At 44.7% G+C, this 72089-nt stretch overlaps 1 protein-coding gene across 2 annotated transcripts; it reads left to right on the forward strand.

Annotated features, from left to right (window-relative positions):
• The first annotated feature begins 17981 nt into the window (after window positions 1-17981).
• Window positions 17982-51540, forward strand: CASC3 (CASC3 exon junction complex subunit). Of its 2 annotated transcripts, none has more exons than XM_077252384.1 (13): window positions 17982-18344; window positions 26540-26567; window positions 27119-27156; window positions 30848-30997; window positions 31763-31914; window positions 32041-32220; window positions 32373-33031; window positions 34705-34766; window positions 36371-36479; window positions 36575-36673; window positions 38486-38700; window positions 46392-46514; window positions 48120-51540. In XM_077252384.1, the coding sequence occupies exons 1-13, from the start codon at window positions 18150-18152 to the stop codon at window positions 48159-48161; spliced, it is 2052 nt and encodes a 683-aa protein (XP_077108499.1). In that variant the 5' UTR covers window positions 17982-18149; the 3' UTR covers window positions 48162-51540. The 2 variants fall into 2 exon arrangements, with proteins under 2 accessions (XP_077108499.1, XP_077108498.1); XM_077252383.1 differs by having other exon boundaries at window positions 17984-18344; window positions 36371-36485; window positions 48120-48517.
• Window positions 51541-72089: the final 20549 nt, after the last annotated feature.

Consider the following 72089-nt stretch of genomic DNA (forward strand, 5'->3'; position numbering starts at 1 on the left):
TGCTGTGTGCTGGGCAATGCAGATGCTGAGACCAGAGCGGAGCCGGGATCAGCAGGGGAACGAGGAGAGGTGAGTATCAGTGAGTGAGTCCTGTGGCCATAAGACTGTAGGATTGTGGGTCTGGATTATATTCTATGGGGGCTACATTATATTCTATGGAGGGGCTACAATATATTCTATGGAGGGGGGCTGAATTATATTTTATGGGGGGCTGCATTTTATTCTATGGAGGAGCTGTATTATACCCTATAAGGGGACTACATTATATTATATTATATTATATGAGGGGCCTTAATTATACCCCATGGGGGCCTGCATTGTACTCTATGAGAGGGCTGCATTAAACTCTGTGAGGTGGGCTGCATTATACCATATGAGGGGGTTACATTGTACTTTATGAGGGGCTGCATTATACCCTTTGGGGGGCTACATTATATTCTATGGGGATCTGCATTATACCCTATGAGGGGGCTACATTATACCCTATGAGGGGCTGCATTATACCCTGTGAGGGGCTGCATTACACCCTATGGGGAGGCTACATTATACCCTATGAGAGGCTGCATTATATTCTATAGGGGCTGCATTCTACCCTATGAGGGGCCTACATTATATTCTATGGGGGGATGGGGGATGCATTATACTCTAGGAGGGGGCTATATTATATTCTATGGGGGGCTGCAATATATTATATGTGGGCTGCATTATAGTCTATGGGGGCTACATTATATCCTATGGGGAGGCTGCATTATGCTCTATGGGGTGGCTGCATTATGCATTATAGTGTGGCTGAATTATACTCTGAGAGGGGCTGCATTTTACTCTATCGGACTATGGGCAGTGCATTATACTATATGCACTAAATGAGACCTACATTATACTGTATCGAGGACTATGGGGAATACATTATATCCTATATGAAGAACTATGGGGTGCATTATACTATGGGGAGTGCATTGTACTACATGGAGGACTATGGGGAGTATATTATACTATATGGAGGACTATAGGGAGTGTATTATACTATATGAAGGACTATGGGGAATGTATTATACTATATGGAGGGCTATTGGGCACATTATATTATATGGAGGACTATGGGGTGTGCATTATACAATATGGAGGACTGTGGGGCACATTATACTATATGGAGGACTATGGGGTACATTATGCTATGTGGAGGACTAAGGGGTGTATTATACTATATGGCGTACTATGAGGTGTATTATACTAAACAAGCAAAATGCTGCCTATTCATCAAATGATTGAATTGCTTATGACAGAACAGAAATCCTTGTTCTCAGCAGGACATCACCTGATTAAAACTGAAAATGTGCTGCTGATAACATGATATTGTATGGGGACAGATTGATCTACTAGTGATCGTTCTGTCCCATCATTGTTCTTCAGCTGGTGTAAAGAGGCCGGGAAACAAGCACCAAACAACTTCAAAATTGTTGAGCAACTCGTTTAACCCCTTCCTGACATCTGATGTACTATCCCGTCGAGGTGGGGTGGGCCCGTATGACCACCGACGGGATAGTACGTCATCACCGATCAGCGGCGCTCACGGGGGGAGCGCGGCCGATCGCGGCCGGGTGTCAGCTGCATATCGCAGCTGACATCCGGCACTATGTGCCAGGAGCGGTCACGGACCGCCCCTGGCACATTAACCCCCGGCACACCGCGATCAAACATGATCGCGGTGTACCGGCGGTATAGGGAAGCATCGCGCAGGGAGGGGGCTCCCTGCGGGCTTCCCTGAGACCCCCCGGAGCAACGCGATGTGATCGCGTTGCTCCGAGGGTCTCCTACCTCCCTCCTCGCCGCAGGTCCCGGATCCAAGATGGCCGCGGCATCCGGGTCCTGCAGGGAGGGAGGTGGCTTACCGAGTGTCTGCTCAGAGCAGACACTTGGTAAGCCTGCAGCCCTGCACAGCAGATCGCAGATCTGGCAGAGTGCTGTGCACACTGCCAGATCAATGATCTGTGATGTCCCCCCCTGGGACAAAGTAAAAAAGTTTAAAAAAAATTCCCCATATGTGTAAAAAAATAAATAAAAAAAATATCCTAAATAAAGAAAAAAATATATATATTATTCCCATAAATACATTTCTTTTGCTAAATAAAATTAAAAAAAACAATAAAAGTACACATATTTAGTATCGCCGCGTCCGTAACGACCCAACGTATAAAACTGCCCCACTAGTTAACCCCTTCAGTAAACACCGTAAGAAAAAAAAAAAAAAACGAGGCAAAAAACAACGCTTTATTATCATACCGCCGAACATAAAGTGGAATAACACGCGATTAAAAAGACTGATATAAATAACCATGGTACCGCTGAAAAAGTCATCTTGTCCCGCAAAAAACGAGCCGCCATACAGCATCATCAGCAAAAAAGTAAAAAAGTTATAGTCCTGAGAATAAAGCGATACCAAAATAATTATTTTTTCTATAAAATAGTTTTTATCGTATAAAAGCGCCAAAACATAAAAAAATGATATGAGATATCGCTGTAATCATACTGACCCGACGAATAAAACTGCTTTATCAATTTTACCAAACGCGGAACGGTATAAACGCCTCCCCCAAAAGAAATTCATGAATAGCTGGTTTTTGATCACTCTGCCTCACAAAAATCGGAATAAAAAGCGATCAAAAAATGTCACGTGTCCGAAAATGTTACCAATAAAAACGTCAACTCGTCCCACAAAAAACAAGATCTCACATGACTCTGTGGACTCAAATATGGAAAAATTACAGCTCTCAAAATGTGGTAACGCAAAAAATATTTTTTGCAATGAAAAGCGTCTTTCAGTGTGTGACGGCTGCCAATCATAAAAATTCGCTAAAAAACCCGCTATAAAAGTAAATCAAACCCCCCTTCATCATCCCCTTAGTTAGGGAAAAATTAAAAAATAAAAAAATGTATTTATTTCCATTTTCCCATTAGGGTTAGGGTTAGGGCTAGCGTTAGGACTAGAGTTAGGACTAGAGTTAGGGCTAGGGTTAGAGCTAGGGTTAGGGCTAGGGTTAGGGTTAGGGCAAGGGTTAGGGCTAGGGTTAGGGTTGGGGCTAGGGTTGGGGCTAGGGTTGGGGCTAGGGTTAGGGTTAGGGTTGGGCTAGGGTTAGGGCTAAGGTTAGGGCTAGGGTTGGGGCTAGGGTTAGGGCTAGGGTTAGGGCTAGGGCTACGGCTAGTGTTACGGCTAGTGATAGGGCTAGGGTTATTGCTCGGGTTAGGGCTAGGGTTAGGGCTAGGGTTGGGGCTAGGGTTGGGGCTACAGTTAGGGTTGGGGCTAAAGATAGGGTTAGGGTTTGGATTACATTTACGGTTGGGAATAGGGTTGGGTGTGTCTGGGTTAGAGGAGTGGTTAGGGTTACTGTTGGGATTAGGGTAAGGGGTGTGTTTGGATTAGGGTTTCAGTTATAATTGGGGGGTTTCCACTGTTTAGGCACATCAGGGGCTCTCCAAACGGGACATGGCATCCGATCTGAATTCCAGCCAATTCTGCGTTGAAAAAGGAAAACAGTGCTCCTTCCCTTCAGAGCTCTCCCGTGTGCCCAAACAGGGGTTTACCCCAACATATGGGGTATCAGCGTACTCAGGACAAATTGGACATCATCTTTTGGGGTCCAAGTTCTCCTGCTACCCTTGGGAAAATACAAAACTGGGGGCCAAAAAATAAGTTTTGTGGGAAAAAAAGGATTTTTTATTTTCACGGCTCTGCGTTGTAAACTGTAGTGAAACACTTGGGGGTTCAAAGTTCTCACAACACATCTAGATAAGTTCCTTGGGGGGTCTAGTTTCCAATATGGGGTCACTTGTGGGGGGTTTGTACTGTTTGGGTACATCAGGGGCTCTGCAAATGCAACGTGACGCCTGCAGACCAATCCATTTAAGTCTGCATTCCAAATGGCGCTCCTTCCCTTCCGAGCTCTGTCATGCGCCCAAACAGTGGTTCCCCCCCACATATGGGGTATCAGCGTACTCAGGACAAATTGGACAACAACTTTTGGGGTCCAATTTATCCTGATACCCTTGTGAAAATACAAAACTGGGGGCTAAAAATAATTTTTGTGAAAAAAAAAAGAATTTTTATTTTCACGGCTCTGCGTTATAAACTGTAGTGAAACACTTGGGGGTTCAAAGCTCTCAAAACACATCTAGATAAGTTCCTTAGGGGGTCTACTTTCCAAAATGGTGTCACTTGTGGGGGTTTTTAATGTTTAGGCACATCAGGGGCTCTCCAAACGCAACATGGCATCCCATCTTAATTCCAGTCAATTTTGCATTGAAAAGTAAAATAGCGCTCCTTCCCTTCCGAGCTCTGCTATGCGCCCAAACAGTGGTTTACCCCCACATATGGGGTATCGTCGTACTCAGGACAAATTGCACAACAACTTTTGTGGTCTAATTTCTTCTCTTACCCTTGGGGAAATAAAAAAATGGGGGCGAAAATATCATTTTTGTGAAAAAATATGATTTTTTATTTTTACGGCTCTGCATTATAAACTTCTGTGAAGCACTTGTTGGGTCAAAGTGCTCAACACACATCTAGATAAGTTCCTTAAGGGGTCTACTTTCCAAAATGGTGTCACTTGTACAGGGTTTCAATGTTTAGGCACATCAGGGGCTCTCCAAACACAACATGGCGTCCCATCTCAATTCCAGTCAATTTTGCATTGAAAAGTCAAATGGCGCTCCTTCCCTTCCGAGCTCTGCCCTGCGCCCAAACAATGGTTTACACCCACATATGGGGTATCAGCGTACTCAGGACAAATTGCACAACAATTTTTCGTGTCCAATTTCTTCTCTTACCCTTGGGAAAAGAAAAAATTGGGGGTGAAAAGATCATTTTTGTGAAAAAATATGATTTTTTATTTTTACGGCTCTGCATTATAAACTTCTGTGAAGCACTTGTTGGGTCAAAGTGCTCACCACACATCTAGATAAGATCCTTAGGGGGTCTACTTTCCAAAATGGTGTCACTTGTGGGGGGTTTCAGTGTTTAGGCACATCAGGGGCTCTCCAAATGCAACATGGCGTCCCATCTCAATTCCAGTCAATTTTGCATTGAAAAGTCAAATGGCGCTCCTTTCCTTCCGAGCTCTGCCATGCGCCCAAACAGTGGTTTACCCCCACATATGGGGTATCAGCGTACTCAGGACAAATTGTACAACAAATTTTGGGGTCTATTTTCTCCTGTTACCCTTGGTAAAATAAAACAAATTGGAGCTGAAATAAATTTTGTGTGAAAAAAAGTTAAATGTTTATTTTTATTTAAACATTCCAAAAATTCCTGTGAAACACCTGAAGGGTTAATAAACTTTTTGAAAGTGGTTTTGAGTACCTTGAGGGGTGCAGTTTTTAGAATGGTGTCACACTTGGGTATTTTCTATCATATAGACCCCTCAAAATTACTTCAAATGAGATGTGGTCCCTAAAAAAAAATGGTGTTGTAAAAATGAGAAATTGCTGGTCAACTTTTAACCCTTATAACTCCGTCACAAAAAAAAATTTTGGTTCCAAAATTGTGCTGATGTAAAGTAGACATGTGGGAAATGTTACTTATTAAGTATTTTGCGTGACATATGTCTGTGATTTAAGGGCATAAAAATTCAAAGTTGGAAAATTGCGAAATTTTCAAAATTTTCGCCAAATATTCGTTTTTTTCACAAATAAACGCAAGTTATATCGAATAAATTTTACCACTATCATGAAGTACAATATGTCACGAGAAAACAATGTCTGAATCGCCAAGATCCGTTGAAGCGTTCCAGAGTTATAACCTCATAAAGGGACAGTGGTCAGAATTGTAAAAATTGGCCCGGTCATTAACGTGCAAACCACCCTTGGGGGTGAAGGGGTTAACGGCCTGAACTCAGCACATGTAAATGCAACCTAAATGATTCTGTGTGATGGGGCAATATCTCAGCATTTGGGGCCCGACTTTAAACTTATGCCCAGGGCCCCACTTTGCCGAAAACCGGCCCTGTATATACCTCACACCTAGCATAGATCTAGGTCTACAGGTTTCTCCCTGCTAAGATAAACATCCAACATGAAAAATAGTATTAAGGAAGTAATGGACCATGGGCCTCATAAAAGTTAGTATCAACATCTGTAAGAAAAAACTCCAAACCAAAGCATGATAGCTACAAATAAGAATTGGAGTCACAAATCCTCATAAACCCTTTTTCACATGTAAAGCGCAATGGAATAAATGGCGCAATAATAATCCTTATAATGCTTGGATAAAAAAACATCAATTAATTAAATAGGAAAAATTCCATATAACAATGCAATTAAAAACCAGAAAAGGGGGGTAAAGGCTCAAATAGAAATGGGCATGAATAAGCACATTTGCATAGAGGGCCAGCCAAGGACAATTGTTCAAAAATTGCAGTCAGATGAAAGTAAAAAATGGTAGCATGACAGTACAGAAACTTACGCTAGTGCAGCTTTATAATAATACAGACCAGGACTAGTTATCCTAAGTAAGAGTGCTAATACTGACTGTACAATATACTGACTGCACAAAGCATATTCACATACACAAGTGTTTACCCATGCTCAATATGTCCCAATGTGACCCACAGATCCCGACGTGCGTTTTGCAAGGGCTTCCTTGGGGGGGGGGGGGACATATGTAGGTATGTGCTCATCTAATATAAGGCAACCCACAAGTGAGCATCATCTCATTGCTGAATACAGTGCAAGCGCCAGCACTCATGCCGAGTGCACATCATTTCTGGCCATCATGGTGGCGTGGCGAGTCAAAGCAACTGTGTCTGTCCTGTGACGTCAGCAACCTGCTTGAGTCCCAGATGGATGCTGTCAGCGATGCAGAAGGCGAAGGGGTGGTAGGAGGCATGTGAACCAGCGGTGACCTTATTAGAAGAGGGCAGAGCTATCAGAGATATAAATGTGCTAATTTATTCATTGGGCTGTAGGAGAGGGAAATGGTTCTTAACACACAATGGTTATGCTATTATTTCATTGACCCGTTACATCGACAATGTACTCTTTATTTGGCAGGGCTCCACGCCGCAGCTAGACAAATTTCTGGGATATCTTAATGTCAATGATTTGAGTATTAAAGGGTTTATCCATTACTAGCACAACCCCTTTTTAAACTAAATATTCGGCCCTGATAAAATAAACAAACCTATACTCCCCTCCAGTGTTGGCTCTGTTCCAGCGGTGTCAGCACTCGTGATCCCGGGGCTGTGATGCGGTGGAATGACACATGATGCCCGGCGCCCAATCATGCGCTGTCATCAGTCCCTGCCTTCGTACTAACTGAACATGAAGCGGAAGCCCGGGCTGCAGCTGATCTATGACTTCCTCTTCATGTTCATTTCGACAGGAGGTGGAGACAGTGACGCCAGCGCTGACTGGGCGCCGGGCACATGTCATTCCACTGCATCACAGCCCCGGGACCTCGAGAGCCAACACCGCTGAAACGGAGCCGGTACGGGAGGTGAGTATATGCCTTATTATTTTATCAGGGCTGAAAAATACAAAAACATGACATCGAATTCGACACCTAGGTTTATTACCACCTTTAATGCAAACTGGTTAGGAATCAAAAATATCCTTTCAAGACATTGGCCTAACCTCCTTACCAATAAGGATCTTCACAATCAGCTTACTAAGCATCCTCTCGTCACCTGGCGGAGATCACGCACTCTTGGTGATATGCTACCTAACAGCCATTACATGTCCCCAGGGGTCGCTACCTATTTGGGAGAAAAGGCTCCCCCTTTGGGGCTGTTTCCCCTGCGGTGGATGTTCTGCCTGCAAATATACCGGTATTCTCAAAACGGCAGAATTTTCTAACTCTAAAAGAGGTAAAACCTTTAGAATTGTTCACCACATTACCTTTGATACGGAGGTACTGTAGTCATTTATCATGCTAGCTACCCATGCGACCTTATTTATATAGGTACGACCACAAGAGAAAAAAGCAGAGATGATTACCTGCTGAAGCCTCCAAACAAATGCACCAGCAGGGCGCATCGGACCCGATTAATGATGACAATAACACAGGTGCAAAAAATACCGATGAAACAACCACTTTCAATCCAGTGTTGGTTGTTTGGCATTAGTGCACAGAAAGATAAGCGATAATAGTCTGTATGTGGCATCGTTCACACAGGCAATGCAGAGCATCTGGTCTACAGCCTATTACTAACGCACATACAGGCGGGCCGCCCAGTGCTACAAAATGCATGCTGTGTGAATAGAGGCCTACAGTTTACTGAGCCATCTTGGTCCGACTGCACCCTGCAAGATAAAGTGCAAAAAAAAACCACATATCAATGTATGTAAGGTATTAGTTTATATTGGGGCCTCAATAGTAAGCCGGCAACCCACGTCAGGGGTCCTTACATTTTTGCCGGTCCTAACGCTAAACATTGAGTAAAAGCTCACAGACGCACAAAGAGGACTTAAAAATCCTCCAGAAAATTGAAAAAAATCACAGAGAAAAAAGCAGAGATGATTACCTGCTGAAGCCTCCAAACAAATGCACCAGCAGGGCGTATCGGACCCCATTAATGATGGCAATAACACAGGTGCAAAAAATACCGATGAAACAACCACTTTCAATCCAGTGTTGGCTGTTTGGCATTAGTGCACAAAAAGATAAGCGATAATAGTCTGTATGTGGCATTGTTCACACAGGCAATGCAGAGCATCTGGTTTACAGCCTATTAATAATGCACATACAGGCGGGCCGCCCAGTGCTACAAAATGCATGCTGTGTGAATAGAGGCCTACAGTTTACAGAGCCATCTTGGTCCGACTGCGCCCTGCAAGATAAAGTGCAAAAAAAAAAACACATATCAATGTATGTAAGGTATTAGTTTATATTGGGGCCTCAATAGTAAGCCGGCAACCCACGTCAGGGGTCCTTACATTTTTGCCGGTCCTAACGCTAAACATTGAGTAAAAGACCATTTAAAATACGTGTTCGACTACACATATGAGACATCAAGTATACAGCTGCCTGCCAAAATCCCCATCAAGTGAAAACTATTCCTAAATATTTTTTTGAAGCCCATAATTGCCACCGTAGGGGCTTTTTAATCACGTTTTCATGGGTATTAGAGGTGGTGATATTAAACTAAAATTCCTTCAAAAGGAAACATGTTGGACAATTACACTGGATACAGTAGAACCCAAATGTCTCAACGAAGCAATCAGTTTCAAGTCTTTTCTTTAAATACATTGCATTATGTTTTATATTGGTGGGTATACAGTTGTGTGAAAAAGTGTTTGGCCCCTTCCTGATTTCCTATTCTGTTGCATGTTTGTCACACTTACCGTATATACTCGAGTATAAGCCCAGATTTTCAGCCCATTTTTTTAGGCTGAAAGTGCTTCTCTCAGGTCATACTCAAGTCATTGTCCCAGGAGGTCGGCAGGGGAGGGGGAGCGGCGGCTGTCACATCATACTCACCTGCTCCCGGCGCGGTCCCTGCTTCTCAGATTGTGTCTGACACCGGCAGCTTGTTCCTGTGTTCAGCGGTCACGTGGTACCGCTCGTTAAAGTAATGAATATGGACTTGACTCCACTCCCATAGGCGTGGCACGCATATTCATTACTTTAATGAGCGGTACCATGTGACCGCTGAACACAGGAATAAGCTGCCGGCACGCACCAGAGACCATTGCATCGGAGAAGCTGCCAGGGACCGCGCCGGGAGCAGGTGAGTATTAACCATGCGATATTCACCTGTCCCCGTTCCACCGCCGGGCTCTGTCTTCTGCTTCCTCTGGCTGTGACGTTCAGGTCAGAGGGCGCAATGACGTGGTTAGTGCGCGCCCTCTGCCTGAACAGTCACTGCAGAGACCCGGAAGACGGAGCGGCGCGCGGCGGTGGAACAGGGACAGGTGAATATCGCAAGTTCCGGGGGCCTGAGCGTCGAGAGGTGAGTATGTCATTTTATTTTTTTTTAATCACCGCAGCAGCATATGGGGCATAACATGCTATGGAGCATCTTATGGGGCCATAATCAATCTTTGTGCAGCATTATATGAGGCATAATCTATGAAGCATCTTATGGGGCCATCAACCTTAGTGCAGCATTACATGGGGCATAATATTCTATGGAGCATCTTATGGGGCCATTATTACCTTTATGGAGCATTATATGGGGCATATTTTTGTATGGAGCATCTTATGGGGCCATCATTAACCTTTTATGCAGCATAATATGGGGCATATTTTAATATGGAGCATCTTATGGGGCCCATCATGAACTTTATGGAGCATTATATGGGGTGTATTTTGTATGGAGCATTATATGGGGTGTATTTTGTATGGAACAACTTATGGGGCTCCTGATTCAATATGGATATTCAAAAACACGTAACCTACTGATGCCTCAATCAATTTTACTTTTATTGGTATCCATTTTTATTTTTGAAATTTACCAGTAGCTGCTGCATTTCCCACCCTAGGCTTATACTCGAGTTAATAAGTTTTCCCATTTTTTTTGCGCCAAAATTAGGGGTCTCGGCTTATACTCGTGTATATACGGTAAATGTTTCAGCTCACCAAACAAATGTAAATATTAGGCAAAAACAACAAAATACAATTTTTAAATGAAGGTAACAACCCACTGATTGGCCTAGATATCTGTAGCACTTCCACAAGTCATTGAACGTAGAAGAATAGGGAAGCTAATGCCAAATATATGAAAGTCTTTATTAACTCTCGTATACAGAACAAATCACATAGATAAAAGAAGGGAAATACATATACAGCAAATGCTCCATGAAAGGGTGTATACCATAACCCTATTCGGGATAAATATTCAATCATAAAGAGGGATTTATCAAAGCCTATTTATATAAAATGTGATTCTAGAAATGAACCACCATATTGCTGCAAGATATTTAAGGAGGCAAATAAACTAACATGTGTTCACCAACAAGAGAATAACACACATACACTAAATATAATACTGTATATATACAGTACAGACCAAAAGTTTGGACACACCTCATTTAAAGATTTTTCTGTATTTTCATGACTATGAAAATTGTACATTCCCACTGAAGGCATCAAAACTATGAATTAACACACGTGGAATTATATACTTAACAAAAAAGTGTGAAAAAACTGAAATTATGTCTTATATTCTAGGTTCTTCAAAGTAGCCACCTTTTGCTTTGATGACTGCTTTGCACACTCTTGGCATTCTCTTGATGAGCTTAAAGAGGTAGTCACCGGGAATGGTTTTCACGTCACAGGTGTGCCCTGTCAGGTTTAATAAGTGGGATTTCTTGCCTTATAAATGGGGTTGGGACCATCAGTTGTGTTGAGCAGAAGTCTGGTGGATACACAGCTAATAGTCCTACTGAATAGACTGTTAGAATTTGTATTATGGCAAGAAAAAAGCAGCTAAGTAAAGAAAAACGAGTGGCCATCATTACTTTAAGAAATGAAGGTCAGTCACTCCGAAAAATTGGGAAAACTTTGAAAGTGTCCCTAAGTGCAGTTGCAAACACCACATGGCTCACATGAGGACCGCCCCAGGAAAGGAAGAACAAGAGTCACCTCTGCTTCTGAGGATAAGTTTATCCGAGTCACCAGCCTCAGAAATCGCAGCTCAGATTAGAGACCAGGTCAATGCCACACAAAGTTCTAGCAGCAGACACATCTCTGCAACAACTGTTAAGAGGAGACTTTGTGCAGCAGCCCTTCATGGTAAAATAGCTGCTAGGAAACCACTGCTAAGGACAGGCATCAAGCAGAAGAGACTTGTTTGGGCTAAAGAACACAAGGAATGGACATTAGACCAGTGGAAATCTGTGCTTTGGTCTGATGAGTGCAAATTTGAGATCTTTGGTTCCAACCACCGTGTCTTTGTGCGACGCAGAAAAGGTGAACGGATGGATTCTACATGCCTGGTTCCCACCGTGAAGCATGGAGGAGGAGGTGTGATGGTGTGGGGGTGCTTTGCTGGTGACACTGTTGGGGATTTATTCAAAATTGAAGGCATACTGAACCAGCATGGCTACCACAGCATCTTGCAGCGAATGCTATTCCATCCGGTTTGCGTTTAGTTGGACCATCAATTATTTTACAACAGGACAATGACCCTAAACACACCTCCAGGCTGTGTAAGGGCTATTTGACCAAGAAGGAGAGTGATGGGGTGCTACGCCGGATGACCTGGCCTCCATAGTCACCAGACCTGAACCCAATCGAGATGGTTTGGGGTGAGCTGGACCGCAGAGTGAAGGCAAAAGGGCCAACAAGTGCTAAGCATCTCTGGGAACTCCTTCAAGATTGTTGGAAGACCATTCCCGGAGACTACCTCTTGAAGCTCATCAAGAGAATGCCTAGAGTGTGCAAAGCAGTCATCAAAGCAAAAGGTGGCTACTTTGAAGAACCTAGAATATAACACATATTTTCAGTTGTTTCACACTTTTTTGTTAAGTATATAATTCCACATGTGTTAATTCAAAATGTTGATGCCTTCAGTGTGAATGTACAATTTTCATAGTCATGAAAATACAGAAAAATCTTTAAATGAGAAGTTGTGTCCAAACTTTTGGTCTGTACTGTATATATATATATATATATATATATATATATATATATATATATATATATATATATAGATACACAGTATCTATATATATAATTGTCTAAGGGGTACTTCCTTCTTTCTGTCTGTAACTTCCGTCACGGAAATCCCGCGTCGCTGATTGGTCTCGCCAGCTACCTGTCATGGCTGCCGCGACCGATCAGCGACGGGCACAGTCCGATTAGTCCCTCCCTACTCCCCTGCAGTCAGTGCCCGGCGCCCGCTCTATACTCCCCTCCAGTCACCGCAAACACGGGGTTAATAGCAGCGGTAACGGACCGCGTTATGGCGCGGGTAATGCACTCCGTTACCGCTGCTATTAACCCTGTGTGTCCCCAACTTTTTACTATTGATGCTCCCTATGCGGCATCAATAGTAAAAAGATGTAATGTTAAAAATAATAAAAAAAAAAAAAACCTGCTATTCTCACCTTCCGTCGTCAGATGATGCGCTCGCGCCTGCCGCCATCTTCCGTTCCCAGAGATGCATTGCGAAATTACCCAGAAGACTTAGCGGTCTCGCGAGACCGCTAAGTCATGTGGGTAATTTTGCAATGCATCCTGGGAACGGAAGATGGTGGCAGCCACGCGCGCATCGCCAGGGCTTCGCTGGATCCCTGCGGGTGAGTATATAGCTATTTTTTATTTTATTTTTTTTAACAGGGATATGGTGCCTACACTGCTAAATACTAATTAGGCTGTGTTATATACTGCGTGGCTGCTATATACTATGTGGCCAGTGTTAGATACTATGAGGGCTGTGTTATATACTACATGGCTGCTAGATACTGCGTGGGCTGTGCTATATACTATGTGGGCAATGTTAGATACTACATGGCTGCTGTATACTGCGTGAGCTGCAATATACTGCGTGGGCTGCGTTATACTGTGTGGGCTGTGCTACATACTATGTGTTATATACTGCGTGGCTGGTATATACTGCGTGGCCACTGTTATATACTGTTTGGGCTGTATTAACGCATCGGGTATTCTACAATAAGTATGTATGTATGTATATAGCAGCCACATAGTATATAGCACAGGCCACGTAGTATTTGTCTGCTATAAACTACATGGCTCCTATATACTACGTGGCCTGTGCTATATACTGTGTGGCTGCTATATACATACATACATACATATTATAGAATACCCGATGCATTAGAATCGGGCCACCATCTAGTATAGAATATACAGGCTAGCAAGCCTTCTCAATGACTATATAGAGGGAGAGTCGAGTGTCGCATGCACCCAAATTAACAGTGTATGGAGTTTTACTGAACTAATTGAACTAATGCATAAACACATATAAAATAAAGGTCTAGGTACCTTTCTAGAGCAAATAAAAATGCAGGTAGAATGCTAAGAGATGTTAATGGAGCGCCCCCAAGGGCTAGGGGTACTCGGTACCGGGTCCTTCGGTTCTCAAGGGGGATGTCACGGTGGCTGACCCGGTCAGTGGCCCTCGGGACGTCCGTGTTAAAGGGAAAGGTCTTTAAAGGGATAAAGTTTGTGTTAGTGATGCCACCTGTGGTATTCGGTCAGGATGACCGACTCTGCTTTAAGGGGTCCGCTGGGGTGATGTTATGGCAGCTAGATGGTATACCTTCCCACAGGTGACGTATATCCCCAGGGCTTCCCAGTGTGTAGATGGTGGATGGTGAGAGGCGCAGTGAAGAACGAGGACACAAGGTTGCAGTCTTTTTACCTTTTTACTGAAGGTTTCAGCATCCACAGTCCAGAGCACCAGATCACAGGGCAGGCAGAGTCCGGCCGGTTTGGAGGCAAATCCAGAGTCCCTTTGTCCAGGTGGAAATCAGTAGCCTTCCTCTAGCGCCGTGGTGTTGTAGTACCTTACTGCTAAGCGTCTCATAAGGTCCTCACAGATGTTGTAGATGTTATGTCTCTCTCTCTGTCCCCCAGATGGATAGGACAAACCCGTATTACGGGTGGCTTGAGGCGTTTTACAGGGACTCTATCATGCCCCGGCCTCTCGTGGGTGCCACCGTGCCTCCTGGGTATAGGGCGGGCAGGTAACGTGAAATTAGCTGTCCTGCCGGTCTCTGGAGCAAGGCATAAAGGACTATTGCTCCCTCGGTGTTCTGGCTACCGGGATCCTGCGCCTCAGAAGGAGGCAGCCTGTGCAGGGCAGAACTCCTCTGATATCCACTCCTTTGCTACGACTTCTTCACCCTCTCTACAATACAGTTCTCTTTCAGTGTCTCTTTCTGGGAGGCTGCCACACTCAGGGCAGGCGCAGCTCCGTGTCCTTCTGTCTCAGCCTCTGACATGATCCCACCCCTGTCAGGGACCAACTAGCTGAGCGAAGATCAGCCAGCAACTGCCTAACTTCCTATCCAGGCAACCAGTTTTACCTAAGTGTGTGGAGTGCCCTAATAAATAGGAGCATAGCTCCCCTGGTGGCCTGGAGTGCAAAATGTGTTGTATTGCCTCCAAAACATAACATCACTCCCCCCGTAGAGGAGAACGATATTACTGCAACGACCAGGACCCTGGGGCGCTGCATTAACATTGCCACCAAAAAAAATGTTCTCCGGTATAATAAAGGACCAATCCTTGCATTAAATGCAAACATCATATAGGAATAACCAAAAGGTTTATTAAAGTGCAAAATAAGATACACGTCTTGTTAGACCAAATACAACAAATAAAAGCAGAGTGCAAAAATTAATCCAAGTGTTGTTAAATAGGTGGCAATGGTAGATAAAATCCTTGTAAGTATATCAAATAGAACAAGCAGCAAGTTGTTATATAGAGGCAGGATGGGGTATACAACCTGAGAATGCAGCACAAAGTCCCCTCTACTCGACTACTAGTGTCCACTTTCCTGCCGCGGAATATTTAGCAATTCATTCCCACCACCTACACTCCTCACTGCATCCTAACTATCCCTGGGATGAGGACACCAGGAATGAGGATACCAAAAATGAGGACACCAGGGATGGGGACACCAGGAATGATGACACTAGGAATGAGGCCACCAGTGATGAAGACACCAGGAATTATGACAGCAGGGATGAGGACACTGGGAAGGAGGACACCAGGGAGGGGGACACCAGGAATGAGGACACCAAGGATAGGAGCACCAGGAATGAGGACACCAGGAATGATGACACTAGGAATGAGGACACCAGGGATGAGGACACCAGGGATGGGGACAGCAGGGATGGGGACAGCAGGGATGAGGACACTAGGAATGAGGACACCAGGGATGATGACACTAGGAATGAGGACACCAGGGATGAGGACACCAGGGATGAGGACACCAGGGATGGGGACAGCAGGGATGAGGACACTAGGAATGAGGACACCAGGGATGAGGACACCAGGGATGATGACACTAGGAATGATGACACCAGGGATGGGGGCACCAGGAATAAGGACACCAGGGATGGGGGCACCAGGAATGAGGACACCAGGGATGAGGACACCAGGAATGATGACACCAGGGATGGGGACAGCAGGGATGAGGACACTAGGAATGAGGACACTAGAGCTGATGACACTAGGAATGATGACACCAGGGATGGGGGCACCAGGAATGAGAACACCAAGGATGGGGGCACCAAGAGTGAGAACACCAGGGATGGGGGCACTAGCAATGAGGACACCAGGAATGAGGACACCAGGGATGACGAAGCCGTAGGCGGTGAAACGCGCGTCGAGGCTCCTGCGTGTCTCACTGGCAGCTCTGCAGACGGTATCCACAATGTCCCAAGGTATATTTCATCACACTCTTTTTGATGTTTATATTTCTTACTCCTAGGGGCTTGTTTGTTTGTAAAAATCCTAGTGTTTACCTATGACCAGCTGGCAATAGCTATTTATATTTCAAGCTAGGCTTACCATATTCCCATACTTAATTGATCTTAGCCTTGATTTAGGACTGGATCTTTATATCTTACTAGATGGTGGCCCGATTCTAACGCATCGGGTATTCAAGAATATGTATGTAGTTTATGAAGATTTAAGAATAATGCAATGAATACAGGATTTTCTGGGTAAAATATATACATTATCAGTGAAGCAGTGTTTCAATCCCACGCCACATGGGATGGGGACAGCAGGGATGAGGACACAAGGTTGGGGACACCAGGGATGAGGACACCAGGACTGAGGACACAAGGGATGGGGACAGCAGGTATGAGGACACAAGGGATGGAGACAGCAGGGATGAGGACACAAGGGATGGGGACAGCAGGGATGAGGACACCAGGGATGAGGACACCAGGGATGGGGACACCAGCACTGAGGACACAAGGGATGGAGACAGCAGGGATGAGGACACAAAAGATGGAGACAGCAGGGATGAGGACACAAGGGATGGGGACAGCAGGGATGAGGACAATAGGAATGAGGACACCAGGGATGGGGACAGCAGGAATGAGGACACAACGGATGGGGACAGCAGGGTTGAGGACACAAGGGTTGGGGACGCCAGGGATGAGGACACCAGGACTGAGAACACAAGGGATGGGGACAGCAGGGATGAGGACACAAGGGATGGGGACGCCAGGAATGAGGACACAAGGGATGAGGACACAAGGGATTGGGACGCCAGGGATGAGGACACCAGTGATGAAGACACCAGGAATGAGGACACAAGGTATGGGGACAGCAGGGATGACACTAGGAATGAGGACACAAGGGATGGGGACAGCAGGAATGAGGACACAAGGGATGGGGACAGCAGGGATGAGGACACAAGGGTTGGGGACACCAGGGATGAGGACACTAGGACTGAGGACACAAGGGATGGGGAAAGCAGGGATGAGGACAGAAGAAATGGAGACAGCAGGGTTGAGGACACAAGGGTTGGGGACACCAGGGATGAGGACACCAGGACTGAGAACACAAGGGATGGGGACAGCAGGGATGAGGACACAAGGGATGGGGACAGCAGGGATGAGGACACAAGGGATGGGGACAGTCTTCACTCAATTTTACCATGGAATGAATGAGTAAATGCAAGAAACAATGAATTTTATTTTTTCACCATTTCATCGCCACTAGTTTTTTTCCCTTTTTTCAGTACATTGCGTGGAACATAAGCCCCGTCCCCTCTACCACTTCATGCGTTACATGGACTGCGTATTCACGTCCCTACATTCTGCCTGATGCGCTATAGACTAGGTGGGTATAGCTGGGAGTTGTAGTTTCTAAAACAAGCCGCAAAATGGCGTCCCTCACGTGCTTACGCCCTGCAACCTTAGCTATTACCATAGCAACACTAACAACCCCAAAATAAGATGGAAGTCCCTCACCACCCGCACCCCAGCTAACCCGCCACTGCTGACGTCACCACTACTTTACACACGGCTACATAACTGCAAAGCATCATGGGGAGAGAGAGAGCACTGCTGAGGTATCGCGAGATTTCATACCATCGTTTACGCATTGGACGCCGGGAAATGTAGTATCTTTTTTCTCTTTGCGGATGGAACCTTTCGTGGAGCGCATTGCACACCGGGAAATGTAGTTCTCCTTCAGCAACCCCGCGGATTCTCTCTGTACCGACATGGCGGACAGGAGGCGTCGGAGGAGACGTGCGTCCCAGGACAGCGAAGAGGAGGAAGAAGAGGAGTCCGGGAGTGACACTGTGGTCTCCGCAGAGCGGCCAGGGCAGCCCGGCAGGACTGAGGGCCGAGAAGTGGTCAACAGGAGAGGGGAGGCGACGGCCGCGGCGGCCAGAGATGGGAAGGAGTCTGAGTGTGTGAGTATGGAGGCTGGGCAGGAGCAGGTGGGCTCAGCTGTCTGTATACATGCACTCCAGCAGCTGCAGCCCCCACATCACTGCCTGCTCCTGGCTGCAGATAACAGCGCAGCTTCTGCACAGCTCCTCCAGTTCTCTATAGGAACGGGCCACCTGCCATGGGAAAAGCTGTCACCATTAGTGGCATACCCTGCTCTGTCTCCCCAGGTGAGGCCCATCCGCCTGTCATGGGAAAAGCTGTCACCATTAGTGGCATACCCTGCTCTGTCTCCCCAGGTGAGGCCCATCCGCCTGTCATGGGAAAAGCTGTCACCATTAGTGGCATACCCTGCTCTGACTCCCCAGGTGAGGCCCATCCACCTGCCATGGGAAAAGCTGTCACCATTAGTGGCATACCCTGCTCTGTCTCCCCAGGTGAGGCCCATCCGCCTGTCATGGGAAAAGCTGTCACCATTAGTGGCATACCCTGCTCTGTCTCCCCAGGTGAGGCCCATCCGCCTGTCATGGGAAAAGCTGTCACCATTAGTGGCATACCCTGCTCTGACTCCTCAGGTGAGGCCCATCCACCTGCCATGGGAAAAGCTGTCACCATTAGTGGCATACCCTGCTCTGACTCCCCAGGTGAGGCCCATCCGCCTGCCATGGGAAAAGCTGTCACCATTAGTGGCATACCCTGCTCTGTCTCCCCAGGTGAGGCCCATCCACCTGCCATGGGAAAAGCTGTCACCATTAGTGGCATACCCTGCTCTGTCTCCCCAGGTGAGGCCCATCCGCCTGTCATGGGAAAAGCTGTCACCATTAGTGGCATACCCTGCTCTGACTCCCCAGGTGAGGCCCATCCACCTGCCATGGGAAAAGCTGTCACCATTAGTGGCATACCCTGCTCTGACTCCCCAGGTGAGGCCCATCCACCTGCCATGGGAAAAGCTGTCACCATTAGTGGCATACCCTGCTCTGTCTCCCCAGGTGAGGCCCATCCATCTGCCATAGGAAAAGCTGTCACCATTAGTGGCATACCCTGCTCTGTCTCCCCAGGTGAGGCCCATCCATCTGCCATGGGAAAAGCTAGCCACCATTAGTGGCATACCCTGCTCTGACTCCCCAGGTGAGCCCCATCCATCTGCCATAGGAAAAGCTGTCACCATTAGTGGCATACCCTGCTCTGTCTCCCCAGGTGAGGCCCATCCATCTGCCATAGGAAAAGCTGTCACCATTAGTGGCATACCCTGCTCTGTCTCCCCAGGTGAGGCCCATCCATCTGCCATGGGAAAAGCTAGCCACCATTAGTGGCATACCCTGCCCTGACTCCTCAGGTGAGGCCCACACAGCCCTGGCATGGCTCTGAACTCCAGCAGGCTGGTATGCAAAAGCAAGTGGCACCCCAGACGATTTCTATGGACCTGACTGATATTTTGGTCGATTCTGGTGTCCAGCACTTTTCTTCTGTCCTGCACTTCTGACACGTGTTATCCCCCCACATGATTCCCCACTTGGGGAAGGTGTTGGATGTTCCTTGTGTTAGAAATCTAAAGAAAGAGAAGGTTTTTGTACCGTGTTCCCCAGCTGAAATAAGATTCTCAGTCTGAGAAACAAAATATTATCTGGTAGTTATACCTTTTTAAAGAAGCACTCCTCCCATCAAGGTTTTATCCTCTTAATATATTGCAGTCATCATCTATAATATAACGCTGGGAGTGTCACTCTGTCCGAAGCCTTTATAGACTGCGCAAGCGTCGGCGCAGTCTGGACCCCACAGAGTGACGCTCCCAGGAGATCACAATATGCGTAAGCACTGAACGCACACCGCGATCTCCAACGGAGAAGCAGGGACGAGCCAGGAGGGTGAGTAAGAGTACGCAATATTTACCTGTCCCGTTCCAGCGATGCGCGCTGCTCCATCCTCCACATCCTCTGCCTGTGACGTTCAGTTCAGAGGGCGCGATGACGCGCTTAATGCGTGCCGCCCTCTGACTGAACAGTCACAGCCAGAGGATGTGGAGGATGGAGCAGCGCGCATCGGAACGGGGGACAGGTAAATAAAGCAAGTGCCGGGGGCCTGAGCTAGCGGCGACTCCGGCACCTGACCCCCACAGCGCACCGGTGTCCCCGCCTGCTCAGGCCCCCAGCACTCGGCGCCCAGCACAGCCACCCGCACTCACCACAGCCGTGCCACGCACAGCCGCCGGCACCGCCACGCACAGCCGCCGGCGCCGCCACGCACAGCCGCACTCGGGCAGTAGAGCCGGAGAGAGAAAGATGGGAGCAACATATGGCAGAATAGGAACAGGCAGAATGGGTGCAGCACATTAAAACAGAATGGGGGCGCGGGATGGGAGCAGCACATGACAGAATGGGAGCACACACATGACAGGATGGGGGTGTAGGATGGAGCAGCATATGATAGGATGGAGCAGCATATGACAGGATGGGGGCGCAGGATGGGAGCACATGACAGGATGGGGACGTAGGATGGAGCAGCACATGACAGGATGGGGGCGCAGGATGGAGCAGCACATGACAGGATGGGGGCGCAGGATGGAGCAGCACATGACAGGATGGGGGCACAGGATGGGGGCGCAGGATGGAGCAGCACATGACAGGATGGGAGAGCAAGATGGGAGCAGCACGTACCAGGATGGAGACCATATACCAATATAAATGCTCGCCACCTGGGCGTAGAACGGGTTCAATAGCTAGTATTATATAGCAGTGTGTACTTACAATTGCTCATTTTGCCTTTCTACCCAGCTAATTCTTCACTTTTCCATTAGGTCTGACTCTGATATCACGTGATTAATAACTGAGAAGCTGAAATCTTCTAAGCTCTATGTAGAAACAGGAGGTTACTTTTCCCTTTATGAGTCATAAGTCACGGCAAAAGTCCTTGTCAGGGGGAGGAGGGAGCAGCTAGGTCAGGAGCTGAAGAGGGGAATGATAAGTGCAGGAACAAGAGACTTCCTGTTTCTACATAGAGCAGAGAAATTAATTAGCTGGGTAGAAAGGCAAAATGAGCAATTGTAAGTACACAATGCTATATAAAATAATTGCAGTATTTTAGAGTATAAAACTTTGATGGGAGGAGGAGGAATGCTTCTTTAATGGTTAACAAAAAAGATCGTTCAGTGGGAGAAACAAAATAAATATTTTTTTTACAGTAGAAGCCGCACATCCTGGGATTGAACAGGTCCTCCTGACACATTTGTTGGCCATAGTGGCCTTTTATTATCAGAGACAGCCCTGTACTAAGGTGAGGTCTTATGTGGGGAAGTAGTGATTGTAAATGGGGTCGGCCACCTTTTCTCTCATAAGGTATCGTAATTCATTGGTTTTGCAAATCCTTAATCCCACACAGTTTGCACATAAAGTGAGTTGTGTGATAATAGACTACAATCAGTTTTTTTCTATTATCCTGTGACTGTGTAGGCTACAGTGAACAGATGTGATATCCAGCGACACTGATATTGTAAAAAAATAAATGTATGAGCTGCCCCGTCTTAAAGGAGATTTTGCTCCAAAATTGCATTTAGAAGTTTTGATACTCTGTCATGGTGAGAGCAATATAAAACCTGCCACCGTTCTCTATTGTTGAGGACAGACGTCACTTTCCCAGTTGGAGGGATATGTTCATAGTCAAAAGCTTATTGACTTACTAATATGCAATATGCCTTATCAGTCTCAAGATCTTAGGCCGGTTTCACAGGTATAAGTATAGAATGTGATGTCCTGTCTAATCCCAGATCTCACGGGCATGTATTAGCTGTTGAATTTAGGTCAGGAAAACTGCGGTTGCTCTAGACCCCGTGGTCAGTACTTGGACTGACTGTGGGATGTGTAAAAACCAGGGCTGTGGAGTCGGTATTAGTGATGAGCGAGTATACTTGTTGCTCGGGTGGTCTCCGAGTATTTGTGACTGCTCGGAGAAGTAGTTTTTGTTGATGCAGCTGCATGATTTACGGCTGCTAGCCAGCCTTAGTACATGCAGGGGTTGCCTGGTTGCTAAGGAATCTCCACATGTATTCAGCCTGTCTAGCAGCAGCAAATCATGCAGCTGCATCAACAAAAACTAAATCTCCGAGCACTAAAAAATACTCGGAGACCACCCGAGCATGCTCGGAGGAACCTGAGTAACGAGTATATTCGCTCATCACTAGTCTGTGTCCATTTTGCTGGAGTTGGTATAAAATGGACCGACTCTGACTCTTAAAATATATAAATAAATTGGGTTCAGTAGTTCCGTGCAGGATGTGCTGTAAATGTTTAAACAAGAATTTTGGAAAGTTATGAAATGTCCTATAAATGTGTCTGTTCTGTTACTGATCTAAGAATCTGGGCTTTTAGTTGAGGTGAATCTGTGCTGCACTTTATGCACATGCTCCGTAGTGGCCAGCAGGGCTGTGGAGTCGGTGTCATGGAAATTGAGAAGTCTGAGTTTTTGGCTTACAGACTCCACAATCCTGGTAAAAACAAGCCCAAAACTGAAAATCCTATATCGGATTAAAGTTGGCAGTCTGTGCTGGTTTTGGCCAGACCAACTTTCTTCCTATTAATATATGAATATTTTGATAGTCCATCTATATGGGATGGAGGAGGGGGAGGAAGGGCGAGAGAGCTGTCTGCTCCTTAAGTGGAAAAATTATGGAAAATGCTGACAAATGAGTACAGGTGATGCATCAAAGTGTGCACTTGTCCTCTGCACTCCCTGTACCCAGGAGTCCATGTTGTATCACCATAGTTTTGCAAAGTTACTTATCTTTTTTTTTTTTTTTTATGAAGACTAAGGGTGCTTTCACACTAGCGTCGTACGACGCACGTCGCATTGCGTCGTTTTGGAGAAAAAACGCTTCCTGCAAAATTGCCCGCAGGATGCGTTTTTTTCTCCATACATTTGCATTAGCGACGCAATGCGACGGATTGCCACACGTTGCATCTGTCGTGCGACGGATGCGTCGTGTTTTGGCGGACCGTCGGCACAAAAAAAGTTACATGTAACGTTTTTTTGTGCGTCGTGTCCGCCATTTCCGACCGCGCATGCGCGGCTGGAGCTCCGCCCCCTCCTCCCCGGACATTACAATGGGGCAGCGGATGCGTTGTAAAACTGCATCCGCTGCCCCCGTTGTGTTTTTTTTTCACAGTATGCGTCGGCACATCGCATTGCGACGTGCGTCGTACGACGCTAGTGTGAAAGTAGCCTTAGAGGTTGTCCAATCAGCAGTCATGTGACGTAACCATGTCACATCAATGCTGAGACACAGCAAGGCAAGTATACAAGCATTTTATTTTATGATGGGCAGTTTAGCTATGTAGGGTTGTTGTAGTTGATTTAAAAAAAAACAAAACACAAAACTAAATCCGCCACTGCTCCATTCGGAGGTCAGCCTTCAGGCAATGCATAACAGCCGGCTGCTGCCATTGACCGTCCTCAGTGACCATCAGCCGTACTTGGCATCTCCCGTGAAGCTCTTTAATACTGTGAAATGTTGGAGGTTGGCATAAAGGAGCCAATTTTTCCTTGCAATGGAGCCTGTCGGCATGATTATTATCCATATGAAAATCTCCTGCCACTACATGTAACTTGATAAAGATTTTTCTTAAAGGGCCACTGTCACCCCCCTCCAGCCGTTATAAACTAAAAGAGCCACCTTGTGCAGCAGTAATGCTGCATTCTAACAAGGTGGCTCTTTTAGTTTTAGGTTCAAGCATACCCCAAATAAAACGTTTTTATACTTAGCCACAATTCCTGCCTCTAGCCAGGTAGGCGGGTCCTCACTCCCCAGCTTGGCCAGCTCCTCTGCCGTCACTCACATCTTCCTGCGCTTTCGGCGCCGCCCCCTCAGCGCTGTTATCAGTTCAAATCCGGCGCCTGCGCTGTGTACTGGTGTCCTGCGCAGACGCAGTAAGCTCTGGCCATCTGATGTAATGGCTGATACCAGAGAACAAAAGACATCCACAGAACACCAGGATGGATCTGCTGCACAGCAAATAGCTGTAGGACCTGCGATGACGTCACTGCCATGTGATTAGGGCAATCACATGGCAGTGACGTCATTGCAGGTCCTACAGCTATTTGCTGTGCAGCAGATCCATCCTGGTGTTCTGTGGATGTCTTTTGTTCTCTGGTATCAGCCATTACATCAGACGGCCAGAGCTTACTGCGTCTGCGCAGGACACCAGTACACAGCGCAGGCGCCGGATTTGAACCGATAACAGCGCTGAGGGGGCGGCGCCGAAAGCGCAGGAAGATGTGAGTGACGGCAGAGGAGCTGGCCAAGCTGGGGAGTGAGGACCCGCCTACCTGGCTAGAGGCAGGAATTGTGGCTAAGTATAAAAACGTTTTATTTGGGGTATACTTGAACCTAAAACTAAAAGAGCCACCTTGTTAGAATGCAGCATTACTGCTGCACAAGGTGGCTCTTTTAGTTTATAACGGCTGGAGGGGGGTAACAGTGGCCCTTTAAGATATATCTATTAGTCACTTGTGCGCCACATACTTTTATTTTCTAAAAACTACTTTTTAACGGTTTCTGGTCCATATTCAAATAAACTTTCAAGTGTCTGGGACGGTGTCATGTCCCTGAGCCTGACCCTATATTATCAGATGGGTATTGTGCACCTGTTGTATTCATTACAATGAGATGGCTGTACCATGCCTGTCAGGATGGTTAGCAGGTCCCAGACCTGATGTCACTGTCACCGTTGGCCAGCGATGCAGAATTAACCCTTTAATGCATATAGCTTAAAGGGAACCTGTCACCCCGTTTTTTCGGTATGAGATAAAAATACCGTTAAATAGGGCCTGAGCTGTGCATTACAACAGTGTATTTTGTGGACCCCGATTCCCCACCTATGCTGCCGAAATACGTTACCGAAGTAGTCGTTTTCGCCTGTCAATCAGGCTGGTCAGGACGCATGGGCGTGGTGTCCTCCCCCAGATCTTGCGTAGTGTTCCGTTGGTGGCGTAGTGGTGTGCGCATGCCCAAGGTCCCGAATCCTCTGCCAGGGGTGTGAAAACAACAGCGATGTCCGTTATTCCATTGGTGGTCGGTGGGCGCGGCCATCTTGCTTTGGCCGCAGAATCGGCGCTCTGCTGGCCGCGGCTTCAGGAAAATGGCCGCGGGCATCTGCGCGTGCGCAGATGGCTATCGCGGCGGCCATTTTCGTGAAGCCGAGATGCGAATTCTGCTTCACGAAAATGGCCGCCGCGATAGCCATCTGCGCACGCGCGGATGCCCGCGGCCATTTTCCTGAAGCCGCGGCCAGCAGAGCGCCGATTCTGCGGCCAAAGCAAGATGGCCGCGCCCACCGACCACCAATGGAATAACGGACATCGCTGTTGTTTTCACACCCCTGGCAGAGGATTCGGGACCTTGGGCATGCGCACACCACTACGCCACCAACGGAACACTACGCAAGATCTGGGGGAGGACACCACGCCCATCTGACCAGACCAGCCTGATTGACAGGCGAAAACGACTACTTCGGTAACGTATTTCGGCAGCATAGGTGGGGAATCGGGGTCCACAAAATACACTATTTTAATGCACAGCTCAGGCCCTATTTAACGGTATTTTTATCTCATACCGAAAAAATGGGGTGACAGGTTCCCTTTAAAACCTTTTTCCAGAAATAGCTCAGAAATCTGCCCACACCAAAGCACTGTAGGGAGGGGTGACTGCTTAGGAGGGGGTGTGGTCGGACCACTTGACTTGAGAGCTAGTCTGGGCAGTAATAATCTCCTGGTATAAAACTTTCATTTCATGGAAAGAGCACACTGCTTAATAAGTGGCACATCCCTGAGATCTGTGCCTCAGCCCCTACCTCATGCTGCCCTAGGATTACTTAGGCTTAAAGGGAAACATTCAGCAGGTTTTTTTTCTATCTGCTTGCATGTGTCCAAATAATGCAAAAAAAAGGATCTGTTGCTCACCCTCCATGGGCCCTGGGCTGTAGTTGCATCACTGCTGCATAAATCACCACTGCAGGTAGTCACTAAGCTCCGAGACTCTGGTATTTCCTGAAAACCCCTTCAAGAAAAATCTCTTCAGATCACAAACGGGCGGGAGCAGTTTGTAGGGGTAAATCCTGCTGACACTTTCTTGTGGTTACGATGACTTGGCAAGGGTGGATAATAATTATTTGCAGGATTTATGTAAATTATTGAAACATTTCTATTAATGATCATTTCTTTGGCCTTGCAGGAGAGTGAAGACGGGATAGAAGGAGATGGTGAGTATACAGTGTGTAATCTGACTATAGTAATGCGCCATGTACTATAATGTCTCTAATGTAAATATAAGTGTCCACTTCCCTGCACACAACCAGTCCATTGAAGGAAGCCACCTGTTTAGTGGGGACCAGGTTTATATCTTCATATTCCTTGTGCCACAATATACCTGTTTCTGCAATCCAAGAATGTAGAGAAATGGTGTTAGTCTTCTGTGACCTGCACCATTGCTGAATATGAGGGGCCTTAAATCCCTGTTATTGACCAGAGTGCAGGATACACTCTAGAGGAATGAGGGGCATTTGCTTTAGCTGTGACCGTCTGTGACTGAATCAGGCAGTGATTGCATGGCTGCACAAGAGTTCATTTATCTTATGTGATTGCCTCTGAGTGGTAGCGCTCGGCTGCCGGCAAGTACTGCATCTGCGTTTCTATAGAGACTCAGCCCAGCGTACTCATTGATGATTAGGCCGAGCATAGCCCTGTAGTGATTGTAAATGTGCTCCTGCCTTTATAGCTGCATTGCTTTTAAGTATATTTTTGTATTTCGCAGCTGTGCTGACAGACTACGAGAGCGCTGAGGAATCCGAAGTAAGTATCCTCAAAGTCTTGTGTGTGAAATTGGAGGTTTGCATGTTGTGGGTAGAGGTCATCTTCACATTTACAGCCAGCCTGTCAGTTACAGTGCGCCTAGGAACTGAGGTACTGCAGGGTAGGGCAAGAAGCACATTTTTGCTCCGTTTCAACAAAATTCATGCTTTATTTATATGAAAATTAGGCTCGCAAGTGGACTGGTGGGCAAATCAGTGCCCTTGTAGTCAGGGCTGTGGAGTTGGTAAGCCAAACCTCCGACTCCTCAATTTCTATGACTCCAACTCCACAGCCCTGCTTGTAGTTCTTGGCTCCTCTACGTGTTTACCCGGCTGCCGCCTCCCCCACTTTTTGATTGACAGTGGTGACAGAAGTTCTGCAGCACCACATCACTTCTGTCAGTCAAGAAATTGGGGGCGACGACAGGTGATGGGAATCTTGAGGTGCTGAGGTACACCGGTATGCCCACCGTTGCGGTTCCTGGCCGTTGCTGCCCGCTTTATGACTGACAGTGGAGACCGCCTGATATTACCTCTGTCTCCACTGACTGGGAGAGCGACGAGCAGTCAAGAACCGCAAGGGCACAGATATGTCCACGATTTCACATGTGCTCCTAATTGCATAGGATTAAAGAGAAGGTGTCACCAGTTTTCTTATAGTTTTTTTTTTTTTTGTGAAATTAAGCTTAAAATAATAATTACAATGTATTAATGCAATGTTTGCAAGCATTTCTTTATGAAAAATATTACCGCATACATTTTTTTACAAATATATTTACCACTAGGGGGAGCATTTTCCATTTTAGACCTCAAGCAGCTATATTAAGACTTACCAGCTTTACTGCTAGCAGCAAAATTGGGTCAGTAACTGCTGACATCACCATTTCCCTCCCCTTTCGGGTGGTCTAGTAACCCTGGGGCAGAATGAAGAGTAGCATCACAGGGCAGTGTCATTTTGTGGGCGACTGCCCTGTGATCTTCGATCACTAGCAGTTACTGACTTTCTCTCTCCCATCAGTCTCTCACCCAGATTACATGATTCACTCTTCCCCCCCCCCCTCAACAATGCCTGGCCATTCACTGCAGACCTGCAGCTCTTTATCTTATGTTAGGAAGGGATGAATCACAGGTCCTGCTCTGAGCTGACAGCTCCTGGTCCAATAATGATAATGGTACACTGTTCCTCCTTGATGTCTCTGCTATTCTGCCGAGCTTTTCTCCTGCATTTTATTACTGCCAGCCCTCAATCTAGGATCTGTTCTGTTGGAAGCAATACTGCTTATGTTTAGTTAGCAGATCTGAGGGCTCCATGAATATGGCAGCAGAACACTCCCACTACTGTGAATTGTGCAGCCCACAGAGGCGTGCCCAGTTCATAGCAACGACAGTTCTATTACAATACAGAGGGTCAGAGTCCATCTGTTATCTCCTATGACCATGGGGTGCCATATTATGACACTGAAAGTATCGTGCTGCTACTGTGAAAGCATGATGTCAGCCCCCAGTGCCTTCTTTAACCCCTTAGTGACAGCCAATACGTCTTTTAACTGACCTGAGATATAAGAGAACAGCCTCCCCATACAGGTGACAATCCAGCAGCTGTTGACTGGACACTATAGCTGACAACTTGCTGCATCAGCCACAATCAGTGTTTGCACCGTCCATATCTGTTTAACCCCTTAGATGCTGCTGTCAATGGTGACTACATCATTATAAATGGTTAACAGAGTGTGGGGGTTTCCTCTTTATCCAAACTGGTGCCCTCAGATCATTATTTTGTGGTCCTGATGTTTGCGATGGCAATTCACGACCAAATAGCGGCCTTACAGTCTAGCAGCTCTAGTAATCTGTTCAGAAGTTAGAGGCATTTAGGTGGTAAAAATACACATTTTCATTTCTGTCATACCACTTTGCATTAATTCCTGTAAAGCACCTGAAGGGTTAATAAACTATCTGACAGCAGTTTTCAATATGTCTAGGGGTGCTGTTTTTAAAATGGTATCACGTTTGGGGGTTTCCTAATATATGAGACCCCTAAAGTCACTTCAAACATGGATAAGTCCCTAAAAAAATAAATTTTGTAAATTTCCTTGAAAAAATGAAAAATTGCTGCTACATTTTTAAACCTCCTAAAATGCGAACAAAATAAAATAACATTTTAAAAATGGTGCTGATGTAAAGCCGACATGAGGAAAATGTTATTTATTAATGGTTTGCCATGGTATGACCATCTGGATTAAAGGGATAATCATTCAAATTTAGAAAATTGCTAATTTTTTAACATTTTTCTCAAATTTTTGTTATTTTTTTATAAATAAGCACAAAACATATTGATCTACATTTACCATTATCATAAAGTATAATGTGTCACGAAAAAACAGTCTCAAAATCACTGGGATTTGTTGAAGCGTTGCAGAGTTATTACCACATAAAGTGACACTGGTCAGATTTAAAAAATTTGGCTCCGTCACTAAGGGGTTAAACTCGTATAACACATGAAATATGTCTCAAATGTAATCAACACTTGGTTATAACAGCATGTTATGATACATTACATTGATTTATTAATGATTACAAGCGTGGTACCTTCCCTTTAATTCATATGTTTGCAAAAAACTTTTGGTTTATAGCATTTTATTTTTTCCTTCGATTTGAGCTGTGTGATGTCTTGTTTTTGTTTGGTCAACGGACTGTACTATTGATTTATAGAACGTACGTTTTACATTCTGTTTTGCATGACAAATAAAAACACCTTGATGAATTTTATGGGGTATAATGGGGTTATTTGAATTTCTATATTTTTGAAAACTTTTTTTTATTCTTACTATGTTTCAGCCCTTTCAGTGAGTTGCATCTGCGATTGTTCTATCGATTATACTATATACTGTAAAACGGGAGTATTTTAGTATATTGTGTAAGTCTCAAACTCCTATGGAGCTTTGTGTGTGGTTGAGCTTCATAGGAGTACTTTGATAGCAGCCGCGGGGGCTGCCATGAAAGCCAATCGGTGCCTTGCGATCATTGCACTTGGGCACCAACACAGTCACCTAAAACGCTGATGTACACAGAAAACATTATGGGGAAAACTTTTGTTTGTTTTGACCAACACTTGCCCACTCCCTCCTTCCAGAAAAAAAAAAAACTCAAAAATGACAACAAAAAACCCATGTCTTGATAGTGTTAATACATCCTTACATCTAGTGATGAGTGCTCGTTACTCGAGTTTTCCTAGGGTGTTTGGGTATGCACCAAGTATCGCAGGTGCTAGTGACATGTTTGAGTCCCCTCGCCCGCATGTTTCCCGGCTGTCGGACAATCCCTGCATGTTTTGTGGGCGTCTAACAGCTGCGAAACATGTGGCCGTGGGGACTCTTGACATGTCACTCGAGCACCAGCGATACTCTGTGAGTACCCGAGCACTCTAGGCACAGTCGAGTAACGAGCACTTGTACTTAATCATTAGCTGCCACTTATTTGCCAGCTCTGGGTGCCTGATGCCATCCTTTCTAGGAAGCGTTGTCAGTTATCTACATTTACCAATAGCACTTTTCTGATGAGACCGCAGGTGACATTGCTAAGAGAGAGGGTCTTGGCGTATGGAAGTTGTCAGGAGGAACAGCAGGGTAATTGAGTTTAAGAAATGGATGCGATGGGGGAAGCTTGACGTGTATGAAAATTGTATTTCTATCCAGGAGGAGGAGGAGGCTCGTTACAGCGAGGATGATGCCCTTAAAACCACATTGAAATTGGAAAATAATGCCACTGAGACCCCTGCTCCAAAAGAGGAAAAGCCCAAGTCAAAGGGAGCAGTAACGGGGGAGCGTCAGAGTGGGGATGGACAGGTGAAAAATAACTTTTTTTTTTATTTATTTATTTTTTATCACTTCTCATTTTCCAAACCTATATTAATTGCATCTGCCTTATACTATGTAAGTCCCCTTGTGCTACTAAAACAGCTGTGGTCCAGAGGAGCTCTATAGGTGTCCTGTACAATCTGGCACCAAGATGTTGGCATCCAGTAATTTGGGATTTTGGGCCTTCATGGAATGGATTTGTATTTCTCTCTCGCTTCATTGGGGGACACCGGAAACTATGGATTTGTATTTCCTGCACATCCCATAGATCCTCATTTTGTTTGAGATCCGGAGAATATTGGGCCAAGTCACTGCCTTGAACTTTTTATGTTCTTGATTTGTTTCTTGAACAGTTTTTCCAGTGTAACGGGGCATTGTCCTACTGACAGGGGGCATTGTCCTACTGACAGAGAGCACAGCCATTTGCTAATAGTGCTGCCATGAAGGGTAGCACTTGGGGTCTTCAGCAAGTAGGTGCTGGTTTGTGGGACAGTATTAGGTCCCAAGTGTACTCTAAGAACGTAGAGCTGGTCATTGCACATATCCTCAGTTTGTCTTTTTCAAGTAATGCATCTTATTAACCCACATTTACTCGGTTGTCCACATGATATTAATGTTTACTTTAGGGCTACACTATATATCCTTGATAGGAGCCAGTGTCTTGAGATGATCCGTGTTATTCACTTTATTCGCTCCACCTGCTGTTATGTATTATGAGATTATTCCTCATTGCTTTACATATCCTATTCCTAGGAGAGCACAGAGCCAGACGAGAATAAGACCACCAAGAAGTCTCAGAAAAGACTAGATGACGATGAAGACCGGAAGAATCCAGCCTATATTCCTCGCAAGGGACTCTTCTTTGAGCATGACCTGCGTGGACACACAAATGATGAGGAAGTCAGGTGAGAGCATCTGCTAGTAGGATATTTGTCTGCGGTGTCTGTTGTTTTTTGTTGTTGTTGTTTTTTTTTAATGTGTTTCCTCTAGCTGGAAATCAATGTAATCACTGAATAGAATTTCTGTTTCAGGCCTAAGGGACGCCACCCTCGCAAACTTTGGAAGGATGAGGGTCGGTGGGAGCACGATCGGTTTCGGGAAGATGAGCAAGCTCCAAAGTCTAGAAATGAACTAATAGCTATGTATGGTTATGACATCCGGTCATGTAAAAATTCAGAGGAGATTCGCCCACGTCGACCAAGAAAGCCAAGGTTTGTTAACCACTATGTATTTTTTTGTCCTGTTACTGGTTTTGAGGGGAGAGGAGGTAGTACCAGCTTGTTTGTTTTTTGTTTTTTTTGTGCTTGAAGTTAGAAGCTCTGTATTAAAGAATTGCATTATAAATGTTGAATAATCTTTGCAGGTACAGCAGTCCTCAAAGGGAAGACCAAGAGGAAAAACCTAACAGACCTTTACCAAACCGTTACCAAGAGTTTAATTCTGCCCCTCCACAAAGAACCTACAACAATCGCAGTGTTCCCAATCACAGCAGAACTCCTCCTAATAGGACCTATCCTCGGCAAGGATACAAAGATCACCGTTCTGCCAGCTACCCTCCAGAAGATGGCCCTGCCCCACATGCTCCTTCAGAGAGGAGGCAGGAGTATGGTAGTTATAGAGGGAGAAGCACGGAGCAGGCTGCCCCCCAACCCAGCGAAACGCCCACCGAAGCGCAAAACAAAGCTGAACCAACTCCCGAGAAACAAGTAGAAGATACATCGCCTCCACCGCCAGATCGGCCTGTGGAGAAGAAGTCTTATTCTAGAGTAAGGAGGAGTCGCATTAAAGGAGGAGAAGCAGGAAAAAGCATAGATGACACTACATTCCCTGAATTGCCGCCTCCTCCTCAAATGCCTAATGAAGTGGTTCCCGAGCCCTCTCCTCAAATACCTGTAGTGAAGCCTAGTGGATGGGAGCCTCCAGTAGAGGGCAGTGTGACAGGACTAGAACAGGAGATGTCACAGGTCAACATTTCGGATCAAAACTGGAGTCCTGGACAGTCGGCGTACATTTCTGCCCGTGGTAAGGAGTTGTCCTGCTTTGTGCTCGTACCATTAGTGTACAAGTCAACTATCTTTTGCTGTGATATTTAAGAAAATAAATACATTCCCCCCCCCACCCTCATGGTATTGACTGACATGTCCTGTGTATGTTGCACTAAAATCCTTCACCTGGACTTTTCATTCCTGGAGGTGGAGGCCTGAAAAGAAACACTGGACATGCTTAGTTACGAGAGCTAGGCCATTTCCTGGACTTGAGTTAATTTTACATAATGAAATTAGGCTGTTCTGCTCTACTAAGCTTCCACTGTGAAAGGTACCCTGGCTGCTCTGATGATCCTGGCCAGCCCTGTAATCATGGTATCCTGCCCATTATTAATGTGGCCACCTTAGTCAATTACTGGCTTCGGTAATCATGTGCCCCATATGCACATGTCACCACTTAGACCAGTGATTGGTTGCAGCATTCTCTAATCGATTGATGGGATGTCATCATTGCAGAAACTGCAATAGTCCTGGAGAGATGGCTCTGCAGCAACTGTGTCTTCAAGATATATGAAGCTTATTTCATTATTTTATACCTTTCCCCACTCTCTGCCCTCCAAAAGGAGTCTTTAGGGATTTCTTTACCATGTACCGCTCAGAAGTTAGTGATTTGGTTGGAAGAAATCCTCTGGCTCCATTTAATTACCTGTCTAGCTTCTATTGTCGCTTAACTTGAACCTTAGGCACAAATCATCTCAGCAGGATTTTTCTGTATGGTGCTCTGTATGTTAACACACATCATACATGCATTTTCTTTTCCAAATTTGTGAGTGGAAAATTTGCAACTGATAACATTAGGGGCATTAACCAATCTCACCCAGAGGAACCCCACTGCCCCAGACTCTGCATAGGCATAGACTGGGGTGAAGGTGGAGCCCTGATCCAATGGTGCACAGCATTTTCCATTCATGGTGGTAAGGGGTTTGTGAACAAATCTCATCTACACACTGCAGAAAATATCTGCAGCCCAAATTGGCATAGTGCCGATGTAAAATTCACAGCAACGGTCAATTTATGTTGCAGATCTTCACCGTTTCTCATGCAAAGGATGAAGTCTGTATGTAATGCATTTGCAGATTTTGATTTGCTGCGTGTGTGCGAACATTAAGCCCAATTTATCAGTGTTTATGCCACAAATCTGGTGTGTAATAAAGAAAAAACTTCAAGTCCCAAATTTTTGGCACAAGGCAAGGCTGACTTCTGGCGTTTTTGCCCACCTTTGACAAAGTGGGCAAAGCTGGGATGGGCCGGAGGATGGCAACTCCTGCTTGTCAAAGATTTGTAGTGTGGTACACATCACTCTTCAGATCAGATGCGCTGGATTCATTAAGAAAAAATAATGCTCTCAGTGTGAAAAATAAGATAATCTTGTAGCTATGATACCTTTTATTAAGATTCCTTAAGGGGCATGTGCTTCTTAATGAATCTTAGGTGCATCTGACACCAGCAAATTTCCTCATCAAGACTGGCACAACACCACCGGTCTCGATAAATCAAGTGTTGGAGGAAGTGAGGCAATAACTGACAAATTACATAATGTAATACATTGTAATGAAGTCCCCTCCAACAGTTGGCAAATAACATTTATTGATTGATTTTTTTTTTTTTTTTTTAATAAACTGACTAGATATGTCATTTACCTTTTACCAGGAATTCCAAATCACATTCACATGACAGGTGGCCCGCCTCAGTACAACCGCATGGAAGGAATGGTAAGTAACCTTGGATCACATCAGGCCTGGTTTTATTTTTAGTAAACAGGCTTTGTTTGGGTCGTAAAGTACAACTAGTAGGACAACCCCTTCTTAAACTAAATGTCCAGCCCCAATGAAACAAATAAACCTATACTCCCCTCCTGTGCCGCCTCTGTTCCAGCGGTGTCGGCATTCGCGGTCCCAGGGCTGTGATGCGGTGAAATGACACATGTCCATCATCCAAACAGCACTGGCGTCACTGTCTCCGCCTTCAGACCAACTGAACATGCAGCGGAAGTCCGGGCTACAGCTGAACTTGGACTTCCTCTTCATGCTCATTTCGACAGGAGGAGGAAACTGTGACACCAGCGCTGATTTCACCGCATCACAGTCCCGGAACTGAGAGTGCTGATACCGCTGGAACGGAGCCGCCACAGGAGGCGAGTATAGGTTTATTTATTTTATTGGGGCCGAACATTTAGTTTAAGAAGGGGTTGTCTAGTAGTGAACAACCCCTATAAGGCGCAGCAATTATTTTAACATTTTCAGTGGTGCATTCCAAATGCCAAAAACACCCATATATGGATTGGTGGCAGAGATCTAGGTATCTGTGCTGGTGTCTTCATCCACAGCATCCAATCTTGGAAATTGCGGTGGGTGCTCAACTGCATATGACAGGTGGCCTCCTGACACACACTGATTCATACAAAGGGGCTGTAAGGTTATCAATATGAGATTGGTGAGGATTCGGCACCCCACCGATTACATCTGACAGCTCTGGGAACTGGTGATAGGTAAAGACTTGCAGGGGGAACCCATAACTTTTTGGCTATGTGCACGCGTTCAGGTTTTTTTCGCATTTTTTTTGCGATTAAAAACGCTATAAAAACTCATTAAAAACGCATACATTATGCATCCTATCATTTAGAATGCATCCTGCATGTTTTGTGCACATGGTGCGTTTTTTTTCCCGTGAAAAAAACGCATCGTGGTAAAACAGCATGTTCATTAATTTTGCGGATTTTCTGCGTTTTTCCTGCGTTTTTCTATGCATTTGGGAAAAAACACAAAAAATGCGGTAAAAACGCATGCGGATTTCTGGCAGAAATGTCCGGTTTTTGTCAGGAAAATTTCTGCCAGAAATCCTGAGGTGTGCACATAGCCTTTCCAATGTAGTGGCTCCTGCTGGGTACTGTAGATCAGCTCCTATTCATCTGTGTGTGTGTTCCCTATCCTCTGACCTTATAATGGACTTATCCTTGGTTAATGCTATGGACCGTTATTCAGTTTTGACAACTGCATTGTAGTTCCTCAACAGCCTTTATATCTTGGATGCCATCTTGGGCCTCCTAGTTTTCTACCAGAATCAAGACAAATTATTTCCTGCACTAAAATGAGGGAAATGCCGAAACCACAACACAGAAACATTGGTATAAACTGCAAGCAAAATATTAGTTGTGTTCATTCACTCCATGACTGATAATTCCTTGCACTCTGGGGCCATACCACACTTGAAGGCCACATGGGTAGCAGGATAGCCCAGCATTAGTGCTTCTAGATACAAACGTTGCCATGTGGCTGGGTAAACTTTTTTTTTTTTTTTTCCCCTTATTTTCTTCTAGGGAGTTCAAAGTGGACGTGTGAAGCGATATTCCTCCCAGCGTCAAAGACCTGTGCCTGACCCTGCCCCCATGCACATCAGCCTTATGGAAGGACATTACTATGATCCACGTGAGTGTCAGTAAAGGTTTTCAGAGTTTCTCTTTTTTTTTTTTTTTTTGTTTGCTTTTTATACATCTCAAGACATTTTTGTTTTTTCTGTGCAGTCCAGTTCCAAGGACCAATATACACTCATGGGGAAAATCCTCCTTCTATTCCCCCCCAAGGGTTGATTGTACAGCAAGAAATGCACCTTCCTCACCCAGGTACTTCCAGTATCTTAATATTTGGTCTGCAGTGATTGATGCTGTGGTGTATAGTTGTACAATTATCACACAGATCTTTGACACTCTAGTCAGAGCCACATTTTAAATGGGAGCTTCCGTTAAGGAAAACAAACAAAAAATCCTTTGTTGAAAATGTTCAGGATGAAGACACTCTTTCACTAATGTTAACACATGGGGTGGCTGCAAAAAGCTGTTGAGTTTTCCTTGATGCCTAAAACTTTACAGACTCCTCAGTGATCTATATGGCACTCTGGTCATATATGCAGTACTGTGCAAAACTTTTAGGCAACTGTGGAAACAAAATATTGCAATGTAAAAAAAAAGTTTTAACCCCTCAAGGACCGGGGGTATTTCCATTTTTGCGTTTCCATTTTTTGCTCCCCTTCTTCCCAGAGCCATAACTTTATTTTATTGTCAATACGGCCATGTGAGGGCTTGTTTTTTGGGAGACTAGTTGTACTTTTGAACGATACCATTGCTCTTACCATACCGTGTACTGGAAAACGGGGAAAAAATATCTAGGTGCGGTGAAATTGCAAAAAAAAGTGCAATTCCACAGTTGTGTGCGTTTTTTTTTTGTTTGTTTGTTTGTTTTTTTTAGCCATGTTCACTGAAAGCTAAAACTGACCCTCCATTATGATTCTCCAGGTGATTTGTATAGGTTCTTTGTTATTTAAGTGGTAAAAATAAAAATCCAAAGTTTGTAAAAGAGAAAAAAAAAACCCCTCCATTTTCTGAGACCTGTAGCTTCTCCATTTTTAGGGATCATTAAATGAAGCAGAAACGGCTGTTATGAGGCTTAAAACTGTGTTAGGAATGGCCAAACGCTGTTATATTATACACCAAGACTGAGCACAGCAATACGATTCAAGGTAGTTCTATTGCATCAGCAAGGTCTCTCCCAGGCAAACATTTCAAAGCAGACTGAGGATTTATGATGTGGTGTTCAAGCTCTTTTGAATTGGCACGAAGAAATGGGCAACTTTGAAGACTATAGACGTAGTCCTTGATCAAAGAAACTTGGTGCAGCAGATTAAAGATACAACATGCTAACTTACCATCGATATCGGAAGATGTCCAGCAGCGTCGTTGGCACTGGCAGCAACCACTGGGACCCAACTACATCAGTCTATTGCTTTGAAAAATGTGGCCGAAAATTTTGTTTTTTCCAGAAGGATTGCAGCCTAAAAGTCATAACTTCGACATGGAAACAAGTGACTCAAGTAGGCAAGAAAACATAACAACTGTGGTGCAAAAAAAATGGCTGCAGGTGCTCTGGACTTTTGAGTGGAAATGTGAAGTATTTGTCTGTAACAGAAGGCAGGTTGTTCACCAAAGGACTGGGAAGTGATACACTGAGTGTCTGCAGGCCTCAGTGATGTAAGGTGAAGGCTGCATTTCAGCAAATTAAGGGGTTTGCTTATGATTAGACAGATATTTATCCATCATCCTATACCATCAGGGAGAGGTATGTGTTTGACTCCAAATGTATTCTGCAGGGAGACATTAGGAACTATATTTATGTGTCCATACATGTGAGTGGTGTTGCAGCTTAGCCTCATCTACGCCTGCTTCATACAGCCCAAGAAATAACATTCGTTTTCAGCCCCAGTATGAATAGAAATTCCAGGATTCCCTACTAAAAGGTCTTTAGAATTGGGCATGTGCAACAGTTTTTTTATTTTTTCTCTTGGTGGTTGTGTTGCTTGAAATGTGTTAATTCAATCTTGTTAAAAGTGAATTTACCCTCACCCAGTGTTACGGGATAATTTAGTCTGTTATGTATTTCAGGTTTGCACCCGCACCAGCCTGCTGCTCCGATGCCTACCCCAAACCTTTACCCTGGCCCAGTTCCTATCCCACCTGGACAGCCACCTCCGCAACAGTTATTACCTCCTCCCTACTTTACTGCCCCTCCTAGTGTCATTAATTTTGGAAATCCAACATACCCGTATCCTCCAGGAGCCCTTCCTCCACCACCGGCTCATTTATACCCTAATACACAGGTAAGCTGATAGACTTGCTGTAAAATATTACAATTCGAGCCACACACTCGAGTGTACACAAAGCTGAGCACCGAAGAGATCCATAATATTAAAATCACTTTTAGTGAAACAAAAAAATTTAAAACAGAAAAACAGCAGTGTTTGCTACAGTGGACGCTAGTGTGGCCAAAAATATGAACAATGTGTACAATCCAGATAATGTAGGATATATCAATATGTAGAAGGGGTATTAGAAAAATTCCAAGTTCTGTGACATCCATCCCCCCCCCAATCTAAAAATGATTCCTATTACGCACCTGGGATATCATATGTCAAAAACCAAGTACCTAGAAAAAGGTCTAACTGGTACACTGATAATACACAAAATACACACAAGCATCAAACCCAATACTGTCATCGATCAAGAGGGGGTCCTAGAATTTCACTTGTGCCATTCCAGTGAACAGAGAAAATAGAAAGAGTTAAGTGTGATTATGGTTGAGGAGGAACTATTAAAATCCACCCCGTATACACAAATAAAGCCTCCCATGCCAATTCTTTTGTGAAGAAAGTCCCTTTATAATTTTAGTACCCATGTGTAGATATGGTGGCAGATTACAGGAATCATGGATGGCCAGCTCTAGCGTCCCCTCACCCCGACGCACGTTTCACCGCCAGCTTCTTCCTGGGGCATTATATGCATCATAATGTGTGTGTGTATGTATGTATATATATATATATATATATATAATTTATTTATTGGGGGTTTCACTCACTCAGGTGCGACGGCTGACACTCAGGAGGCAGGTTCCAACAAAAGTTCAAAGGTTTATGGCTCCATAAACCAACTATCATAAACAGAAAACAAATAGCCTTTAGCTCAGGCAAAGGAAAAACAAGTGTCCATTCCTTCAGGCTCAGTCCTGGACCCTTAACACACTCTGGAGGCTAGCACCTCCACACATATCTACTGTGTTAAGCATTAGGCTTTCTTTTATAGGTCTAACCACACCCAGAACCCATCACATGATCAGACGTGTGGTTGTGACATCACCACAGGTCCTGACACACATATAGGTAGCTATGGTTACATCACAGCGGCAAGCCATCTATGTGACACACATCTCCCGTCGATTAGACACCCTTTAGCCACGCTACATACCTCCCCCCTCTGCCTAAAGCCGTGGGGCTTGGCACTTTCCCCCACTAGACAAGGGATTCTTGACAGGGCATCAGCATTACCATGCAGCTTCCCGGCCCTATGTTCCACATGGAAACAGAAGTCCTGCAGGGCTAAGAACCAACGGGTGACCCTAGCATTTCTACCCTTCGTTTCCCTCATCCATCTAAGTGGGGCATGGTCGGATAACGGTCTAAATTTACGTCCCAGCAGATAGTACCGTAATGTGTCCACCGCCCACTTTATGGCCAAGCACTCCTTCTCTACGACTGAGTAGTTCTTTTCAGACGGGGACAGCTTCCTACTCAGAACAGGATGCTCCTCCCCATGTAGTTCTTGGGAAAGGACTGCTCCTACCCCAACATCTGAGGCATTTGTCTAAAGAATAAACTCTTTCTTGAAGTTTGGGGCCATCAGAACGGGTTGCTTACACAGAGCCTCTTTCATTTCTTGGAAGGCTGACTCTGTTTCTTCGGACCCTCAGTCAGAGGCGCAGCCATCGTGGCGAAGTTTGGGATGAACCTCCTGTAATATCCCACGATTCCCAGGAAGGCTTTAACTTGCTTTTTGGGAACTGGTTTTGGCCATGTTTGAATTGCCTCCACTTTACTGATTTGGGGTTTTATTTCTCCATGACCCACTATATATCCAAGGTACTTAGCTTCTTCTTTACCCAAGGCACACTTCTTCGGGTTTATTGTAAACCCCGCCTCTCTTATAGCATCAAACACCGCTTGGACCTTTTCCAGATGACTCTCCCAGTCCGGGCTAAAGATGACGATATCATCCAGGTACGCAGCAGCGTATGCCTTATGGGGTGCAAGGATTCTATCCATAGCCCTCTGGAAGGTCGCCGGAGCTCCCTGTAGGCCAAACTGCATCTGGACATACTGGAAGCATCCATCTGGTGTAGAAAACGCCGTCTTCTCCTTGGCTTCCTGTGCCATGGGGATCTGACAATACCCCTTCGTCAAATCCAAGGTGGTTATGTACCTGGCGGGCCCAAGCCTTTCGATGAGCTCATCAACGCGGGGCATGGGATATGCGTCAAACTTGGAGACTTCATTCAACTTCCTATAGTCGTTGCAAAATCTCCACTCCCCATCAGGTTTTGGGACCAGGACAATTAGGCTCGACCAACCGCTCTTAGATTCTTCAATGACTCCAAGCTTCAACATACGCTCCACTTCCTTGGAGATTACTTCTCGACGTGCCTCAGGAATTCGATAGGGCTTCATGTTCACCCGCACATGTGGCTCTGTCAGGACCTCGTGCTCTATGACCTTGGTGTACCCGGGCAACTCTGAAAACAGGTCCCTGTTCTTCTGAAGTAACTCCCGGCACTGCTGTTTCTGGGCCTTCGAAAGCGTCTCCGCTATATTAGGCTACGTTCACATTTGCGGTCAGCGTCGCAGCGTCGGGCGCCGCAGCGTCGGGCGCCGCATGCGTCATGCGCCCCTATATTTAACATGGGGGCGCATGGACATGCGGTGCACTTGCGTTTTGCGCCGCATGCGTCACTGCGGCGCCCGCGTCCGGGCGCAGAGGACGCAGCAAGTTGCATTTTTGCTGCGTCCAAAATCAATGAAAAAAAGGACGCATGCGGCGCAAAACGCAGCGTTGTGCATGCGTTTTGCTGCGTTTTTGTTTGCGTTGTGCGTTGCGGCACCGACGCTGCGGCGCACAACGCAAATGTGAACGTAGCCTTAGCCCCTCCAACCTCACCTTCTGGGTTGCTGAGGAAAGACGGAGTAACTGCCGGCTCTATCTTGCCATGGCTTGATGAGGTTGACATGGTAGACTTGGATTGGTTTCCGTCTACCTGGTTGGTGAATTTTATAGTTTACCTCACCAAGCTCCTCATCCCCATCCAGTACACAAAAAGGAAACCTGTCTGTCTATGGGTGTGGCGATACCTTTTTAGGGTTCATTGGTTCCCTACTCTTGCTAGCGACCTCGGAACCCTTACCCCACAAATCCCAAAACAAACAGAAATCCCGACCAATAATTATAGGGTGCAACAAGTCCCGAACAACACCGACTTCATGGGACTCAGTACCACACGCCGTTTCAATATCCACCCTGGCCATAGGGTAGTCCTTTGCATCACCATGTATGCACCGCACGCCGACCTTCTTTCCCGGGAGCAGGTGGAGAGGGAAAGTGGCCGTCACCAGGGTCACTAAGCTCCCCGAGTCTAACAGCGCCGTTACTGCTCGACCGTTCACTTTTACAGAACATGCTTGAGGCCCCTCATTGGGCGGAGAGTTCACACTGCAGGATGGATATGCATAGTATGAACTACGGCGTCCCATGCTGCAGTCCATCTGCTCAGTGGTCTGGGAACAACGGGCAGCTATATGTCCAGGCCCGTGGCACCTCCAGCAAATTAATATCACCCGTAGGGACCTTGGGCACCACCTCCCCAGCCCTTTGTGACCTTGGACGCCCCACCCCTTTTTGGGACTCAGCACCTTTCTGGGACCCCCAGTACGGCATGGGCTGCCTCCCGAAGGAGCCTTCCATCCCTTGGTATCTCTCGATCAGTTCGTCGGCATTCTGGGGATCACCCTGGGCAACCCAAGTCTGTATGGACCTCGGGAGGGAATGCACAAACCGATTCATCATCACCCGTTCTACCATCTGTGCAGGCGTAGAGGTCTCTGGCTGCAGCCATTTCTGGACCATGTGCAACAGGTCAATCATTTGGGAGCGAGGCGGTTTATCCCGGTGATAGGCCCAGCAGTGAATTCGCTGTGCCCTAACAGTCAGTGTCACCCCCAAACGTGCGAGAATCTCGGCTTTCAATTTGTGATACTCCTTGGCATCCTGCAAGGTTAAATAGTACGCCTTCTGAGGTTCCCCCGTCAGGTAAGGCGCCAATACCTCTGCCCACTGCTCTGGCGGAAGTTTCTCCCTCTCAGCGACCCTCTCAAACACCGTCAGGAAGGCCTCAACATCATCCCCGGGAGTCATTTTCTGCAATGCGCGTCTTACCGTCTTCCGGACGTGGGTGTCATCAGCCAGACCTGGGGTTGGGGTGCTCGTCTTGCCCTGGATGGCGGTTGCCAGAAGCTGCATCTGCTGCCGTTGCTCCTGCTGGTTCTGTTGTATCTGCTGCATCAACAGCCTGTTGGTCTCTTGCTGTACCTGCTGCCGTTGCCCTTGCTGTGATTGCAACTGGACCAAGTGTTTCAGCAGGTCCTCCATTTTCCCTGGCAATGCTTGCTGGCTTACAGCAGACTTGACCCAGGACATTCAAAAATAGACTTACGTCTCCACTGGGAACGCTGCCCGCACGTCTACCACCAATTGTAGGGGTTTCACTCACTCAGGTGCGACGGCTGACACTTAGAAGGCAGGTTCCAACAAAAGTTCAAAGGTTTATTGCTCCATAAACCAACTATCATAAACAGAAAACAAATAGCCTTTAGCTCAGGCAAAGGAAAAACAAGTGTCCATTCCTACAGGCTCAGTCCTGGACCCTTAACACACTCTGGAGGCTAGCACCTCCACACATGTACTGTGTTAAGCATTAGGCTTTCTTTTATAGGTCTAACCACGCCCAGAACCCATCACATGATCAGACATGTGGTTGTGACATCACCACAGGTCCTGACACACATATAGGTAGCTATGGTTACATCACAGCGGCAAGCCATCTATGTGACACATATCTCCCGTCGATTAGACACCCTTTAGCCACGCTACTATATATATATATATATATTATAATATTCACAAAAAAGGAACAGCACAAACTTTAAACTTATCTCCGGGTGCAATTTCCTCCAGGTAACCTGTTCACCGGTTAACTCAAATGCGTAAAGTCCAAAAAAGAAGGCAGCACTCAATTTTCCATATGACTGTGCAGAGTTTAATCAGACCACATGTCTGTGCAGCGACGTTTCGGCTCTGAATGAGCCTTTCTCAAGCAGTGGTTACATCAGCTGTGTGCATATTTATACCTTTTTAACATGATCCTTAATAAGTGCCATTTGTGTCCAATAAGATGCAATACAATTCTAAAAATCCTTCACATGTTCAATTTGCCCTCTAGTGGTATCTTTGTAAAGTGCATATGTGCTTTTGTGCAAAATAAGTTATATATTAGTAAACTAATCCATCCAAACATTGTACTGTATATATTATGTTCATATTCCACTTGTTCTTACCCCCAGTGTGACCCGCTACTATTGGAGGACAGCATTTTTCTCAGCGTTCCTACGATTCAACTGCGCATGTCCAGCGCGTCATATGACTATGTCGGGCTGCCGGCCAATCCAAGTATCAGAATACCGGCGCATGCGCAAACGCGCTATATGTCGCCATCTTTGTAGTGGCATATCATCCTGTTATGCTAATCCATTATTCTATGACGGGCGCGGGAGCTTGGGCATTCAACACCGTCTTGATCACATAATCTTGCTAAATAGCGGGCAGTCTTTTCCAGCACCACCAACTTTGTAGTGTCCTCATCTGATGATGCCCGCAATATTTTTTAGATACAATGTTCATAACACTGCCCTGACTTCCCAGGCTCAGCCTTCCCCAGGCCATCCCCGAGGGTCACATAGCGTTCCACCAGTTGCAATTAACCCTCTCAGGTCAAACTGCCCCAAGTTTGAACCACTATATAGCAGCAGCACTTTTTTTTTTTTTTTTTTTTTTGTGATCACACTAGAACAAAAGAGTAACAAATAATGTCAAAAAAATATAAAAGAGACATTATATATATTTAAACTGCTTTTATTGGCCCACAGTCTGACAATTTAAGGAATAGCAATATAGTTTTACCAAAATTAGACTCAATATTACATACTCAAATAGAATATTCAAAATATGCTTTTCTGAATGTCCTCCATATTTGCAGGGTCCCTCTGGGTAATCATCAAGTCTTGTTTGGATACTAGACAACATCTAGATAAAACAAATATAAAATTAGGAACATACATATTGACAATTATATCAGCATGCTCCTACATTTAAAAATAGTAAATACTATATCTAAGGACTTCACCATATTAGGTATTAGATTACTGAGCGTTCTCATAATATTGTATGTATCTTAAAATCTGCATTGAGGCCCCTGGGTCTAAGGGTATTTAGTTCATATATCCACATCAATTCTCGTTTTTGAGAATCTGTTCCCTATCCCCTCCTCTTCGCTGTATTGGGACAGCATCTATAATCCTACATTTTAGATCTTTTTCCATGTGTTTACATTCAACGAAGTGTTTGGGGACTGGGAGGTCCATTCTATTTTTTCTAATGGTATATCGATGTTGATTCATTCTCGTTTTGAATTCGCAAGTTGTCTCACCCACATACCATAAATTGCAAGGGCATGTCAACAGGTAAATTACATACTCAGAGCTACAGGTCAAGTATTGTTTAATTTCATATGTTTTTCCTGTTACTGGGTGCTGAAAAGTAGATCCTTTGATTGTGTTTGCAATTTATGCAATTCAGGCAGGGGAAACATCCCTTTCTCTTATATCCCGTTAGTGACCTTTGGGTACTTTTTTTTTAGAACCAATATCTGATTTGATTAGGATGTCCTTTATATTCCTATTTCTTCTGTATGAGTTTAGTGGTGGCATTCTGAACTCCTGGACATCAGGGAGACATTTTCCTAGCATTGACCAATGTTTTTTAATAATGTTTGCAATTTCTCTACTCTCTTCTCCATATGTAGAGACAAATGGGATCCTATTGTATACCTTCATACGTTTCTCTTTTCGTCCTCTGTTTAATAATTCCATTCTATCCTTTTCCATTACCTTATTTCTTGTCATTTGCAACAACTCCCTAGGATATCCTCTGTTTAAAATTTTTTTTACCAACAGATCTATTGCTGCATCAACTTTATCCTCTTCTTTTACAATATGTCTAACCCTTAATAGTTGGCTCAATGGAATAGATCTTTTCATGGATCTTGGATGCTGGCTGTCATATAGAAGCAGGTTATTTTTGTCCGTTTCCTTTACAAACAATGTAGTTGTCAGTTGACCATCTCTCAATTCAATAAGGACATCCAAAAATTGGATTTCAGATTTAGACTTTACTAATGTAAATTTAATTGTTTGGTCAACTGTATTCAAAAATGCATGGAAATCATCCAATTCATTTATTGTACCTGTCCAAAGGATGTGAAGGATTTTATAATTGTATTGCATCTTATTGGACACAAATGGCACTTATTAAGGATCATGTTAAAAAGGTATAAATATGCACACAGCTAATGTAACCACTGCTTGAGAAAGGCTCATTCAGAGCCGAAACGTCGCTGCACAGACATGTGGTCTGATTAAACTCTGCACAGTCATATGGAAAATGGAGTGCTGCCTTCTTTTTTGGAATATATATACATATATATATATATATATATATATATATATATATATATATATATATATATATATATATATATATATATATATATATATATATATATATATATATTCATTAATAAATGAGTTTTTATGCATGATTAATACAGTGTAATTTGTTTTAAATTTGGACCCTCTAGGCCCAGCCCCAGGTATATGGAGGGGTAACGTATTATAACCCTGTACAGCAGCAAGTTCAGCCGAAGCCTTCACCGCCACGGCGTACATCACAACCTGTCACTATAAAACCACCACCACCAGAGGTAACGTGTCTGAGATTGTGACATTTTTCCCTTGATTGTTACTCTGTGATTATGGTTCTCTAACTGCTTCTGACCACCTTTAGACTTTTAAACGTCCCGGCGGTCTCGCTCCTACTCTGCAGTCACTGTATAGGAGCGCAGCTGCAGAGCGATCATAAGCTATGGAAGCAGTGATCTGGGTGTCTGACACCATAGAGAAGGCAGAGACGGTTTATTACCATCTGTATCTTCTCTATCACTGTATACACAGTAGTAAAGAAGCGTTTTGTATGCAGTAATAAGAAGCACTGACAACGCTTCCTCCGCACAAATCAATCATGTGATCGCTGTCTATAGGGAGACAGTTCTGCTATGCATCCACATTTCCCTTGTAACTGGGCATAATATGCCAGCCTAAGTTACAAATGAAATAAGATGAAAATAAAAATAGTTTAAATTATTGAAATGCCTCCTCTCTAGAGATCTTATATGATCTTATTGAGGGCCCAGTGGGTAAAATAGATGAAAAATAAAATGAACAAATAAAAGGAAAAAAAATGCCATTGCAAACCCAAATTGCTTTTTATTACCCCGGCCTTTTGTAAACATAAAAAAATAATAATTGTTAAAGAATTGGGAACACATTTTTTTTTTTTTAAATGTATCTCAGTTGGCCTTTGTGGTAATGTAAAAAAAATAATCAAAAAGTTATTTCCCTTATTGTCCTATTGATATCGCCTGATATCTGCAAAAAACAAACAATACATCAGTAATCTACAAATAAAGCCTCATGTCTCATGAAAAAAGATACAAACATTTGTTTAATATCTGCGAGAAAAAAAATTCTACAGCTCTTTGAACCATGAAAATTGAAAATGTGACAGGTCAGGAACTGGGAATAATGGTCTGGTCTTGAACTGGTTAATTCATTTGCTGCAACGTAATACTGTATTTCCACTGAAGCTGCTACTACTAAGGAAATATATGGCCGTCTGGGTTCAGTTGTGTTTTGAGAGCGTTTTTAAACTTAGCAAAAATGTGAGTTGGAAAAATCTGCAATGTGTGGATTTGCAAAAATCTTAGAATATCCAAGCTGTGGGTATGAAAATGGACAACTTGCCGAAAAATAATTGCAGATTATGAGAACTCCACATGCATGCATTATGTAGACTGCAGCAGGTAATCAGTCACATAAATCTGTCACTCTTGACCGTCGCACTGTCACCTATCCACTGGATCACTGGGGGCCAGATGTTGGGATTAGAACCACTGACCACTGTGCTGCCCATCTTGGCCACAAGATGGCAGACAGGAGGAGTTAAAGTAACTGCTTGCATATTCACTTCTCCAGTAACTTGTGTGACCCTGACGAAGATGTGTCAAGTTCATCTTTGCCTTTGGAAATCCTCTTTTTTTCAGTGCCCATAGGTTTAGAGTTTATCCACTGACTGCATGCATGATGAGCTGCTACTGTCATCTCCTTAGCACACCTTGTGACCACGAGGAAACTGGATTCACAAGTCAATTGTTCTTGTGATCAGAGGGTTCCGGGTGAAATCCCCCTTCCACCATCTGTCCATTTTAATGTAGAAAATAATACATGCTTCTTTAAATCCTTTCTTTCAGGAAAACAGACACTTGAAGGTTAAAGAAAAGAGCAGCTCCTGAGCGAATGCTGTAAAAGGTTCCTTTCCTAAGAAGAGTGTCCTTGATTATAGAACAGTATTTTACCAGTACTTTTTTTTTTTTTTTTTTAAGTATTCCCTCCGGATATGTGGGATTACGCAAATTTTATTATATCTTCAAGTTGTTCTTTTACAGAATCTTGAAGCATTCACCAATATAAATATGTAATATTTGGTATGTTGATAGACCATTAATGTATATTGTTACATGTTTGGATATATGTAAGGAAAGTTTTAGTTTGCTGCGTGCCTAAGTTTCTTCTGTCTTCTTGTAAAGCTTTTTATTTGGAGAAAAAAAGTGCAAGTAAAAGTGCTGCTAATAAAAAGTATTCAATTCAATAGTGATATTAAAATGATGGTAAAGAAAGTGTTTCCAAGACTTTATCCTGGAGAGAACAAGTCATGAAAACAAGTTGAAATCAAGTTCTGACCCTTGACTGTAGTTTACATATACTTGGGTATTCCTTTATCATTAAAATTAGCAATACCACAAGGCATATAATAACTTCTTTTTTTTTTTCTTTGGTCTTGGGGCCCAAAGATTCTCTGTTGCGCTCTTTCAATTGTCCATAGTGACGTTCCTCCCAAGTAATCTTATTGTTTGCTGTTATATAGTTAAAGGGGGTTCCTGGAACAAATTTTTTTTTTTTTTTACTATGGACCTAAGAACTTACAGGCAGGTAGTTGCTACCCTGTACTGGCTCAGAGTGGTCACGGTCCGCCCATACCGGTGAATCTGCTGCTCACATCAACAAAGAAGCTGTTCCTCTTCCGTACTGCTCTGTCGATGGGGTGTGACTGCCGTTGTCATTCTGGTTGATGGCCAAGTTCCAGCAGTTAGGCAGTTGTCAATCAGCAAAACATCAGCAGTCAAGCACCGTCAGCAGAGCGGAAGAGAAATGGCTGCTCTGTTAACGTGACATTACGGGAAGCCGCAGGAGCGGCCCATGACTGCTCTCAGCAGGTAGAGATCGGTGGCAAGCAGACCAGGCAGTTAGCAACTATCTGCTTGTTAGTTTTTAGGCCCATAGTTTAAAAAAAAATAAATAAATCTCAGATAACTCTAAGTATGCCAGTACTGACCAATGCCCATATATCAGCAAACGGCTATGTAGCAAGGAAATGCCTATGCGATTTTCATATTGATCACATATTGAGTGGGTCAGCAACTCTGCACTTGTATAGGACCTCTTGCATAAAAAGAAAGTCAGCATTGCACGTAACAACCGACCACTGCTTGGATTTGCAACCATGTTCTGGGATGATGAATGATCTGCCATTAGATCACTATGGCCAGCATTTACTTTTCACCCACAGTTGTATATTGAAAAAAAACCTTGCTATGAAGAAAATCTTTATCCGTTATACACTTTTTTTTTTTTTTTTATATATATATAGAAGTCCTGCTTATAGCACTTCGCTCCATAAGGTTGAGTGTACACGTTGCATCGCAGACAAAACAGTGCCAACATGCTGCGGATTGGTTCAGTTTTTTTAGTTGAATGCAGCCAAGAACAATAAGGCTTTTTTTAATAGAGCTGGGGCAAAATGGTCTGTATGTCACTGCAGCTTTTTCTTTGTGTGAACCAAGCCTTAGGGTTCCTAGAGACTCGCACACATGCAGCTTCTATGTTAATGGTAATATAGTAGGGTATAATTGTTGACGACATAGCATATTGTGTCCTTAGCATCCTCAGTGGATGGTGTGGTGATGGGATTTGCTCATAAAGCACTGAAAACTATAGAAACTTTATAGGAACATAGTGGATACCAGTAATATCTTTATTTCTAGTGCAGGCCTGAGTGGACTGAGTGTGACCCATGGATATTCTTCTGTTCTGTGCTCCCTTAGGCTCTATGCTAGGCTTTGCAGTGTGTACGTTGGGGGTTTTCCTTCTAATGACGTCAATTGTTTCATAAAAGATGTTTCACCACATTAAAAAAAAAAAAAAAGTATATTATAGTTATCCCCAAATCTCCAGGGCTTATTACCACAGATGTTCAATGTTCAGGACAATTTGTTTTTTACCGAATAGAAACAGATCTTAGAGGAGGGACAACTTTCGTGCTGGAATCTGTCTTTGTTTGTAGGTGACGCTTAGGTTCTCGAATAGTTGACTAGAGATAACCTTGTAGTCGTATATCTAATGTCTGCACAATACAGCACATGAGTAGATGAGATCCATCAGTAGGGCGAGCAGCCTGTAGACGATGGAGATGCTGCAGGTAGATTGGGAGACACTGTTGTCAAAGAAATCCGTATGATGCTGAGAAGGCTCGTGCACACAACAGTCAGCATTTATTGGTTTTCACAGATTATACTTGCACCCATCCTAACCTTTGGGGCTGTGCACACGTCTGATGGTTTTCCGTGGACACTGACCTGGGCAGTTTTGAGCCAAGAGTCAGATCAAAATCAACAATGCAAGTCTATGGATATGTGGAAAATATCAGACCGCACTCCAGTGACATCCGACTGCAGTCCTATTTTTATGGACTGAATGGAGAAGATTGAGAGAGGTTTTTTTTTTTTTTTTTCCATCTTTGAGAAAAACAGATCTCACTTTGATCAGAGTCTGATTAGCATGATCAGACCATTTTTATCAGACGGAGAGGAAACATTTGTGTGAATCTACCTGTACACAAAAGGTCATTTATAACAAGTTTTCGTTTTTAAACTAGTAGTGGAATGTATGGGTTAAAGTACATATTTAGAAGGTATCTGCATTTGGTTAAAACGGGAAGACAAAAATCTTTGATTTGAGAAGTTCTCTGTTCTGAAGTTATTCAGAGTTTCGGCAGCTCCATTCCTTGCTTTGTGTTCCTCTGTTTTGTTGACGGTGTTATTGGTGCTTTGTATGAATGGGACTGCTCATTTCATGACCTTTTTCTGCTTCTATATTGGCTGTGGAGGAGAAAGGAGCTGGCTTAGCTCTTGTAAAGAGCAGCTAACCCCCTCCATACACAGCAATTGACAAAGCTTTATATCCCCTATTGTAAGGTTTGCAAAACTGTAAATGACTACCTTTTGATGTTGGTTCATCTAGGCTAAAGTGGCTTTGTAAACCACGTGTTAATTGCTTCCTTGCCTGAGTTTTCATACCAAGTGCTACACCTAGTCTGTTGCTTAGAAGTGTATCTCTAATCGCTGGCCGTGGATGGATTATCCTATTATTGTTCCCTTTCTTGCTTAGTCATGTTCTTGAAATGTTCTTGACCTAACCACACTGTGATGGCTTTATAATTTTTGTATCATTTTGTCCTGTGCAGGTGTTTTGTCCTTGAAAAAACAAACTGTATTTTTGTGAGAATTCTAAGTTAATAAAACTTTTGTTTGGAGGTTATCTCCAACTTTCATACAAGACTGTTTGCCTTTATTTGTTTTACACTGCTTATAAATCCACCTGTAAGAGTATTCTCTAAAACTTTTTGATATTGATCACCTATTCTTCAGACTCCCCAATACTCCTTGCCGATTGGCTGATTCAGCGAGCACTTTGTCCTCTTTGTCTAACAGGTATACAATGGCATGTAAAAGTTTGGGAAACCGTGGTCAAAATTACAGTTAATGTGAACAGTTAAGTTGAAGATTAAATTATCTCTCAAAGGCCTAAAGTTAAAGAGAACACCTTTCATTTTGTATTTTAGGCAAAAAAATAAAATAAGAAGGCTAAGAAGAAACTTAATAGCTGTCAACAAATATCTGAAGGGAATATTACATTGTTGAAGGATTATCCTTATTCTCATTTACACATGGAAACATGAGAAGCAATGGAAAGAAACTGAAGGAAAAGAAACAATTAGATATTTAAAAAAAAAAAAAAAAACCTTAACAGTGAGGGTGATGAATGAAGGGAACCCACTGCCACGAGAGGTGGTGAGTCCTCCTTCAATGGAAGTCTTCCAACAGAGGCTGGACAGACATCTGTCTGAGATGGTTTACTGAATCTTGCATTGAGCAGGTGGTTGGACATGATGACCCTGGAGGTCCCTTCCAACTCTTAACATTCTATGTTTCTATTTTTTTTTCCCTAAAATTCTGTGCCTTTTTTCTTCACACATAGATTTTGATCATTGTGGTCAAAGACCTTTGATTATTGTGGCATCCGCCTTGTTTAGATGTTCTTTTGCATGCTTCTGGCACTTAACCTTTCTTGCATCCTCACCATAAAATTAACTTCTGATCAGGGATGTGGAGTCAGTAAGCCAAACCTCCAACTCTTCAATTTCCTTGACTCCAGCACTGTTCACTACTGAGCATGTACATAAAGTGCAGCACAGAATAATCTCCACTAAAAGCATAGATCCTTTGATCGGGAACAGAACAGACATTTCATCACTTTTCCAAATTCTTATTAAAAAGTTGCACCACATACTGCTTTCAACTGCTGCACCCAATTTATTATATACTAGCTGAAGAGCCCGGCGTTGCCTGGGCATAGTAAATATCTGTGGTTAGTTATAGCACCTCACTTCTCTTATTTTCCCATCACGCTTCTCATTTTCCCCATCACATCTTTCATTTTCCCCCTCACATCTCTCATTTTCCCCCTCACTCCTCTCATTCCCCCCTAACACCTGTCATTTCGACCTCACATCTGTCATTTTCTGATGACTCCACTATTTTCCCTTACTTCTCATTTTGCACTCACACCTTTTCATTTTCACCTCACACCTCTCATTTTCACCTCAGTATATACATGTTTGTCATCTCCCTTATATATAGTATACACCTGTATGTCATCTCCTGTATATAGTATATACCTGTATGTCATCTCCCCTGTATATAGTATATACCTGCTGACATCTCCCCTGTATATAGTATATACCTGTATGTCATCTCCTCCTATATATAGTATATACCTGTATGTCATCTCCTCCTGTATATAGTATATACCTGTATGTAATCTCCTATATATAGCATATACCTGTATGTCATCTCCTCCTGTATATACTATATACCTGTAGGTAATCTGCTCCTGTACATAGTATATACCTGTCATCTCCTCCTGTATATAGTATATACCTGTATGTCATCTCCTGTATGTAGTATGTACCTGTATGTCATCTCTATATAGCATATACCTGTGTCATCTCTCCTGTATATAGTATATATCTGTCATCTCCTCCTGTATATAGTATATACCTGTGTCATCTCCCCTGTAAATAGTATATACCTGTGTGTCATCTCCTGTATATAGTATATATCTGTATGTCATCTCCTGTATTAGACCTCGTTCACACGTTATTTGGTCAGTATTTTTACCTCAGTATTTGTAAGCTAAATTGGCAGCCTGATAAATCCCCAGCCTACAGTAAGCCCACCTCCTGGCAGTATGTATTAGCTCACACATACACATAATAGACTGGTCATGTGACTGACAGCTGCCGGATTCCTATATGGTACATTTGTTGCTCTTGTAGTTTGTCAGCTTATTAATCAGATTTTTATTTTTGAAGGATAATACCAGACTTGTGTGTGTTTTAGGGCGAGTTTCATGTGTCAAGTTGTGTGTTGAGTTGCGTGTGGCGACATGCATGTAGGGACTTTTGTGAGATGAGTTTTGTGTGGCGACATGCGTGTAGCAACTTTTTGTGTGTCGAGTTGCATGTGACAGGTTAGTGTAGCAAGTTGTGTGCAGCAAGTTTTGCGCATGGCGAGTTTTGCGCGTGGCGAGCTTTATGTGTGGTGCGTTTTGAGTATGTGCAAGTTTTGTGTGAGGCAACTTTTGCATGTGTTGCAACTTTTGTGCATGTGGCAATTTTTCCACGTGTGCAAGTTTTGCATGTGGCGAGTTTTCCATGAGGTGAGTTTTGCACGTGTGGAGAGTTTTGCATGTGGAGAGTTTTGCGCGTGGCGAGTTTTGAGCGGCGACTTTTGTGTTTCGACTTTTATGTGGCGAGGTTGGTGTATGTGTGGTGAAATGTGCGCTGAGGGTGGTATATGTGGTCGAGCACGTGGTAGTGTGGCGCATTTTGTGTGTGTTCATATCCCCGTGGTGGTGTGATTATCCCATGTCGGGGCCCCACCTTAGCAACTGTACAGTATATACTCTTTGGCGCCATCGCTCTCATTCTTTAAGTCCCCCTTGTTCACATCTGGCAGCTGTTAATTTGCCTCCAACACTTTTCCTTTCATTTTTTCCCCATTATGTAGATAGGGGCAAAATTGTTTGGTGAATTGGAAAGCGCTGGGTTAAAATTTCACCTCACAACCTAGCTTTGACGCTCTCGGGGTCCAGACGTGTGACTGTGCAAAATTTTGTGCCTGTAGCTGCGACGCCTCCAACACTTTTCCTTTCACTTTTTCCCCATTATGTAGATAGGGGCAAAATTGTTTGGTGAATTGGAAAGCGCGGGGTTAAAATTTCACCTCACAACATAGCCTATGACGCTCTCGGGGTCCAGACGTGTGACTGCAAAATTTTGTGGCTGTAGCTGCGATGGTTCAGATGCCAATCCCGGACATACACACATTCAGCTTTATATATTAGATTTTTGGAGTTAACCCCTTCAGATGGATTTTCTTCGTGGGACGTGACAGATCATCTGAAGGTATGTATATTGTTGGTTTATTATTTTTCAGAGCGAGGGTCTTCAGGTGGATTGAGAGCAATAAAATATTAAAACAACGTGTGTTTATTTCATTAAAATACTTTTTAATAATGTGTGTTTTTTAACCCTTTCATACAATTGGATTAATAATGGATAGGTGTCATAATTGACGCCTCTCCATTATTAATCTGGCTTAATGTCACCTTACAATAGCAAGGTGACATTAACCCTTCATTACCCCATATCCCACCGCTACACGGGAGTGGGAAGAGAGTGGCCAAGTGCCAGAATAGGCGCATCTTCCAGATGTGCCTTTTCTGAGGTGGCTGGGGGCAGATGTTTGTAGCCAGGGGGGGGGCAATAACCATGGACCCTCTCTAGGCTATTAATATCTGCCCTCAGTCACTGACTTTACCACTCTGGTGGAGAAAATTGCGCGGGAGCCCACGCCAATTTTTTCCGCCATTTAACCCTTTATTTTAGCTACAGCGCCCAAATTTTGCACATACACACTACTAACATTAGTAGTGTGGAATATGCAAAAAAAAAAGGGGATATGAGATGGTTTACTGTATGTAAACCATGTCTCATATCCTGTCGGGTTTGGGAAGGAGAAATGAAAAGCCGGCAATTGAATTACCGGCTTTTCACATATCTCGCGCTAAATTAAATATAAATACAGAATATATATATATATATATATATATATATATATATATATATATGTCTCAATTACATATATATACGTTTTAACGAACATTTGAGCACATAAATCCATTAGATGTCGGTTTTGCAAGCCTGCGAGAAAATATCGCAGTACGGATGACATACGTATTACATACGGAGGATGCCATGCGCAAAATACGCTGACACACCCTGCCTACGGATGACATACAGATCACTATTTTGGGGACTTTTCTGCGTATTACGGCCGTAAAAAACGGACCGTATTTACATACGCTGAGTGTGAGGCCGGCCAAAGAAGTGACACGCTGCAGATTTAAAAAGCGCTACAGTTCTGAAATCCAGTCAGAAAAAAAACAAGCGCCTGCAGGAGATTTCGGCAATCTCCTATGTTTTGCTGGCACTTTAAAAAGCAGCTTTTCACCATGTTCATATGCAGAATTTTTGCAGCTTTTTCTTTTGCAAATAAGAAGTTTACAGCATTTTACAGCACAAGCAAAAACTGAGATTTTCAGAAATCTCCTGCACACCCTTTTATTTTCCCCTGACTGGATTTCACAACTGCAGCGTTTTTAAAATATGCAGCGTGTCTCTTTCAGCAATTTTTTTTCACCCGTAGAAAGCAATGAAAAAGTTAAAAAAATGCTGCAAATGTTGCAACGTTGTTTTTCACTGCGTTTTTTGTGAATAACACTAACTTTATTAAACATGTACTGTAGACAAAATGCATACTGTAAAAAACAAACAGCAAAAGCTCTAAGGGTATGTGTCCACAGTCAGTAAACGCTGCAGGTCGGCTGCTGTGTACTTGTGCAGCGTCCAACCCGCAGCGACCAGATGTTACAGTATAGTGGATGGGATTTCAAGAAATTCCATCTCTACTATGCGTGCACTGACACCCGCACCTCACCCACAGAGACGGACATGGGGCGTGTCTCTCCAGGCTGCAGCATGCCAATTTATATGGCGTAGACGCGAGTCTCCACCAGAGAAATCTCACCCTGCAATTTATAGGACGCAGGGATTCCGCACGGTTCAATGAACACATGCGCAATCACCTGTGTTCAAAACATGGCAGCACTTTGGACACAGCACATGTCCACTGCGTCCAAAGGGCTGCCATTTCCGGATCCTCTGCACATACCCTAAAAAATGGGTGCTTTGAAAGCAGTGTTTTTACTGCCAAGAGAGCATGTTTTGGCTGCAAAAAAAAATGCACCAAAAACGCTGATTCCTATGCACACCTGTACTATATGTGTGTATGATTTACCCTTATTATTTCACGTGGGAATTCATTTATTTCTATATAATAAATACCCTGATTCAGCAGACAATATTCCTGTCTTGTGTCATCCAGACAGTAGTGACAGCAGGTCGCCCTGTCCGATTACAAGCAATGATTCAGTGACTGTGGTCAGAGCCTATGCTGATGGCTGCTGTATGTGACAGTGAAACCTGATCCTACAGTAATCAGCACAGAGCTCTGCGACCACAGTGAGTAAATCACTGCACTGAGGGGGTCTCAAGGGGAGTTTGGAAGACACGTTCTGGGACTACAGAGCAATGCACCGCATTATTCACTGCTGAAAACCCTCTGGGCACTTCATACAGGGGTTGCAGATGCAGGGGGCCCCCTTGTAGGTGGGGGCCCCAGGTGTCTGCCTGGTCTGCCTGTGCCAAACGCTGGCCCTGCTGACAGGTGCTGCCTGGGTGAAGCCCAGTCAGCTTCTGCCTAACTTTTTATCCAGACCACCAGTTTTACCTAATTGTGAAGAGTGCCCTAATAAATAGGAGCATAGTTCCCCTGGTGGACTGGAGTGTGAAGTGTGGTGTATGGTTTGTGATACCTGGTAAAGAGATCTCCTTTATTGCCTTCAGACGTAACATCACTCCCCCTGGTGGAAGAATGACATTACTGTAACGACCAGGACCCCGGGGCGCTGCACATGCACATTTGTGGCCTGCTAGAGGTCATTTTGCAGGCCTCTGGCAGTGCTCCTGTTCCTCCTTGCACAAAGGCTGAGGTAGCGGTCCTGCTGCAGGGTTGTTGCCCTCCTACGGCGCCCTCCACATCTCCTGGTGTACTGCCCTGTCTCCTGGTAGCGCCTCCAGCCTCTGGACACTATGCTGACAGACACAGCAAACCTTCTTGCCATAGCTCGCATTGATGTGGCATCCTGGATGAATTGCACTACCTGAGCCACTTGTGTGGGTTGTAGAGTCCATCTCATGCTACCACGAGTGTGAACGCACCACCAACATTCAAAAGTGACCAAAACATCAGCCAGAAAGCATTGGTACTGAGATGTGGTCTGTGGCCCTCACCTGCAGAACCACTCCTTTATTGAGTGTGTCTTGATAATTGCCAATAATTCCCATCTGTTGTCTATTCCATGTGCACAACAGCATGTGAAATTGATTGTCAAACAGTGTTGCTTCCTAAGTGGACAGTTTGATTTCACAGAAGTTTGATTTACTTGGAGTTATATTCTGTTGTTTAAGTGTTCCCTTTATTTTTTTGAGCAGTGTATATACAGTGGCTTGCAAAAGTATTTACCCACCTTGGCATTTTTAGTGTTTTGCTACCTCACAACTTGGAATCTCACTGTTTTTCTTTAAGGTTTGTATCAGTTCATGTAAAGAACATGCCTACAACTGTGAACATTGGTTTTCTTTTTATTGTGAAGCAAACAACACTGGCACTGCATTCTTGTACTTATGGTGGTTCTGATGCTGCATTCATGTACTGACGGTGGTTCTGGCGCTGCAGTCATGTACTGACTCTAGTTTTGATGCTGCATTCATGTATTGACAGTGGTTCTGGTGCTGCATTCATGTGCTACCTGTGGTTTTGGCGCTGCATTCATATGCTGATGGTGGTTCTGACCCTGCATTCATGTGCTGATGGTGGTTCTGATCATGCATTCATGTGCTGATGGTGGTTGTCACAGGGTTACTGCGACAGTGTGGAGTCAGAAGACCACAACGTCTGATTGCTCCTACTCCGGCGCAGAGAACAAGCACTTCTTCAATTTAATTGTGTTTATTCCTTCTAGCAGAACAGAGGTTATTCAGCCATGTTGGAAATCCGTGTGTTCACAGCTGAGATCGGTTAGCCACTCCTTTCCCCTTTATAATCTGGGCTCTGATACAAATCCTTGTCAGAGATAGCATTTGCTGCATAGTTAACGGAGGGAGAGGAGTTCATATGAGAAGGAGAGTTGAAGGAGTTATCAGTGACTGTTGCTTGGTTTGCATGTGTGGTATTTCTCAGAAGATAAGGCAAGAGTGGAGGCCCCAGCATCTTCACCTTCGGAAGTATCCCGGGGAGTAGGGCAAGCTAGGGGGCCCCCTATTGTTAGGGACAGGGAAGGAGCCACTGGTCCCAGGTCACCCGACAGCTGTGTTGTGACTGTGGTTCTGTCACTGCTTTTGTGTGCTGATGGTGATTCTGGCACTGCATTCATGTTTTGACCGGTTCTGGCGCTGCATTCATGTGCTAAAAGTGGTTCTCACACTAGATTCATGTGCTGACGGTAGTTCTGATCTTGTACATATGTACTAATCCAAAACGTGCTTAATGGCTATGTTAAAACTTAAAAATCCTCAAAACTTAGAGTTTTGAGATTATGAAGAGAATTTGGTGAGATATTCTGCTCAGTTTCTGCTCCAAAAACTCAGTGTAAGTTAGTGTATGTTCACATGTATTTTTTGGCAGTAGAAACTGGACAGAATCTCTCCAAATCCTTCTCAAATACCCAAAACTTGGTTCTGGTGATGCATTAATGCACTGATGGTGGTTCTGGTGATGTATTCATGTAAATACCCCTTTAGATTTTTTGCGCCCCTTGGGATTGGTTCAGTATGGCATTGTGGCCCTTGGGCCAAAAATTATTGTGCACTCCTGCTCTAAAGCATAGAGCCAGCAAGCAGTGGGCACTCCTTACCTAGATAACTGTCACTATGGGACTGCAGGGAGGCCGATAGCATAGGCAGCGAACTGCACACTATAAAATAGGAGGTAAATTGTAAAGTTTGTTGTTTTTATAAGCACTTTGTTGTTTTACCTATTTAAGAACTTGAGACAGCCCCATTAATTTTCCCACTTTCAGATAGCTGACAGGTGTATTGAAAGTACAGCATGAATGATTGGCTGTTACCACAGTGTCCCAGACTGCTTTATGTAACTCTCCATCAGCGTCTGCGGAGCTAATAGGGAGCCTGGCTTCCAGGAAGTCTGCCACCTACACACTCACCCACTCTCCCAAATGCTGGTTTTCTCAATGCATTGCCATGGTAACTGATTTTTCTGTGCTTGAACCTAGCAGAAAGAAAGTATCGCTTAATAAGTACAATATGAGAGTATGCTGTTCCAAACGTGATATACACTGCTCAAAAAATGTAAGAAAACATTTGTCCATCACAGTATATACAGCTGTAATACACAGCTGGCAGCTGCCTGTAACAGCAGCTCCCAGAGCTCAGATCACTGCGGCTTAACCGTTTAGATGCCGCAGGGCATTGAAATGGAGTGACTGCTGGTGCACACACATCGGCTCCCATTGGTCATCCTCAACACGATTGCTGGACGGCAGTGGGTTACCCTGGCACCCGTGGGTCTGTTGAAGAACCCCCATATCTGAATATTATCAACATCATTATACTGCAGTATAGCGGTATATAGAACAAGCAATCAAAAGATCGCAGGTTTAGGTTTCTTCTTTCTTCAGGGGACAAAAAATAAAGTAAATAAAATAATTAAAAAACGCAAAATTTAAAATCAAACATTTTTTGTCCGAAAAGTACGTGGAGTACGCATTCTATGGATAACCCTAGAATGCGTAACCCGGGCGCTTACTTTTTTCAAACAATTATAATTACAATGTTGCACATTTTTCATATCTTACTTTGCAATTTTGAAATAAACTTGTAAAAGTTTATTTATTTGAGTTCCTCCATATGATTTGCACAAGGGCCTAAACGGCCCGAGTTATGTGAAAGTGTATATTTCAGATGTCACACATTCTATGAAATTAAATTAATGAAATTAAAACTTATCACCGTGATCTATCGAAATATAAAAGTAATTAACTTGTACAGTAAACGCAGAAAAGAGAAAGTTGGGTACTGGTGTTCTGAGTTGCACAGCAAATCTGCAGAGAGTTCACCCACGCAGGTCCTGATTGGACAGACATCTGATGGAGGCAGGGATGCAGGCACAAGTGTCAGGGTACAACATGGCCTGCACATTATTCATGCCAACAACACACAGAGAAAAATAACTATTTATCATGACATTTTGAAATGTGAAAACACACATCTTTATCTTAACTCCTTAGTGGCCACCAATATGTCTTTTTACTCCTTTGAGATATAAGAGAACAGCATCTCCTGAAGAGTGAAAATGCATCAGCTGGGGGCTGTACTCTTCACCTGACACCCTGCTGCATCAGCCAGGATAGGTGTTGGCACTGACCATGGCCTTTTAACCCCTTAAATGTTAAGCTGGAGTTACACTAAATGACTTACCAACGATCACGACCAGCGATACGACCTGGCCGTGATCGTTGGTAAGTCGTTGTGTGGTCGCTGGGGAGCTGTCACACAGACAGCTCTCTCCAGCGACCAACGATCAGGGGAACGACTTCGGCATCGTTGAAACTGTCTTCAACGATGCCGAAGTCCCCCTGCAGCACCCGGGTAACCAGGGTAAACATCGGGTTACTAAGTGCAGGGCCGCGCTTAGTAACCCGATATTTACCCTGGTTACCATTGTAAAAGTAAAAAAAAAAAAAAAAAAACACTACATACTCACATTCTGATGTCTGTCACGTCCCCCGGCGTCCACAGGGTTAAAACTGCTTTCGGCAGGAGCGCTGCTAATATGCATGCGCTGCTGCCGAGAGCTTCCCTGCACTGAATGTGTCAGCGCCGGCAGTAACAGCGGTGACGTCACTGCTGTGCTCTGCTTTACGGCCGGCGCTGACACACACAGTCAGTGCAGGGAAGCTCTCGGCAGCAGCGCGTGCATATTAGCAGCGCTCCTGTCGAAAGCAGTTTTAACCCTGTGGACGTCGGGGGACGTGACAGACATCAGAATGTGAGTATGTACTGTTTTTTTTTTAACTTTTACAATGGTAACCAGGGTAAATATCAGGTTACTAAGCGCGGCCCTGCACTTAGTAACCCGATGTTTACCCTGGTTACAAGTGAACACATCGCTGGATCGGCGTCACACACGCCGATCCAGCGATGACAGCGGGTGATCAGCGACCAAAAAAAGCTCCTGATCATTCCCATCGACCAACGATCTCCCAGCAAGGGCCTGATCATTGGTCGCTGTCACACATAACGAGATCGTTAGCGGGATCGTTGCTACGTCACCAAAAGCGTGACGTTGCAACGATATCGTTATGTGTGACTCAGCCTTTACTGTGAATAGTGACTACGGATCTAAATGGTTACCAGAGTGTGGGAGCTTCCTTTTTTAACCCCATCACCAGCCTGAGATCGTGATTCTGTGGTCCTGACGGTTGTAATTCACAGCCAAATAATGGCCTTCAAGTCTGAAAACTATAATAGTCTGTTCAGAAGCAATATTTAGGTGATAAAAATAAAATGTATAATTCCTGTCTTGCCACTTTGCATTAATTCCTGAAAAGCACCTGAAGGGTTAATAAACTACCTGACAGCAGTTTTGAATATGTTGAGGGGTGCTATTTTTAAAATGTTATAGCTTTGGGTGTTTTCTAATATACGGGTCCCACAAAGTCACTTAAAAAACTGAATAGGTCTCTAAAAAAATAAGTTTTGTATATTTCCTTAAAAATGAAAAAGTGCTGCTACAATTTTAAACTTTCTAACATCTTAATGTAGCATGCGTAGGGCGGTAGCCATGGGTGAGGTACTTGTCTGTTGCGACCCAGCACATTACATGAAAGTAGGGGTCCTAGCTGGGAGTGTGGACTTGTGCTGTGAAGGCGCTATGCTCATGCAGTCCGCATGTAACCGATCTTGCTGGTTTGCCAGGACCAGATGCTTTACAGTTCACTGAGGAAGACCACCATTCAAAAATAAACTTTTTACTGAACGGGAACTTGGTAGGGAATATATACAAGAGATAGTGGCAGAGGCGTAGCTAGGGTTTTGGCTCAGGGGGGCCAAGCTTCTGAGTGGGCCTCTAACCAGGTAACCTTGATTACAACTCGGTGATGCGCCCTAATACTGGAGGAGAACCTCAGCAGACCGCGATGTTACTGAAAATAATCTCTATACAACGACCAACATGGATATTACCGCCATATGATCAGTGGTAGATACCAGCCCTACAGAACATAGATCACAGCACAGTTACAGATAATGTCTTACCGCTGACGTTCTTTATGATGGAGTCATCACTTTTCCCGTCTTTTCCATCTGGCCCAGACCGACGTGACTTCTTCCAGCAATGACTCTGCTGCAGAGAATACAACAAAGACACATTTCACTTCTCATATACCAGCCCCATCACCATCTATTCCCAACCTGCACAAACTCCTCATCCTGCTGATACCCCAATACTGAGCCACTGCTGCCGTATGTGTCCTTATTACTGCACCTGTAGTATAAGACAGCACCCCTATAGGCAGACCCTGTAGTATAAGACAGCACCCCTATAGGCAGACCCTGTAGTGGCAGACCCTCTAGTATAAGACAGCACCCCCATAGTCAGACCCTGTACTATAAGGCAGCACCACTATAGGCAGACCCTGTAGTATAAGGCAGCACCTCCATAGGCAGACCCTGTAGTATAAGGCAGACCCCCCATAGGCAGACCCTGTAGTATAAGGCAGACCCCACATAGGCGGACCCTGTAGCAGTAGGCAGACCCCCATAGGCAAACCCTGTAGTATTAGGCAGACCATGTAGTATTAGACAGACCCCCATAGGCAGACCCTGTAGTATAAGGCAGACTCCCCCATAGGCAGACCCTGTAGTATAAAGCAGCACCCCCATAGGCAGACCCTGTAGTATTAGGCAGACCTACCATAGGCAGACCCTGTAGTATTAGGCAGACCCCCCATAGGCAGACCCTGTAGTATTAGGCAGACCCCCTATAGGCAGACCCTGTAGTATTCTTTCTTTCTTTTTTTTTCTTTCTTTATTTTTTTTATATAGCGCTAACATATTACACAGCGCTTTACAGTTTGCACACATTATCTTCGCTGTCCCCGATGGGGCTCACAATCTAAATTCCCTATTAGTATGTCTTTGGAATGTGGGAGGAAACCGGAGTGCCCGGAGGAAACCCACGCAAACACGGAGAGAACATACAAACTCTTTGCAGATGTTGTCCAAGGTGGGATTAGAACCCAGGACTCCAGCGCTGCAAGGCTGCTGTGCTAACCACTGCACCACCATGCTGCCCTATTATTAGTAGCCTAGTAGCCCTAGTATTAGGCAATCCCCCCTACAGGCAGACTCTGTAGTATTAGGCAGACCCCCATAGGCAGATTCTGTACTATAAGGCAGACCCCCTTAAAAAAAAATACCTCTCTTCTTCCTGGTTCCTGCGCTGCTCTGAGCTCCCTCTCGGCGCCGGGCAGTGACTCATCGCGCCCCCTGTCAGCGTCGCCGACGTCAGACGCTGACAGGGGGATGATGGGGGAAGGAGCGCAGCGTTCCTTCTCATCATTGCGGTCAGCTGTATCGGCTAAATGCCGGTACAGCTGACCCTGCAATGACAGGCGGGGGCCCACTGCTGGCACCAGGCCCCCCGCCTGCTCAGGGGCCCCATAGCGGCAGAGCAGGGAGATCGATTCAGTTCAGCCGATACAGTTACAGTAGCGTAGCTCCGGGTGGGCCCACTCAGAGCACCGGGCCCGGGGCGCCCGCACCCTCTGCCCCCCCGGTAGCTACACTACTGGATAGTGGGTACACAGTCTTATGAACGTTTCCTTTACAACTCAAAGCATTTTCCACACAGTTGCCTTATTTGTTTCCTCTATATTCACCTTTCCTCTTTACTCTCTTTGCAACACTACAGTCCTGCTTAGCAAGAGTCATGTACTTGTCCCGCGGCTTCGCTTTTTCTGTTCCCTAAGGGTGCCAGTATGGAAGATACTTGTCTCCTCTAATGCTGATGCTCTGGAGCTACCGCCCAAAGCACTTTACTCGTCGTATGTACCTAGTCCTGTCTAGGCCCGTTACCTTCAAGAGTTATAAACTCTGGGCATTGTGGCTATGCGTCCGATCTCAGGCTCTCAGGGCACTTCTCCGGAAGATCACACTGTCCCTTAGTCACTTCTGCTTCAGATATTGCTATCTCTTTTCTTTCAGTCTCCTCTGGCTTAGGACACCCAAAATGTGGCACTGCTTACAGTAGACCTTAGGTCCACTTGCTATGCACTTCAGGCCCTATGTGTCTTCCTGACAGGAAACCGTCACTTTCCCTTGAACTTAGCCTCTGCCACTCTGGGCTGGTCTCAAACATTAACTCTCACTATACCTACTGTCAAACTACAACACATTATGCTACTAATAACTTTACGGCATTTCACATTATACATCATAGTTCATAATGCGTCACATAACATTACAACAATAAACTTGTTTTTTTCAAGGGGGAACGTGGGTAATCTGTCAATCTCCTTACACTAACAAAATAAAAGGACCTTTGACAAATGGTGTTGATGACATAAAAACATTTTATTTATTAAGTTTTTTGTGTGGTATGACTATCTGGATTAAAGAGATAATCATTCAAAGTTTGAAAATTGCAATTTTTTAAATGAAATTAACATAAAGTACAAAGTGTATCAAAAACAGTCTCAAAATCACTTTGATATGTTGAAACATTCCAGAGTTATCATCACATAAAGTGACACATCAGGTTTGAAAAAATTGGCTTGATCACTAAGGGGTTAAAGCAACAGATCCCTATTTCCAAACGAATGTAGGAAACAGCACAATATACATTTCTTTCTTAAAAGGGTTATTCACTACTTGGACAACCCCTTCTCAATCCCTATGTTTCCCCCTTATAATATATTAACACCTATACTCACCTCAGGTGCCAGCGCTGTTTCAGCAGTGTTTTCTGCACTGTTCCAGCTGGAGATCGTGTGACATTGTTATGTCATGCGATCCCTGTGGCCAATCAGCGTTGGCTTCACTCTCCTCTTCAGATAAAATCACACACATCTAGAGGAAGTGAGAGCAGCAGTTATCAGAGTAGTAGACTATTCATATTCCAACCACATGTTCCTAAATCTTTCTTGCATGTTTGTACGGCTTTTAGCTGTACTCATGTCAGACACCTGTTTGAGAAAGGTTTACAAATACATTGTCTTTTGACCTTTTGCCTGGAAAATGGTTATTTCTCCAAATGGGTTTTCTTTAAATAACAACCAAGAAAATTAGTGGTTAATTGAAACATACTGTAAAGGTTAATCAATGAATTATTTCAAGAACAAAAATTGAAAAGCAGCAAATTAAGTTTTTCAGACGCCATACCTATTTTTAAAAAATTCAATAAAAAGCAATAACTAATTCTTATGTACCTCAAGAAGACATCAATTAAAAATGGCAGTTTGCTGATCAAAAAACAAGAGCTTAGGGCTCTTTCACAGGTCCGTGTCTCCGGTACGTGACATTATTGAGGTTACAGCCAGTCAATGAGGCTGCATTACCGGTCAAGCTGAACTGCGGTGACCTCAGCACCGTGGGAAAAAGTGATGAGGTCACCACAGTTCAAGCTCAGCGATTTCACTGCAGATCACGGTGAGAAATTCTCAAGGTGATCTACTGTAAACCCACTGAGCTAACTGCGGTGACCTCATCACTGACTTTTTCCCACGGTGCTGAGGTCACCACAGTTCACGCCTGCTGGGAACTCACTGACCGGCAGTAACCTGGATGATGTCACCACTGGTCAATGATGCTGCGCTTGCAGCAGCTCATTCACCAGTGGTTCAGCCTGGATGGTCGCATCTTGGCACTGTCAAGGTTGAAAACTATTTTTCCCCCAGGCATGGATTACGGCGTGGGACAGAACGACGGACTGGTAAGGGATATGGTTGGGTTTTTTTTACGAGGGATTCACTAGAATTAGGCATTAGATGAGTATAACTGTGTTTGTTATTTTTAAATAAAAATGGAAAAGTGTGTCTTGTTTTATCTGCTATATAATTGTCTAAGGGACACTTCCGTCTGTCTGTCTTTCTGTCTGTCTGTCCCGGATATTCATTGGTCGCGGCCTCTGTCTGTCATGTAATCCAAGTCGCTGATTGGTCGTGGCAAAACAGCCACGACCACTCAGTGACGGGCACAGTCCGGCGGAAAAATGGCCGCTCCTTCCTCCCCGCAGTCAGTGCCCGCTCCGTACTCCCCTCCAGTCTGCCCTCACACAGGGTTAATGGCAGCGGTAACGGACCGCGTTATGCCGCGGTGTAATGCACTCCGTTACCGCTGCTATTAACCCTGTGTGACCAACTTTTTACTATTCATGCTGCCTATGCAGCATGAATAGTAAAACGATCTAATGTTAAAAATAATTAAAAAAATAAAAAATCGTTATATACTCACCGTCCGTCGGCCCCCGGATCGACAACAGGCCTTTCCCGCTCGTGACGCTCCGGTAACCGGTCCATGCTGCGATCTCGCGAGATGATGACGTAGCGGTCTCGCGAGACCGCTACGTCATCATCTCGCGAGACCGCAATGCACTCTTGAGACCAGAGCGCACGAGCAGCGTCGGTAACAGCTTCGCTTGGATCCGGGGGCTCCGGAAGGTGAGTATATAACTATTTTTTATTTTATTTCTTTTTTTTAACAGGGATATGATGCCCACATTGCTATATACTACGTGGGCTGGGCAATATACTACATGGGCCGTACAATATACTACGTGGCTGGGCAATATACTACATGGGCTGGGCAATATACTACGTGGCTGGGCAATATACTACATGGGCTGTGCTAGATACTACTTGGCTGGGCAATATACTACATGGGCTGTGCTATATACTACGTGGCTGGGCAATATACTACATGCGCTGGGCAATATACTACGTGGCTGGGCAATATTCTACATGCGCTGGGCAATATACTACGTGGCTGGGCAATATACTACATGGGCTGTGCTATATACTACGTGGCTGGGCAATATACTACGAGACTATACAACGTGGGCTGCGCAATATACTACGTGGACTGCGCAATATACTACGTGGGCTGCACAATATACTACGTGGGCTGCGCAACATACAACGTGGGCTGCGCAATATACAACGTGGGCTGCGCAATATACAACGTGGGCTGCGCAATATACAACGTGGGCTGCGCAATATACTACCTGGGCTGCGCAATATACTACGTGGGCTGAGCAATGTACAACGTGGGCTGCGCAATATACAACGTGGGCTGCGCAATATACTACGTGGGCTGCGCAATGTATTACGTGGGCTGCGCAATGTACTACGTGGGCTGCGCAATGTACTGCGTTGGCTGCGCAATGTACTGCGTGGGCTGCGCAATGTACTGCGTGGGCTGCGCAATGTACTGCGTGGGCTGCGCAATGTACTGCGTGGGCTGTGCAATGTACTGCGTGGGCTGCGCAATGTACTGCGTGGCTGTGCAATATACTACATGGGCTGTGCTATACACTACGCATACATATTCTAGAATACCCGATGCGTTAGAATCGGGCCACCATCTAGTTTCTAATAAAGGGCTTTATACATGCTGTGTCTTTATTTACCATATCACTATAGGATTGTAGGCACCTCTCCATTACTAATCCATGGGCTTCATGTCACCAGACAATACAAAGGTGACATCAACCCCACAATATGAACACTACTTACCACCACTACAGGGCAAGTGAGAAGAGCTGGGCAAAACATCTAATAGATGTGCCTTTTCTGGGAGGCTATGGGCTGCTATTTTTAGGCTGGGGTAGTCATTATCCATGGCCCCTTACCAGCCTGAGAATACCAGCCCCCAGCTTTCAGCTGTAGCAAGGATGGTTGTCAAAAATGGGGAGAACCCCACTCCGTTTTTTTAAATTATTTGTTTAAATAAATAAAAAAACAGCATGGGGACCCCTCCATTCTTGATAACCAGCCTTGCTGAAGCTGACAGCTGAGGGGAACCCATGCCAGATTTTTTATTTGTTTATAGTACCAATGGTGGGTGATGAATACTCCCATCAGCCGCCGCCTGCACTTAAGGTACCTTCACACAAAATTACTTTACAACGAGAACGACAACGATCCGTGACGTTGCAGCGTCCTGGATAGTGATATCGTTGTGTTTGACACACAGCAGCGATCTGGATCCTGCTGTGATATCGCTGGTCGTTGAATAAAGTTCAGAACTTTATTTGGTCGTCAGACCGGCGTGTATCGTCAGGTTTGACACCAAAAGCAACGATACCAGCGATGTTTTACGCTGGAAACCAGGGTAAATAGCGGGTTACTAAGCGAAGGGCCGCGCTTAGTAACCCGATGTTTACCCTGGTTACCAGCGTAAAAGTAAAAAAAACAAACAGTACATACTCACCTGCGTGTCCCCTGCCGTCCGCTTCCTGCTCTGACTGAGCGCCGGCCCTAAAGTGAAAGTAAAAGCACAGCGGTGACGTCACCGCTCTGCTGTTAGGGCCGGCGCTCACACAGTACAGGAAGCGGACGCCGGGGGACGCGCAGGTGAGCATGTACTGTTTGTTATTTTTACTTTTACGCTGGTAACCAGGGTAAACATCGGGTTACTAAGCGCGGCCCTGCGCTTAGCAACCCGATGTTTACCCTGGTTACCTGGGGACCTCGGCATCGTTGATCGCTGGAGAGCGGTCTGTGTGACAGCTCTCCAGCGACCAAACAGCGACGCTGCAGCGATCGGCATCGTTGTCGCTATCGCTGCAGCGTCGCTTCGTGTGAAGGTACCTTTACTGTTATTAGCTGCAGCAGGTGTAGCTGATAACAGCAACAGCAGGCGGCAGCTGATGGGACTATTACTCCCATCAGCCGCCGCCTGCTATCGCTGTTATCAGTTGAACGTAACTCTCATCATTATCCCTTGCTCGCGCTGATTGCGTCAGAGCAGAGGAGAATGATGAAAGCCTTCTTGAGCACCCCGTGTGGGGGAACAGCGCTTACTGTACCGCTGCTTCTGAGGTGCCCGTACGTGTGGTACTGATGCGCCGCAAGTGTTACACACACATACAGTAACATCTCCGGTACCGTTTTTTGTTTTTGGTACCGGAAAAAAACGACGTGTGAAACCGGCCTTATACAGCTCCATCAACAGAAAAATAAAAAAAAGTTATGAGTCTGAAAAAATGTTGACAAAACACAACTTTTATTTTTTTAAAGTTCTGAAAATGTTTAACTACTAAAATATTAAAAACTATCCAAGTTTGTTATTGCCATATTTCTACTAACATGGAGATTCATATTGTCAAGTCATTTTTACTGCACAATGAACACAATACCAATGAAAACATAATGAAATTTCTTTTTTTGTACCATTTCAACATACTTTTTCTGTCAATTGCATGGTATTCTCATTCAAAGCTACAACTCATCCTGCTAAAAAAAAGGTCTTCATATGACTATCTTAAAGGAAAAATAAAAAATGCATAGCACTTGGAAGGAGAGGAAGAAGACAAAAGCACAAAAAATAAAAATTACCAGAGAGTGAATGGATTAAATTGCAGGAATATCAATATCGTCCTGCTAGGAAACATAACTGATTGTGAACTAAATTCACCTGCCAGGCAAATATTCTCTCGTTGTCCTTCCTGTTTCTTGTCTAGTTCTGCAATTTTTTAGAGTCCTTGTCAGGGTGGTACATCCATACGTCCCATCACAAGAAGGTTTGTTGTGTTTCTCAGCACAGTATCAAAAGTAGATAGCAGGACAAGGCCTATTACACATGAAGAGCCTGGTATTATTGTAGTCAGACACCCAGTGTCGGACTCGAGCACCTTGGGCCCACTATGTAGCTACATAGAAATAAATACAAGACCACCAATTGTGTGGTAATCATTGTTCTCCCCCTCCACCCCCATCATTGTCCTCATCACCACCTCCATCATTACCTTCTCACCCACCACTCCTATCATTGCCCTTTCCACCACCTCCATCATTGCTTTCTCCCCCACTACCTCATCATTGCCCATTCAACCACCTCCATCATTGCCTTCTCCCCCACCACAACATCATTGCCCTTTCCACCACCCCTATCATTGGTTTCTCCCCCACCCTCCCATCATTGCCCTCTCCATCTCCTCCATCATTGCCTCCCCCCACCACCATCATTGTCCTTTCCACCACAACCATCATTGCCTTCTCCCCCACCACCCCCATCGTCCTTTCCACCACCGCCAACATTGCTTTCTGCCCCACCACCCCATCACTGCTCTCTCCATCACCTACATCATTGCCCTCTCCAATACACACAGCACCGCACCACTCTCTATCACACACACACAGCACCACTCACCTCCGCACATTTCCCGCACCTGCAGCACATCCCGGCAGCATCTTCGTCCCCGGCTGCTTTCTCAGTTGTAGCTTGAATGTATGTGCTCCTTCCAGGTCCTGACTACAGCCCATACATTTTAGCTGTCTCCCACAAATTACACCATACCTGGAAGCAGTCCATACACTCTAGCATCTACCCTGCAGGCAGTGTTAACCTCAGCCTGTGGCTAACACTGCCCACTATGTGAAATGAATATTCACTCCTCTCCACCCCCATGGGGGCGTGGGGAAGCGTGAACATTAATTTCTCTTTAGCAGCAGGGACAGACTCCTGTCTCAGGGGCCCCATAGCATCTGGGTGTGCCGCTATTAGCGACACACCACTGGCTGGGGCTCCTGGAGCAGCAGGGGCCCTAGGCAGCTGCCGGTCCTGTATGCCAGCAAATGTAAGTGCCTGGGCCCACGGGAGAATCCTCCGGTTCCCCGGTGGGCCAGTCCGACCCTGCAGACACCAATCCAGCAGCAGGACTGGTATTTGCTTCATTGAGTGAGGGAGATCAAGAGGAGCACTCCAAGAGTTCTCAACTACATGTTTCTAACCAAACTGTCAGATGCTGTCACCTTGAGTGTAACATGAGTGACTGTAGCGTGACCTGTACTCACAGCCCAGCTTCATGATTTGGATTAATTGTAGAACATGAGAATTCGCAGACCCACTATCGGAGACTCGTTCTCTTCAGAGATAAAAAAAAACTTAAAAGCCATCTCGCCACGTCAAGGTGACCATACTCGGGATGGTTCTCTAGTATTAACCTCTTCTTTACATATGACATACTGGTACATCATATTTTGCAGTGTGTTCTCGCAAATGGACATACGGTATGTCATGGCGATCGTGAAGGCACAGGAGCTGTGTCAGAGCGATCATCGCTGGGAGCTCAGCTTAAGGCCGGCGTCACACTGGCGAGTTTTACGGACGTAAGAGCGCAGAAACTACGTCCGTAAAACTCGCATTACATACGGCACAATTATTCTCAATGGGGCTGCTCCTATTAGCCGTATATTACGGTTCAGTATTATACGGCTTTCTACGGCCGTACAAAATCGCAGCATGCTGCGTTTGTCAGCGTATTGCGCAAATAATACGCCAATGAAAGTCTATGGGGGCGAGAAAAATAGGGATTCCACACGGACCTGCAGTGTGACTT

This window comes from Ranitomeya variabilis, chromosome 4, assembly GCF_051348905.1.
Source record: "Ranitomeya variabilis isolate aRanVar5 chromosome 4, aRanVar5.hap1, whole genome shotgun sequence".
NCBI lineage: Eukaryota > Metazoa > Chordata > Amphibia > Anura > Dendrobatidae > Ranitomeya > Ranitomeya variabilis.

Bases quoted from the DNA above. Each gene is read 5' to 3' on its own strand.
- CASC3 (XM_077252383.1), top strand. From the start codon at position 18,150: ATGGCGGACAGGAGGCGTCGGAGGAGACGTGCGTCCCAGGACAGCGAA. The intron at 26,568-27,118 runs GTGAGTATACAG...TGTATTTCGCAG, and splicing joins AGACGGGATAGAAGGAGATG to CTGTGCTGACAGACTACGAG. The intron at 33,032-34,704 runs GTAAGGAGTTGT...ACCTTTTACCAG, and splicing joins GGCGTACATTTCTGCCCGTG to GAATTCCAAATCACATTCAC.